Raw genomic sequence first — 72,089 nt, forward strand, 5'->3', positions numbered from 1 at the left:
GACATTATCCGTTATTGATACTGCGGAGAAACAACTACCAAAAACTCACTTCTCTTACTAAGGCTGAAACTACATTTCCTGCTATTGATCATAGGGAAATTTGGGTGGGTCTGACACTGAAAATATGTGGTTTTTTTTTTCTGTAGTTGTCTATCATCACTACCTTTTCTCCAGGAGTATAACTTCCAGGGCATATATAACTATGCACACTTACTGAGAATAGAAGCCTTCTTTGTCTGGTGTCAACACCCCTGATAGGAGAGCATCATCTTTCTTCTCTAAGCCTTGGAGATACATTCAAAGTCCTTTTGACTTGTAAATTTAAAGTTTTTAAAAACTTCTGTGTGTGGACAGTTTATTTGTTCAATAGCATTTTGTGGTTGAAAGAACACCTCGTTTAGAATCAGACATTTTGTGTTCAATGGCCACTTAAGTAGCTATAGATTAAAAATATCGTTGCTCTCCCACCTAAATTCCCATTTTTAAAGTGGGAAAATATGTTTCTCAAAACTCACATCAGGAATAAAAAGATAATAGAAAAATAGGCAGCAGTACTGATCTACTAGCACCCATCTCTGTTAATTTTTCACGTCATTTATAATCATATCCTTCAGGTAGATGAATTGTAAACAGAAAATTGGCTTGATTTTAAGCAGACAAAACAAGTCCTAAAATGAACTAACATGACTCAAAATGTTCCTTGAGTTCTGGCCTTAACTTCTATGTGAAATGATGAATTTAATGGCAGTTAGACAGAAACAAAGGAAAGCATTTCAGGCACAATTATCAAGCTGCTAATATCCTCAGTGATGCACAGCATGATTAGGTTCTGTTGCCTTGTTCCATTCCATTTGGCTACAATACCAATTTATCCAGGCATTCATATATGGTTGAAATCAGTGAAAGTCTCATGCTTCCAGATTTTTTTTGTACTTCTTTGTCTAATACAACACCTACTTTCTTAGTGCTTTTCTTTTCAGATATACAGAGCCTGGAAAGCAAAGCATATAGGCTTCTTTCTATTCTGATCCTTAAAGGTCATTTTCCTTCCTGTTTTTCTCAACTTTCAAATTTGTTTACCATTAAATTTACCTGTACCTATACCTTGTTTTCTGTGCTGTTTGCAATTCTACAAGTGCTGAAATTTTTTAAAAAAATGTCTTGGCTCTAACTACAGCTAATTGAATTAACATTTCCCATCTTAGAAATAGTTGAATAGAAATATTATTTAGGAATATTTATACAGCATAAAGTTACATCCACTGAAAAGAAACAGAAATATAGAATGTTGCACTTTCAACCTCTCTGCTTTCTCTTTTCTTATTCATTCTACTGTCATTCCACTGAGGAAGAAACTTTTGCCAACTCAATAGCTTAATAATTAGGATTCATCTCACATCATTTAAAGGGGTAAAAGGCCAACTGAGGAGAAACAACCACCTTCTAGTTAAAACTTTTGTCGTTGTTGTCATTTCAAATATTTCCTAGAGTTTAAACAATCTTGTTCAATTTTTTGATTCTTGTAGCAAATATAAAGTTTAACTGCGGCCAGAATCTAATACTGGTTTCAGAGACATGCAGATCAGATATACATATAAATGATATCTGAAAATGAAATACATAGAAAGCCTTCAAAAACAATTAAAGAAAAAAAGCTGAAGGAAAAGTGTCAAGATGAAATTTTAAAATTTGTATTATAAATCTGTTACAGATCCTCTCCCTCACTGTACATGTGTATGTTTATATATATAATACATGTTATATATATATGTATATAATATATGTAATCTCTACATTAACATGGTGCTACAATTAGGAAATATAGAAAATTAGATTCAGTTTTTGCCCTAAAGCACATAATTCAGATTTAGATTCTGTCAGGCACATAGAATGTAGAATCTAGGTGAGTACAAAAATTCATGCTAATGCTCTCCTTGTGTTGCTGTTAGGAGAGCAGACATTTAAATGTCCATATAAAATGTAAAAAGAAACACAAGAAGAAATTTAAATGTGAATTGATACACCACTATCAGTCATTCAAGCAATAATAATGGAAAACTCAAACCAAAACTCCTTTTAAAAAAACATATTTTTAGGTAGAAAACATTCTCATTCATGGGCCTGCAAGGGACAGTACTGATGGAAATGGGAACAAGAAGGGTTTCCGTCAAAATGAAAAGCAAATGAGGAAGCGGAAGACTTAAAAATAGATTTCCAGATTAAACCTTGAAGCATAGTATTTGTTAGGTCTTTAAAGTGCAAAAGACACATGGTAATATTTTGTTTTAAGCTCGACAAACTTAGGCTAATTTGGGGCACCTGTCCCTACTGCTATTTAATAGAACACATAACTTGAGTACATGTGCAGAAACCTGAAAAGCTTAAGTATATTTAGCATAACAAACATTTTGTAAGATTCTAGGTGCAGGTGTTATGCTTAAAAAAAAAGTGTACTTGCAAAAACACTGACAGATGAGTAAATAGAAACTGAAATGATCTTGTGCTGTTGTAGTATAGGAGAATACTACTAATTACAGTACCTAGCATTTTCTCTTACACTATAAATTTCCATTAACGAGAATGCAAAATTTGCTTTTTATATGGTTAGGTGCATGAAGCCATTGCTTCTGAATGCCAGGTGTTAGTCACTGCTGTGATTATATCCTTGTAATAAACATTTTGTGTCTAAATTTTCCCTGTATTATCCTGCACAGAAAATAGAATCACAACAGGTATCTGTTTTATTGGCATTGCCCTCATTTCCAGGCATGCATTCTAGCCTAATCATCCCAGCACATCAAATCTTTGTATTTAGCCAAAGACTAGGTTGGAAGAGAAAACACCTGGAGTCCAGTGTGCTTCCTTTTACTGTTTATCAAAATTACCCAGGGCATTTTTTTTTTTTTTTTGCTCTCCATTATTTCCAAGTACCTAAGCCACTTGTGATATGATCTCTCAATCTATGACAAGATATCCATGTCATTTGAAACATTTTTCTCCCCACATATTTTCAAGTTGTCAAGGATTTCAAGTTTCTATGTTACTTACAGATACTTTCTCATATCTATTGCCTGATTTTTAAAACACATACGGGAACATATGTATATGTATAACTGATTCACTTTGTTATAAAGCAGAAACTAACACACCATTGTAAAGCAATTATACTTCAATAAAGATGTTTAAAAAAAAACACATACTAAAGTGTGCAAGAAAAAAATTCCAAAAACAGACTTTTCAGTATAAGTTTTTACACTAGACACACACACATGCACACACAGAGCACACGTCTGTAAATGATTTAGCAACTCATCATAATTCAAGGCAGGGTCTTCAGGTATTTTTAGAGTTATATTGCTCAGTAGACCTGGAGGAAGAGATAGATGTATTTATATCTTTCCTAAGTGGTTCTTTATAACTATTAAGATGTCTTTAAAATAGAAACTGTAGGAGTTGGCATTTTAGAATTCATTCTGCCTTTTGGGTGATTTTTCTTTTACAATGTCTTTGGGAAAACATATTTCCCCTAGAGGAATTTAAAGGGAGTTGATGGCAACTATTAAAATAATAGTAATCCTATGTCAATCAAAGGTTAGCAGTACAATTAAATTCCATTCAAAAAGTATTTACAGTGGGCCTAATTAAAGTACTGAACTAAATTGGTATAATTCTCAGAACTTCACCAGATGGTAAATACCACAGATAAATACTGCCTTACACACACGCTTATGCATCCACATTTGGGGTACCTATCTGTGTGCTCATTACTAAAAGGAAAAAAAAAAAACAGAAAACCATATCTCTGTGCATTGCATTGACTACAAATGTTAAAGTTTACTTTGAAAGAGAATTCAACTCATAGAGAATTTTAAAAAATCGTACTGGAGTTAAATAATCCATGAGTTAAACCATCTTCTTAAGTGTAATTCAGTACTTAGGTAGGGACATTAAGGCCCTGGTTAAGTACCTAAGCCAACCATGGTGAGGACCACAAGTTCACTTTTTTTTTTTTTAATTAATTAATTTATTTATTTATGGCGTGTTGGGTCTTCATTTCTGTGCGAGAGCTTTCTCTAGTTGTGGCAAGTGGGGGCCACTCTTCATCACGGTGCGCGGGCCTCTCACTATCGCGGCCTCTCTTGTTGCGAAGCGCAGGCTCCAGATGCGCAGGCTCAGCAATTGTGGCTCACGGGCCCAGTTGCTCCGCGGCATGTGGGATCCTTCCAGACCAGGGCTCGAACCCGTGTCCCCTGCATTGGCAGGCAGATTCTCAACCACTGCGCCACCAGGGAAGCCCACAAGTTCACTTTTTAACCAATTATCTCTATATCAAACAATTGATTTCACTCTGTATTTTTCAAAGCCTCTATTTAGACTAACAGACATTAATTATGCCTAACTTTTTCTTACTGCGGCACACTAAAACCTGCCAAAAGATTTATCCCACTTTATTTGGCTTATTTATTGCTAATAATTATCTTCATTAAGCCTAATATCGCAAGGATTCTAAGACAATAGTCAAAAATCATAAACAGGACTATGGGCCCCTAGCAATAGTTATCAACATAGCTCTATAAAGTTTTCAAGACAATCTATCAAACAGATTTAATCAGTATTCTAATGCTGTGTAAAATTGTCCCCAAATTCAGCAGTTTTAAACAATGAACATTTATGACCTCACATGTTTTTGAGATCAGGAATCTAACAATGGTTTAGATAGCTGATCCTGATTCAGGGTCTTTTACAAGGTTTTAGTCAAGCTGTCAGCTAGGACTCCAGTTATATTAAAGTTTGACAGGGACTGTAGGATCTGTTCCCATGGTCAGTGGCACAGGGCTTAATTATTTATCACATGGGTTCCACCATAGAGCTATGCTACATGGCAACTGGCTTCTTCCCAAGTGAGGGATGCAAAAGAGGGAGATACAACAAGATGGAAAGCACAAAATCTTTCATAAACTAACTTCAGAAGTAACATGCCATCAATCTGTGACATTCTGTTGATTACATAGATCAACCTAGTATAAAATGGGAATGGAATACACAGTGGCATAAACGCCAGGAGAATGGGGGGACACTGGAGGTCATGTCAGAGGTAGGTGACCACACAGATGATCAGGATAAGCACATATTACTTGGTACCTGAGAACTAAAATAAATTTTGTAAAAGTGCCCTCCAATTAAACTAGGACTATAGGCTAAAATACCACTTTAAACCATTTTTTAAAAATAAGCATAACATGTGTTATGCTACTACCTATCCTTTTAGTCACCTCTCTGTTATTTCCAGAGCCTTTGTTCAGTCTGTTATCAAAGTAACCAAGGGGAGTACGTAACACTACTCAACTTGAGTAGTTCTAAATATTTAATATCTCTTTTTCTCCTATGCAAGACAAAAAATCTAGGTACAATAAAAAGTTCCCCATATTTTATTTCCCATATCTCATTCTACTACAGCTGTGGCACAGACCCCAGATTTAGACCTCTCCAATCAGGTATTCCCATGCCAGTCTTTGAATATTGAAATTTATATTTGCTTTTTTTGCCCATCATTGTTCATCCAGCACCACTAACTATATGAATATGAATGTATTATGTCTTTTTATGCTATCTCAGATATATAATCTGACCAAATAATTACCTTTACAGCAAAATAAGTATCAACTGGTGCTCATGACAGTTCTCTTATATACCCTATTATAGAGAAGTGAATGGCTTTATAGACTCATTTGGATTTTTGAAGATTCAAATGTGGCCACATGTGAGACAGAACCTTGTAGAGTTATGACATTGTCCTACAGGCTGTAAAATGTGTTTTAAATTAGCAATCAGTACTTGGAAAATTTCCTCCCATAAGTAGAAGTGGTCACTGAATTGCACTGATTGGTTGTCATTGCATTGATTTAAAAGCTGAGATTGCCTCTTGGCCAATGCAGTGTCTTACACAATTAGGTCAAAAGGGAAAAGGGGCCTTTTATGTTGACTGGGTTGATTAATTCTCACTGTTAGAGGAATAAGTATTACATAATGGAGGAATGAATGAATCCCAGATGATCCCCTAGGGCACTCGTTGGTACTACATGGAGTACCAAATGTTATTGCAATCTGTATAGGCAGGATCCCCAAAATCATAGATCTTTCATTTATGAAAGTTTGGGTCATGCCATTGGGTAGAGAACCCTGACAATCTGAAGTACTGCCTCAATGTAAGAAGAATTCGAAATGGATGGTGGAGGAGGTAATTTGTAAATATGTTATAGCCTCGTATTTAAACACCAAGGACTTAGCCTTTATCCATTTTTAATTCCTTATTAGTTTCTGTTATTATTTCTATATTGTAGCAAACAACAATAGAAAAGAATAAGGATTTCCTAGAGAGTCTGGACTTAGAAAATTGCATACCAAGATTGATGAAATTTTAGGTCATCTTCCTTTGGAATGGAATTTATTTCAGTTATATAAGAAATATTTGCATTATGTCAAATAAAATCAGTTTTTTTCTGAGTATAAAAAGAGCAATATATGTAGATGTTAGGGAAAATTGTTTAATTATAGTAGATATTTGCCACTTGTTGACTATCCATTATTTCAATAAGTCTTAAATTTAGAAGGCACCCCCAGTTTGATGGTGTATCTGGTGAGAGCCAAGGCCCCATCCTACACTCACACTCTAATAGGCCATTGATATATGAGCTTAGGTTGGCAAATCAGATCTTCCTTCTCCAAGCATTGAATATTAAGAGACAATCACAAATTTCAAGAAAAGTTAGAGGTTATTCGAGTTGACAGAGTCAAGGTTTCAATGGTGGCATTTATAATAGGAGGCAGGGTTGAGTTTCTAGTGCTGAAATGCCCAGAGTGGCGTCTGTCCAGTCTGCTTCAGTAGCGTGTTGTCTGCCAACTAGTTACCTTGTTCATGCTCATTTTTCAGTCTGGTTATCCAGATTCATCCTAGGAGCAATTTTATTTCATCTCAGTAAATCACTTCCATTCTTATATTTCTGTTTTTGCAACGAAGTACAAGGAATTTGAGGGATGCTGCCTACATATAGATAACAAGTATACACTTGCCCTAGATGGAACTTCTGAATATAAAGATGAAAAAGTCAAAAATCTATTGAAGTAAAGAGAAGGTTGAAGTGCTCAGTTTACATTGCACCATTTATCAAGTAAATATGGGTTGGGAAATTCTCTGTGAAATTCATTCCATGATATAATATAGGAAGATATTATGATTGCGTATTTCTTTTCGAGTCTACCCTAAACTGTCAGTATTTTACGGAATACTTGGTAGAAGTTGGAGCAGCATATAAAACATCGAATATCCCAGGTAGATAAATCCTAGGGTTGTGAAAATTTGAAAAGACTTACTAAGGTTCTTTGTTAGATCAAGAGCCAACTTTTCAGACTCACAGTGGCTCAGAAAATTGTATTTATTTTAGTAATGTGACAGGAAATGGAAAACAGCAATGCCAAAAGATCAGACCCCAAAAATGTTTTGCTGTTTTGTTCAAGGAAATACAAAAAATTTGACTCATTTCAGCTGTTTTCTCTGAGGATCTTGTACTTGCCATCTATTCTTGATCTATAAATATTATTGTGCTCCTAGCTCACATATAGGCTCATTTTTTATTTATGCTTTGTTCTTATATGATCTCATCTAGCTTCATGGCTTTAAATAGCATCAATATGCCAATGCTTCCCAAATCTCTCTCTAAATCTGTACTTTTCTTTGAACTCCAGACTCACATATATAGCTACATACTATTAGGTGGTAGAACCACATGAAATTGGTGGTAAAAATCACATGAATTTGACTGTTTTTAGCTTACAAAAAACGACAACTTCATATTGTTCAATCTAATCAATAACTTCACGTGGATGTTGTATAGTAATTCTTAATAGTAATATTTAATATTTCCAAAACTGAACTCATGACTTCCCACGCCTTTAACTCCTTGCCAAACTACTCCTAACATAGGCTTTTCATTTCAGTAAATGGCAAGACATTTTACACCGTTGTTCATGGTCAAACTGTGGAGAGGTTCTTGATTTGTTTTTCCCTCACACACTTCTAAATATAATACGTTAGTAATAGACCCTATTTTTTTCTTCTTCCAACATATCCTATAGTCACTTCTTTCCTTCTCAAAGAATAAAATTCTGTTAAAGGCATCATCACTTCTCCTCTTAGCAACTACTGTATTCTGACTTGTCTCTCTGTCTCTACACTTGATCACTTTTAGAGAGCCATTCTAGCCATATGAGGAGGCAGGGGTCAGTTAATGTAAATTATTTTATGCTAATCCCATGCTTAAAACAACAAACATCTCTATATCAAATTTAGATAATAAATGTTGACTATTTATCATGGTCTATGAAGACCTACACATTCTGAGTCCAGCTTATTTCTCTGACCTCACTCAACATCACTTTTCTCTTTCTCATAATGCTCCATTCACACTGGTTTCTTTGTCCCTCAACATGCCAAGCTTGTTCTTCCTCTAGTATCTTACTGGAGCTCTCATCTCAGATTTTTTCTATAGTGGCATCTGTCTTGTCATTTATTTTCCTGTTCAAATGTCATGTCCTCAAAGTAGACCCTGATAATTCTATCCAAAGTGCTGCCTTTAGATAGAATCACTCTCTCACTTTGCTGTTTCCTTTTCTTCATAGCACTTTATTTGAACTTTTCTGAAGAACTTTTACTTGTTTATTGTCTGTTTTCCCCTATCCCCCCTTACCTTCCAGAATAAAGTTACTTTACAACTGGGGTTTTGCCTATTTTGATTACTATTGTAAACTCTGTGCAGTGTGCCAGGCACCTGGTAGTCAATCTATAAATGTGTTGAAAGAATGAAGAAAATGTATTCTGTGAACGGTTAGAATGGCAAATGGAGATTATATTCATTTCTTAAGTGGATGATACACTGAGGGTTCACTGAGAACCCTTTAAAACAATATATTGTGAGCAATTATAGAAATATTTTGTGGACATTTTTCAGAATTTCAGAATATTTCATAATTTCATCATATATTTTTATGAGTATGAATTATTCTTTAAATTTATTGTGGATGCACTTAAAATGTACAAGTCTACTTAAGTTATTGTTTAACTGCCTTAAGAGTTTGGTGTCAAGAACTGAATTTAAATTGCAGAAGTTTGGTACTTGTTTGGTATTCCGTTCTAGAAGTTTAGTAGTCTGGGGTAACTCCTAAAGATGAGTTGTGCATCTGGCCCCTCATACTACTAAGAGAGAGCACTATGCTTATTGAGATTTTTGGATTTTGTAGGCAACAAACACACCATTTGGGCTCGCTGATCCAACTCTTTTACCAAGGGTGTAAGTAAGAATCTTTCCTATTACCCCTGGTGTTGCGCTAGTGAGATTTTTGCTTTCCATCCTCAAATGCCCAGAATTTTGGGCTCCGGAACATACAGGTATTAGTTCCCATGGGAGAATACTTGTACCAGAGGACTCAACAATGTTTCCAATATATTGGAATTCGAGTTTGCTACCTGGCCACTTTGGGCTTCTAATGCCAGAGAATCAAAAATCAAAGAAGGAGGTTACTCTGATAGGTGAGATGATTAGGATTAGGGTTACAGTACTATTCTGGGAAACTAGGTTGCTACTTCACAGTGGTGTAAGAAAGATTATATTTGGAATGTAGGTGATTCCCTGGAGTACCTTTTAGTATTCCCAAATCCTGTGCTTAAACTCAATTTAAAACTGTAGCAACCCAAGTTCAGTAGGACTGCTCATCACCCAGAACCTTCAGGAATAAAGTTTGGGTCTCCTCATCAGACAGGAAAACACAACCAGCTAAGGTGGTAACTGAGGGCAGAGAGTCAGGAATGGATAGAAAAAGATAATAGCTATGACCACATGAACTGTTGCAGAGACAAGGACCATATTTGCTATCTGTATTTCTTCCTTATATTGATATGAACGTAGTTAAGTATATGAAAAACATTTAATTCTTTCCATCCTTCATTCCCCTCCTATCAAACATAAGAAGTATTAAAAGAAGCTGACCTCATATCTCAATATTTCAGTTAAAATAAATCAAGGGAGTGTGTGGTTAAGCTAGAGGAGAAATGTATTTCACAGTAAGATGGTCAAAATGATTTTTATCCTCTTGTGGGGATAGATTAGTGTGTTTTCAGTTGTTACGGTGCATGGTTGCATAATTATAGTAAAGTATTATTTTGTTATTACCTGTACTTGGAAGTTCTGTATAGTTTAAAATCGTGCATATATCTGCCAAGATGACAAGGAATTGATTGTGGGGGCTTTCAGTTGTGTCGATCTAGCTCAGCTAGAACTCTATCTCCATTCTCAATTCCATTTCTTGCATAGTTCTGGGATAATGTTGACCTAACCCAGAGAAATTTGCAGATTTGGAAGGCAGAGTGAAGCAATAGCCATGCTAATACTTAGCAGGTAGGGTTAAGGTAATGTTGCTGCTCATGTATTCAATACCTTGTTGAGATTATGAGACGTGGCCTTTAGGCCTGAGGAAGCAGCTAAGTTGCAGTTCCTTTACCTCCTGTCCAATATCCTCTTTCAGCTTCTCCAAATCCAGGGCACAGTATATAAAGTTTCATGGTCAAGTGCATCAGCATCTTTGCAGATCACCTAAATTATCAACATTGTAAGCTTGGGCTCCAGTTTTACCTTATAGATTTCAGCTCATTCTTGCACATTCCAGTTTGCTGTTGCTCCCTTCCACTTCATATCATGTCCACTTTCTTTCCAAAGTGCAGGCACTGTGAGACCTTAAAACTAGCAGCAGATGCAGGGGCCACAGACTTGGGCAGACTGCTTCATCAGCACTCGTAATTCCATAAGGTTTAATTCCTGCTATAATCTACTTATATCACTCTTATTGGTGTTTCTTCAATTGAAACACAACTGAAAAAATTATGATCAGATGGATTAAATTAATTGAATGCAACACTCTTTAATTGACTACTTATATTCTGGATTGTATTCTAGTTTTTGAAGAATTCAAAATGAATAGGACATGATTTTTTTTTTTGAATACTACCTGAATTTTGCCTGGAAGACAGATATAAATACAATAATTATATAATAGTATGGACATATACATTTATGTATACATAAATTTTTGTAATAAAAATATAAATATACATATATAAATATTTTTCATCACATTGCATGATTATTGCTGTATGATTATAGGCATTATTGTATAACTGTATATATGCTCACGCACATACATGCACACACTCTACATCATATACAGTGGTATGGAAGACATATGAGCAACCAAGTCTACTAGTGCCATTGTGGGTGTAGTGGGGGAGGTTAGCATCTCGGCTAAAGAGAAGTGATAAGTGAGTTGGATTTTGAAGACTGTATAAGGCTATGTCAGACTGATTGCCAACAGAAGAAATAAGATCAAGATCCTGGATACAGTGTTTCTAGCTATGTCTCCAAATTCTGAGCAAGATTTAGGTCTGCCTTGATCCCTAAACATGTATTATTGAATATAAAAAATTGAAATCCTACAGTGAACCATCGTCACTGATATGTCATAGTAAGACACATTCACTGAACAAGTATGTAATGAACAACCACTGTATAACTAGCACACAAAATTGATCAAATAAGACCCTTATTTTCATAGAGCTTACATTGTAGTAAGAAAGTCAAGCAATAAAATAATAAACTAGTAAACATATAATGTATACAGTTTTTGTTTTGTTTTACAGGTTTATTGATGCAAAAGTGACACATAATATTAATCTGTACAATGTGATAAGTTGTGACATATGTATATCTGTACATACATATAGCTGTAAAATAAAATCATCATCACAATCAAGGTAGTGACCATAACCATCATCCCCCAAACTTTTCTCCTACCCCTTTGTAATTATTTTCTCCCATCCCTAACTAATCACTGATCTGCTCTGTTACTATAGACTAGTTTACATTTTCTAGAATTTTACAGAAATAGAATCCTGCTGCATCTACACTTTTTTTATCTAGCTTCTTTCAATCAACACAATCATTTTAAGATTCATCCATATTGCTTACTGTATCAATAGTTTGTCTTTTATTGATCAGATTTATTCCATTGTACAGATATACAATAATTTATCTATTTACAAGTTCATGGACATTTAGTTTTTTTTCACTCAGGTTTTGTTTATTACAAGTAAAGCTGCTATGAATATTTATACACTAGTGTTTCCATAGACACATGATTTCATTTCTCTTGGGTAAATAACTTGGAGTGGAATAGCTGTATCATTTGGCAGCTGTATGTTTAACTTTTTAAGAAACTATTAAACTATTTTCCAAAATAGTTGAATCATTTTACATTCCTACCAGTAGTGTCCTAGTTAGTCTTTTTTAATTTTAGCCTTCCTAGTGAGTGTGTAGTGACGTCTTATTGTGATTTTAATTTTTATTCTCTTAATGACAAATGACATTGGATATCATTTTATGTGTTTAATTACCATCAGTATACTTTCTTGATTGAAGTATGTGTTCAAATCTTGTATCCATCTTTAAAATTGGGTTATTTGCCTTCTTATCATTGAATTGGAAGTGTTCATATATTCTGGGTACAAGTCCTCATTCAGATACTGTCTGGATCTAAGACTAATTATGAAGTCACAATAACAGTGAGGTGTTTTCATAAAAATAGACAACTTGATCAGTGGAACACAATAGAGAGTCCATAAATAAACCCACATGTATATAGTCAATTGATTTTTTACAAGTGGCTCAAGACAATTCAATTCATAATAGAGTATCTTTTCAAAAACAAAAAGTACAAACTATGGAACAAAATAGTAATAAAGTGGACTTTATCAAAATTAAAATATTTTTCCTTCAGTAAACACAATTGAGAAAACAAAAAATCCAGCTATAGATTGAGAGAAAATTTTTGGAATAAAAATTAGACTTTGATAAGACTTTAAAAGTACTACAAGCCTCAAGCATAGGGAATTCTTGGGTTGGGAGAGGAAGAGGATTGCTATTTAATACAAGGGTGTTAGAAAAGACCTCACAAATAAAATAATATTTAAACAGAGATTTGAAGTGAGAGAAGGAGCCATGAAGAATTCTGGGAAATAGGATTCCAGGAAAAGGGAACAGAAATTGCAAAGACCTCAAGGTAAGAATATGGTTGGTATGTTTGATACTGCCTATCTTTAATATTTGCAGGGTTGTGGACAAAAATCCAAATAGAATTTCATAAACCATATATTTTACTATTTAAAAACTATAAATCATGTTTAAAAACCATTAAAATATATCCAAATAAACCTTCATAATTACCTGGAACTTTGGGACTCTGAATTTCTACATAGGAACACATTGCACTGTAGAAAGAGCAAGCCCTCAAAGTGGGACACCATTCTGATGGTCACCTCCCTTCTTTTCCCTCTCTGAGGTTTTGTACCACACCATAAAGGGCCATGTAAGCTTATGGATATCCAGTTTGCACATCCAAGCTCTTGCCACTTCCCCATGGACACTCTTCAGACAAATAGGTGATCATGCGCGTAGCATGGAATACTTGAGAGGATGGTCCAGGGAGGAGACCTGCACAGGCCTTGAAGCTGGGATTAGGACCTTTTAGGCCTGTAATTGTGAGATTCCAGGTGTCCATAGTGTGATCTAGAATGGGTATGTGTGTTGGCACATGCTGTTTCTCCATAGACTCCCACCTGGGGGGAGGAGTGCACCCAATGGAAAACCAGACTGAAACCATTTAAAATAATCATCTCAGGGCAGGAAATCCTTATTCCTACGTCTTATGGCAGTACTAGTTTGAGAACTAGACAGGAGACTGTTATGGCTAAAGTGGATTCAGTGGATTCAGAAACAATATGGTAGATAAGTCAGAGGGATGTAAGAGCTAGACCATAATTGTCAGTGGTTCTCAACCCCAGCTGCCCATCAAGATCACCTGGGGAACTTTTAAAAAATACTATTGCCTGGTCACAACTCCAGAAATTCTGATTCAGTTGATCTGGGCTAAAGTCCAGCCTTGGATGGTTTCAAAAAGGTGACCTAAATGCAGAGTCAAGTTTGAAAACCACGTATGTAGCACTTTGGCTTTCTCTATGACATAGGAAGCTATTGGAGAATTTTGAGCAGAGGAGTGCCATAATATGATTTGCATTTCAAAAGAAAAATAGTATAGCAGCAAGATAGAGAATAACTTCTAGGGACCATAGCGGAGATGTAGAGAAATGAGTTAGAAGGTTACTGAAATAATGCAGGAAAAAAATAATGGTGCATTGGACCAAAATGGTGTCACTAGTAGACATTTAGATGATGATACTGATACAGAAGTCTGGAGGTCAGAAGAGCTCAATACATATACATTTTTATAAAATAATATGACATGTACAAGATTTACATAGAGAACATCTTTTGAACAGGTTTGTACAATCTTAGCTTTTCAGCAGTGAAACCTGTACTAGCATAACAAACAAAAAAAGACCAGTTGCCTCCTCACCTGTTGATAATAGACAAAAGAACACTTAAAATATTATAGAAAAGTGACAACTCTTATTTGTACATTACTAAATTTAACAGCTCTAGATGACCTCTGCAATATATTACAACACATTAAACACTATTTAAGTAACTGGTTAACAAAATAACATATATAGCAAAGACTGAAATGTCTAGTTTATGTCTCAAGTAAATTTTTAAAAAATCTTTATTAATGACAAAAATAACGAAGATTGTATTTTGCCAGATGTTAACCAATCTGCACTCTTTCCAAAACTATGGTTAAGTCAGTAAAAATGTAATACTTAGATAAACTGGCTTGAAGCCATTTTTGAAATACACATTAAGAATGCCATTAACTTCTAAGGATTTTATCACAAGAAAAACTATGGACTCATTACCTTGAGAAAAGAACTAGGGCAGATGAGAGAATGTAAGGGGAGATATAATAAGAAACAATGATAAAGGATAACATCATTTTAAAAATGCAATAATTGATATTGTAAATCTACAGATGTGTTTCATTCTGTTACTTGGCTTGTGTGCCAATCTTGTTTATGTATGCTTGCACTGAATGCACTGTCAGAATAAAATCTGAACCTGAATGGATACTCTGCAAATTTTAATTTCATGATTTTATAAACCTATATATAATATGTTATATTTTGATCTCCTCCTATTCACTCCATTGATAAGGGAGGAATTCCTGCACTAGGGTCATAGAGATGACCAAACCCATGACACCCTACCCTGGACCTATGAAACTGAGAGCTGTTTATGCAGGGCCACATGGAAGTTGCACTTGGGATAAAGTGAACAACTAGGGCTTTGGGAGGCAGGCTTTCTAGTATCAAGAGGATAGAGTGCTCCTGGTTTCCTTAGGAACAAGTTATTGGCTTGTTTGCCTAATTCTGTTAGCTGACAGGGAACTGAAACCCACTACTCCGGGATAAGCAGACGCTATACCTGGTCTCTGAGAAAAGGAGGTTCGTTTGGCTAGGTGACCTTATCTGTGGTGCAGAGGAGGCAGAAACTTGTAGTTAGGACATTTGAGGCCCTCTCCATTTTACCAGATGTCACATGATATTAACTTTAGGGTTAGGGTTGCATATTATCATATTTATATATGTCCTATCTATTTATATCTATAATATATCTGTAATATAATACAGATGGATATAAATATAGATGACATTTAGGGAGAAGAAGGACCCCTCTGGGACTTCTTCACCTCCGCTTAGGATGTTCTCCTAAGAACATCCTTCTAGGAGCCACTCATGGAGCAAACATGTGGCAGAACTGCCCAGACAGAGAGACCCATGAACAGGAATGAATACCTAATGATGTATATATCTCTGATTTTTTTTTTTTTTGGTGATTATTTACTACTCAACAGACGCTAACTAATCAATAATCAGTAAAAAGTATTTTAATAGGAATAATACATGATTGTGAGAAGTAATAAGGATAATTTATGGAACACACACATGGATTTCTGATTATGTGAATTTAATTTCTATGAAAAGTGAGTATTTCTAAGTCTTACTTTTTCTAACATGAGTAAGCCCCACACTATTACAGTCTCTTTGATGTCCCCTATTATTCTTAGAGTAGGGGTCCAGTTTGAGGCATTAAATTGCAATGACTTGTATATCACTTAGTAAATTTACCAAAATCTAAGTCTGTATATCTAAAAAACATCTCTAAATGGCTTGTGTTGATTCTTTAGAGTGGTTTCTTATATTTATGTGTCAGGATTCTCCAGAGAAAAGGAATTGGCTCAAATGATTATGGAAGTGGGCAGATCCCAAGATCTGCAGGGTGAATCAGCAAGCTGCAGACTCAGGAATGCTGATGATTTAGTTCTAATACACAGGTCCTCAGGATCCAAACCCAGGAAGAGCTAATTTTTCAAGCCCGAGAATGGGAACAATAGCTGATATTCTAGTTCAGAGGCAGCCAAGCAGGAAGAACTCTGTCTTACTCAGGAGCAGGTCAACCTTTTTGTTCTGTTCAGGTCTTCAACTGATTGAATGAGACCCACCCACATTAAGGATGGCAATCTGCTTTACTCACTCTACCAATCTAAATCCCAAAACATTCTCACAGACACATTAAGAATAATATTTGACTACATATCTGGGCATCTCTTCAATATGACACATAAAATTAACCATCACTAATTATGCAATCCCAAACCTATCTGAAACAGTGCTCAGTGTATCACATCAATATGAGAGTAATAGTAGGTTAGTACACAATCTAAGGGAATTCAAAAGACAAATAATATAAAAATCACATACCTCTGTAAGTACCTGGACCACAGACTGTGGTTAATATACAGAAAACTAAAAGTAGAACTTAGACCTCAGTAGTCTAAATTTTGCTTGAGTTAATTTTTATCTTTGGCCACTGATTCATCTTTACCAAATTATGTATGATCAAAAATGATATAATGACTTCTTTTTGATGTTACAAATGCTTAATTTATCTTCAAGAACTTTTTTTTCATTTATTGAGATCAATTGACCTTAAATAAGATGTCATAGGAAAAAATTCCATAAATGTCATGAGAGAAAAAAAAGATACTGGATTTTTAAAATGATAAATAAATAGGCTATATTTAAATATAGGTTTTAAACAAACAGTCAACTCCACCTTAGAAGCTCACCTTGATAATACTATGACTTGAGTTATATTTTCCATATGAATCAACATATTCATTAAATTAACTATTATAATTTAAATGGATGAATAAATATTGAAATGTCTAAAAATAACCAGATACTTGGTCAAAATGCCCATACAGATAGAGTTATCATATGAAAATAAATCTAGAATAGTAAAACTTTAGAAATTCTTGAATATTCATTTGCAGATGAAATCTATAACAAGTATAGCATATTCATAACATCTGTTCCTACATAACATATTAAGGCTGTGCAATATTGTAAAGCACAGAATTTGAATCTATAAATTTATGTGAAAAATACTTATTTTATAATTCGCTTTATATTTTTAAATGGTAAAAGTAGTCCTACATGTTCATTATTGTGATTATACCACAGAATAATAAAAGTATGGGGAAAATTTTTTTTTTTAATCTGGAAAGAAATTAACCCAAATTTTAGGAGTAAATATTTTTAGATTATGGACTCAGGGGTAATCAGTAATTTTATTTTCTTTTGACATGTGTGTTTGCCAAGTGTTTTACGTTGATCACAATAATTATTAACATTGAAATGATTGTTTTTGTAATACATGCCATTGGTCTGTTAATGAAGTTAAGCTAATAATTTCAAAATTAATTTATATTGGTGTTGAGAGACATAAAGAAATTTATATCCAAACCCAACAGCTATATGTGTTTTGTTTGAATAGTTTCTTCTAACACAAAGGAGAAAGCAGAATAAACTTAATCTGAAACTTCAGTAATTCTAATATTATTTCTAAGCCAATTTTATTGAAGTAATAATAGTATATTCATTCTTTAATCAAAATAACGTCACTGTTTTTGGAAATGTAGCTAAATAACTGTGTATAAATAATTTCAGGTAATTGAATTATAAATGTTTCACACTCCCAAGAAAATAAACATTTTCTTTTGGAATTTATAGAGATTATGTACAAGAAACCCAGGGGAAATTTTTACCTTCAGATGCATTTAACATCAGCTGTATAATCAGGTGTATTTAAAATCATAGAATAACAGGATTACAACTTGAACAAAAAAAAAAGATAAATTCCTTTTTATTGGTGTTTTTTAAAATAAATTTATTTATTTATTTTTGGCTGTGTTGGGTCTTCGTTGCTGTGTGCGGGCTCCCTCTAGTGGCGGCGAGTGGAGGCCACTCTTCGTTGCGGTGCGCGGGCTTCGCATTGCGGTGGCTTCTCCCCTTGCGGACCACGGACTCTAGGCACCTGGGCTTCTGTAGTTGTGGCTTGCGGGCTCTAGAGTGCAGGCTCAGCAGTTGTGACGCACGGGCTCAGTTGCTCCGCAGCATATGGGATCCTTCCGGACCAGGGCTCGAACCCATGTCACCTGCATTGGCAGGTGGACTCCCAACCACTGCACCATCAGGGAAGTTCCTTTATTGGTGTTTTGATTCCATTTCCATATGACCAGCGTTTCTGACAATATTTCAATATGTCACAAAACTTCCCATTGATTGCAATATGGACATGGTTCATGTCCTACTGAAGCTTAAAGTTCAGTAGGGATGATGGTAGAAGACTTTAATCAAAGAGTTCATGTATATTTACCATGTGTGATAAATCGTTACTAAGTCAGGTCACTTATGCCATGCTTTCTGTTCATGGGAATAACAGGAATTAATGATGGATAAGAAAATATAATACACTAAGTTTTATAGAATATTTAAGAAGAATAATTCAGTCAATGGTAGAAAGGAAAATTAAATTAAGTATACATAATCATCTTTACATTAATGTCATAATCTTCTAATTTATTAACTATAGAATTATACTAATAATGTATATAGAGTGAAATGTGTTTAATAATCTATTTTTATGGATTTATTCTCATATATTAAAAATTCCCTTCATCATAAGCATACAGAAATAGGAAACATTTAAGAAATCTATGGTATCTGAATAAGTAATATATTTTATTTCATAAGGGAAAAAGCTGTGGTCACTAAGTATATAATATTATATATTACAGTTTTGGTACATACCCACGTTCTCCCACTCTAGTTGGAGAGAAATCAGAGCTCTCTAGACTTGTTTCTTGTTTATTATGAAAAGCAAAAAGATTGTGCTTTGATTAGTAATTATCTTTTAAGTATGTACAACAGTGAAGTAAAAAACGGTGGGACAGAGAGGCACAGCGTGTCTAATTGACAAAACTGCATGATCAACAATATTGTTTTATAACCAAAGATAGACTAAAATCAATTAGCAGAAAATTGCCCTTGGTCTGACTACTCACAATGAACAATGCATAAGACTAACATCTTAGTCAATAAAGTTTCTCAGAAGATGGGAAACACAGAACGTTCATCTTTTCATTTCTGAAAAGTTCGAAGAGATGAAAATAGGAGCAATAAATGATAAGTTGTAAAATAAAGCATGGGAATGATATCATCAATTTTCTTATTCAAGTGAGAAAATTCATCTGAAAAATACAAATTCATAGGTCTTGGATGGGAAGTATTTGTTTTTTTTAATTTTTGATGAGACTAGGTCAGGTAATGACCCTTATCCTGTCTTGTTTAGTTAAAGAATGGTGAAGAAAAATACGTGTTGAATGGTGTGGAAGAATCTAAATGTTAAAGAGTATGGAAACAAAATGAAAGAGCTTTAAAAAGTGACTAAAATCCAACTGAAAACGTATTTTGTACTCTTCATTGTTGTTTAGGTTCTAGGTGAATTAAAACATATACATTTAAAATGATGATCAGTAAGTAGATAAATCTGTACACATGATGTGCAATACTCATTACTCAGACATCTGATAAATTTATGGTTTATAATTGGCTTTCCTTTGATATATATAACACCCAAATTATGACATAATGTAGTATAATCTTATTTTATAGACAAGGAAGGTGAGATTTGAGGAGATTAACTTGCTTATAAAAACAGGTATAAATGGCATAGTTTGCTATTAATTATACTATTTATTATTAATTAGTAATAATTAATTATATAATATATAATTAATTGTATATTATATGATTATATTATATTATGATGCTTTCTGATCAAGAACTAGCATAGTTATTTCAGAAAACATTGTTAGACTTCATGAGCTCTTGTATTTTAGTTTTTGTTTTGGTCTGGATTTTGGTTTTGACCAACATAATTTTATCCTTTTGAATGACACATATATACACCCACATATGTGTACACAAAGTAGTTTCATATGTATTAAAATATATAACTTAAATTACTACATACTTTTATTTTAGTGAAAATGGCATAACGAAAGATCGGCTTTAAGTTTCAAGTGTGTCAAGACTAAGTTATATAACTTAGCATGTTCTCCAATTAAATAAGATATATGGGTTATAATTGTATGCATTCAAGTTTTTCTTTCTCTCATTTTCATTGGATTAATCTACCAAATCCAAAAATGTTATAATCTCTAAACACAAAAGATTTTCAATGAGATAACAGTATATTTTAATCACACAGAGGGTAATAAAAATTAAATTTATTTATTTATTAGCCACACCTCCCGGTTTATGGGATCTTAGTTCCCCGACCAGGGATTGAACCCGGGCCCTCAGCAGTGAAAGCACCAAGACCTAACCACTGGACCACCAGGGAATTCCCCTTTTTTTTTTAATAATTAAAATATATTTTAAAGGGGAAACAATAAGCTCCATGAAGTCAAGAACTGGTTTTATTTGACCCCAAACCCTGCTGTCATCTGGTCACTTTTTTTTTTAATTTTAACTTTTATTCTGTATTTATGTATTTATTTATTTTTATTGATGTATAGTTGATTTACAGTGTTTCAGGTGTACAGCAAAGTGATTCAGTTTTATATATATATATATATATATATATATATATATATATATATATGTATGTATGTATGTATAATATCTATTCTTTTTCAGGTTCTTTTCCAGATATTGAATATAGTTTCCTGTGCTATACAGTAGGTCCTTGTTGTTTACCTATTTTATTTATCTGTTCACTCTTGAGCTTTTCCTTCCCTATTGAGTAGCAAGATTTTAAATTATATGTTGGCCTAATTCCATGATTTTCCTGTAACTTCTGGCAGTTAGAAAAATCTTAGTTTATATTAAGACATATTCTGGTTTATTTTCAAAATGTAAGTTTTCAAATTGTTTTAGGGCTTTATCTTTTCCCTCCCTTCAGCAAAGACTCAAGCTGCTTAAAGGAGAGTGCATGTGTTGGGGGGAGGGTGCGTGTGGGTGGGTGTGGTGAGAGTGTGGGCTTGGAAAATGGGATGTGACTTGTTTTGAGTCCATATTCTACATTGCTTTTCTCCAAACTAAGTTTTCCTGGGTGGGAAGCAGGAAGGAGACACAAAGGAAGCAGTTGAGCACTGTGACTATGAGATAAAGCCACCTTGGCTTGGCTCTGGTCCTGCCTGATTCCTTCTGATGCTGTTGGCCTCTACAGATGTCTTCACCTTCAACATTGACACCATTTAACTCTTCTTCCTTCTTCATTTAGCTTCTGTGATACCATGTTCTCTGAGTTTTCCCACTATCTCACTATCACTCCTTTGCATTTTCCTTCGTTTTTTGTTCTTTTTTAAAATAAATTATTTATTTTTATTTTTGGCTGCATTGGGCCTTCGTTGCTGCACACAGGCTTTCTCCAGTTGTGGCGCATGGGCTTCTCACTGCAGTGGATTCTTTTGTTGTGGAGCATGGGTTCTAGGCATGTGGGCTTCAGTAGTTGTGGCACATGGGCTCAGTAGTTGTGGTGCATGGGCTTGGTTGCTCCGCGGCATGTGGGATCTTCCTGGACCAGGGCTCGAATCCATGTCCCCTGCATTGGCAGGTGGATTCTTAACCACCAAGCCACCAGGGAAGCCCTGCATTTTCCTTTGTTGTATCTTACTTTAAAAAAAAAATTTCTTTAGGTATATTTGACAAATATAAATTATATATTTTAAAGTGTAAAACTTGAAGTTTTGTTTTGTTTTGTTTTAAATTTTATTTATTTATGGCTGTGTTGGGTCTTCGTTTCTGTGCGAGGGCTTTCTCTAGTTGCGGAGAGCAGGGCCACTCTTCATCACGGTGCGCGGGCCTCTCACTATCGCGGCCTCTCTTGTTGCGGAACACAGGCTCCAGACGCGCAGGCTCAGTAATTGTGGCTCATGGGCCCAGTTGCTCCGCGGCATGTGGGATCCTCCCAGACCAGGGCTCGAACCCGTGTCCCCTGCATTGGCAGGCAGATTCTCAACCACTGCACCACCAGGGAAGCCCTTGAAGTCTACTTTGACTCCCCTTTTTTTTCCCAACTCATATTCGTTCAGAAAATCTAGAATTTTACCTTTGAAGCATATCTTTTTTTTATATTTATTTTTTCATTTTATTTTATCTTATGTTCTTTTTTTCCCCCTAAATCTACAATTGTTAATTTTCAATCTTCCAGTATCTTCATTTCTCTTCTGCCTCTTCAATATTTTGAGTTTCTCAGAGTGCAATTTTTGGCACTCTTTTATTATTCTATAGAGATTTCCTCTGCTCTTCCATGATATCAGATAACAGCTGTGTTCTGATAATCCCTGCATCTTTATCCCCAAGCCAAAACACTGTCCACCTAAGATGTATGTGTCCTTTCTCTTTCTGAGAATGTCTTCTTGCATATCTTATAGATATCTAAAACTGATAAAATATTTAAAATTCATTGAGTGCTTATTATGTACCTAGCACTAATTTAAATGCTTTACACTATTATCTCCTTTAACAATCACAGAAACCCCATGATTTTGAAACTACCAGGACACCTATTTGTCAAACAAATAAGGCACAGGTTAAGTACCACACCCAAAATCCACGCTAATAAATGATAGGCTTGGGTTATAAACCTAGGCAAATTTGGCCCCAGAAAGAATATCTACATAACAGGCCCTCTTAAAATATGCACAAAAATCAATTTATCGTCTCCCCTCCCTAATCCACTTTTTCTCCAGAGTTCATTATCAGTAGGACAATCTCTATAGTTGTTTTAGTTAGGAAACCTGGGCTACATTCTGCCCACCCACTCACTTAAAGCCACTCAATCCCATACATGTCTACCATATCACCAAGTCATCTATTCTAATGCACGTTTATCATTTAAATTTGTTTATGTTTCTCCATCTCTCTTATTCTTTTCAAAGTCAGATAACTATCACCTTTCAAATTTTCACAGCTTTTCAACTGATATCCCTGCCATCCGAGTAGATCACCTCCTGTCCCTTTTTTGGACTGCAGCCAAAATAATTTTAATAAAATATGCTATGTCTCAGCTTTCAACACTTCAGTGCTAAAGTGAATGTGCTCTCTAGCTGAAGTACAAAAGTAATAAATGAGCTTATAAGTCCCTTATGAGCTGGTTCAGTCTTATTCCCCAACTTCTTATTTCCCCATTGTCTCCCTCTATACTCAAGGAAAAAGGTCATGGCTGGGTTTTTCCCACTTGGCCAGGCTTTCTTTTACCCTGGGCTTTGGCCCTGCAATTTCTTTCCTCCACTTGATCCTCTCACTTTGTCTAGTTAACATTTACTCCTATTCAAGTCTCAATTTGGAAATCATTTTCATCAGGGAATGTCCTTAACCCTCCTCCTAGCACTTGAATCATGGGTAGATGACCCAGCCCTTTGCTCTTCCAGCACCTCATAATCTCCTTTTTTACTTATACTAATTGGACGTAATTTATAGTTTACTTTCTGTAACACTCACTGGACTTCAAGCTCAGTGTGGCAAGGGCAGTGTCAGTTTTGCTCATCACTGAATCCAGGTATCTAAGTATTTCTCATGTCCTAGGCACTCCTTGAGTAAATGAATAATTAAGTGATTAAATTATACTCACTTGTTTTCTAAATTGTTAATATGGTATTATCTTTAAATTTTCTTAAATAATTAAACACACACACACACACCCCTTTCCTGACTAAATTTATTTTACCCTGGTACTAACATATTATGAATTCTAATTATTGTCATTTCCAGATGCAACTTTGCATTTATGACTTAATGGTTTAGTGATGATGTATATTTGCATTGATTGTCTTCTCCAGTGCAAATATGATTTATATATTATAAAAATATTCTGAAGTGAGATCATTTAATACATGAATTTAAATGCTACATTATAATGTACAAGTTAAATAATCAACCAATGAAACGATGTTGCTCATCTTCTATTGTACACCTCTTCTGTGAGCTGTTTATGGAATCCAGCAGATAGAGGGTTTAGTGACTGTACATGACAAACTTTTCACACAGCATTGTCAGTTCAATTTTCATCTTTCTATTTTTATCTTCCTTCATCTCAGTGAAACTGCCAAAGGCTACTGATCTTGAATCAAATTTGTCTGAAATTCAAACATAATGAAAATGGGAATTGATAAATGGAAACTGGTCATAGCCATCAATTTAGATCTTAAGCAAATAAATTCTTCAAGTTATAGAACATCACCTCTTAATGCCTGTGGTAACAGGAGCAACAAGATAAATAAATATAGTTGTGATTTTCAGCTAATTAATGTCCATATTATATTAGTTTACTATAGTAATTATTTAAATAGCCACTGATTTATGTCGTTTCTATCATTCAGTGTCCTATTTTACCTACTGAAGATTTCAAGTAAATGTCATTGACTCATTTTCAGTGTTAATTATGAACCTGGAATACAAGGTACATGTTATAAAATGGGAATTGATTTATAGGTATCAAATCAGAGTCATAAATTAGTGTATATTTTTCTCCCTTTTGGCACATAGAAAAGATATACATTTCTGAGTGAGAATGGAAATAAAGAAAAAGAAAAAAAATCATTTTCTCAGCCTTTTCTTGGGTCCTAGTCAAGATTAATTCTGAGAGAATCTCTTAAATGCTGTTATCAAAGGATGTAATTTCTAATGAAGAGAAATAGCTACAAATATTTTTAAATGTGATTATGAGTTTCCTGATTGAACCAACAGGTATCATGGATGCTAAACTAAATGGTCTTATTCCAAATTAAGCTGATAATTCTTCAGATAAGAGTAAGTTTATATACAGACATGATTAATGTTATTGAATTATTTATTTACTGATATACAAAGATATACTAGGCATTTTGCTATGACTTTAAACCTTAAATTCTTTATTTAGTACTCCAATTTGCATCTTTACTGGCAAAATTCATTCATACCAGGTTCTAATGCCAGTCTTTATATATCATCACTGTTTCCATTTAAGAACATACCAGAGGCTTTGATGAACTTATGGGGAAATGTAAAAATATAATTTTTTAAATCTCTGTTCTTAAATCATTGGTGATTTTAAATATAGAAATCTCAAAATAGATCACTGGGGAAAAGATATTTCATCAGCTTCCTACTTTCCTTTCAAACATATCATTCTCTGAGTCACATCACTCTGCATCTAGGTAGCTAGGGAAATGCACCAGTATATGCCAATGATTATGTTTAATGATATTTTTGTTGTTTTAAGGTATGCTCACTTATCCACTAAAATTGTTTAATAAGAAAATTCTAATCTTTCACATTGTTCAAAATGACTATTAAGCAAATCCCAAATTTAAAAAATTAATACAATAAAAAGTAAAATATGGTTTATGTGTGTTATAGGAATAAATAAAACATTTTAATATATGCCTTTCAATTGCTCGTACTTACTCTCTGCAGCACTTTAAATTATTATTTTCCTATGTGTATGCCAATTAATAATAAGTTTTCTCTTCATTGTAGATGCTTACTTTTTGATGAGCTATCAATTTTGCAAAACTACTTTAAAACCTTAGCAAATTTGTATAATATTTTGAAGAAAATAATAAAGTTGAGGTTATAAATTCAATCCAACAATTAAATTTCCAAATAAATTAATCAAGGGCAATTTATTTTGATATGGGCCAAAAGTTTAGCACCTTTTTAATCTCTCTATTTGAAATGACACTGTCATAAAGAGAATTCAAGATACCCAGAAAGCAAACATATTTGCTAATTTTCTCTAAAATTAAAAAGATGCTAACCTTTGTATTTTCTTAAAATAAGAGAGTAGTATTTTAAATTGACCTTGCTTACCAAGCTTCTTGTTAATAATCATAATATAAATTAGTCTCCATTTCTAAATAAAGTACCAAACAAAACATTAAATAGCTCTTTGAATTTCATCAGTATAATGTGGAATCATTTAACACTTTATTTTGTGGTTTATTTTAAAATATGGAAAAGTGATAAGATAAAAAATATTTTCAGATTTTAAAATAACTTTAAAATACACGCATTGCATTTACTTTATGAATTTGCAATCTGGTAGGTATCAAAATAGTTAAGGCTGTCTACAATCAATCACAAACATGTTTTTAGGGTAAAATTCTGCTTCCTGTGATTATGTATATGTGAATAATTGGTTTGCTGACCTATGTTCAGACAGATTAAAGGTAAGTAAGCAGATCTCCTGCCTTATACAGATTCCAACAGAGAACAATACAACAGTTACCTTTGGTTGTGGACTCACCTAAACCATAGAAGTTATTCTTTTGGAGCCTCTTTCTTCGCATGGCTTCAATGAAGATAATCTATGAAATAAGGCAGAGAAAGACTTATCACAAACAATGCTGGCAAAGTTTGACTCCCTCTCCATTTCTCTGTTTTGTTTACACTCTGGGAAGATTCTATGGAGCAGTGGTAGATGGTTGCAATAGTGCCTCTTAGTAAACTCTAGGAGAAACATCTAACTTCAATCGTTAGATAGCTTTCTTCAAAATTCCCCTTCAGAATATAAGGGTATTTATTATCTTCTCATCTCCAAATCTGGGCCAAGGTGTTCAATTTTGGGGCAGCAGGAAAAGTACAATTTATGTCTGCTACTTTTGTTGCATTCTTTGAATTGTCCCTTCTATATTAGCCATGGTACAGTCTAAGCTGCTATAATCAAGCAGCCAGACAATACCAAAACAAGTCAGTGATTTAAACAAAATAGAGTTTTATTTTTCTATCATGTCACAGTCAGAGCTACTTGGTCCAGGGCTGTCAGGAAAGCTCTACTCCATGAGGTGGCACAAGGATCCACGCTAATTCTATCTTCTTACTCTACAATCTTGAAACATGTGGCTTCCATTTTGAATGCTAAGATGCTTGCATCACCACCCACTCTCAAGTCCACACTCTAGTCCAGCATAAGGAGAAAATGGGCAAATGGATGACATGCCCATTCCTTTTAAGAGCATGTCCAGAAGTGAGGCTTTTCTTTTTAAACCTGGCAATATTTTATTGGCCAACACTTAGCTACATGGTCGCATCTAGTCTCAAGAATCTGAGGGGCAGTGTAGTATTTTAGCTGGCTAGTGATATCCTCAGCTGAAATGAATGCACTGTAACAGTAAAGAAGTAATGAGATAATGGATTCTGTGGGACACACAGTAGTCTATCACTCCTTCCATCGGCTGAAAACATTCAAATAAGTGGTCCTGCATGCAATCGATGCAGAGCAAATTATGATGATTGAGAGATGATCACAGTTGTTTAATGTTAAGTGCTCGCCTTTATTTTTTATACTAATAAATCCAAAATCTTGGAATGACAAATTATGTTACTTCAGTCTCTGTGTAAAACCTGTGTTCTAGCTACAGGGGACAATCCTGTGCCCCTGGAACAAGATTTCGTTTTTGAGGGGCCACTATATGTTCTGGTATTTTATGTTATTTTTTTCTGCATTGTCAATTCTTTCAAAGCTCTCCTAAATTTCTACTTAAAATTTTAAGACCCTTCTAAAAAATAACCTACTCTAAGAAGCCTCCTTATTCCATCAGGCCAGGGTAGTTCACTCACTACTGGGTTCCTATAGCATCATATGCATATTTTAATTAATAATTATATGTGCATGTGCTTCGAAAATGAAAAGAATCAGTGATCAGAGTTTAGGTTAACCTTATAAAGTCAAAGATTACTAAATCTACTTATAAAACAGAAAATAAACCTAGAGGTATCTGACTCCAAAGCTAAATTCCTTTTTCATTCGTTACAGCAAACACTTCTCCATTCCTACAAAGAATAGTCAGCAAAATTCACAGTCTGCGAGATATAGTTCAGATACCAGAAAACATACCAAGAGCTATAATGTAATAAATATACTACTGTATTAATTGAAAAGTCAATTCTGAAAAATTAGAATATGATAGATAAATATCTCAGTCTCAATCTCTGTGATTTCTTGTCTCCACAGATATTAAATGTTTATTTATCTAACACATAAGTGTTTATATTAATAATACCAGACCTGTATATTTAGTTTATTAATTATCCATTATCTTCTTTGTATTGCACTAGCCCTAAGAATTAAATTGTGAAGGAAATGGCCAAAGTTGTAGCAATTCCGAAGTTTATGGTTAGTGGGGAACTGATAGCAGGAGTGTCAGAAAGGAGGGAGACAAACATTACAAGAAACATAGGAACAAGGCATCTTTAGACAGTGTTAAATGCTACTGAGAATAATAAAATGAAAAATAGAATGACAGAGTAGAAATACTGAGGAAAACATTCAGATTGGGTGGTCAGGGAAAATCTTTCTGAAGAGGTGACATTTATATAAGACTATGGAGCACAAGAGACATATCTGGGCTGGAGATAAATACCATTTGGAAATACCCATCTAAAGAAAATATGGACATATAAGAATAAAAGAGTTGGGGATAAGGCTTGGAAGATTCCAATTACTAGTCCAGCAGGAAAAGAAACCCACATTTTGCAAAAAGGCAGAAAAGGAGTGGCCACTGAAAAGGAAAAAACAGCAACAGCAACAACTAAAGAGTATGAGGACAAGGAAACCAAAAAAACCTACTTCCAGAAGGAGGGAGAAGTCAACTGTGCAAAATGCTACTCAGCAAAAGAATGCAGCAAGGACAGAAACCGTACCTTTAGATTTGGACAGATGCAAGCTACTCGTGCCATAGATCAAACTTATTGTAGTGATGAGAAGGAACTCTACTGGAGTAAGTTAAAAAACAAAGAGGAGATGAAGACATCGACATAGTGATTTATAGGCAACTCTTCTAGATATTGTGCCAAAAAGGGACACAGGAAGAGACTTGGTCTAAAAAAGGGATACTTTGCCTCCCTGAATCTTTTCCCTCTCTCCCTCTCTTGCTTTTCTTCCTTCCTGCCTCCTTCCATCCCTCCCTCCCTCCTTCCCTTCCTTCCCTCTTTTCTTCATTTCTTCCTTCCTTTTAAATAAATTTTTACTTCAGTTTTTTTGTTGTTGTTTTAGGTTTAGATTTACAGAAAAATTGATAAAATAGTAGAAAGAGAAAAACTTTATATACCCCATACACTTTTTCATGTTACTAAATCATATGTTAGTGATACTGACCAGGGTTCCTGGCTTTCCCCAATCAATAGAAATTGACTAGAGGCCAGACAAGAAATTCAGGCAGGGCTTTATTGGGGCCCCTGCTGCAGCAGAGGGGAGTGAGAACAAGCAACATGTTCCCTTACTGCTCACTCCCTTGGGGGGTAGGGGGGCCGAGCTTGTTCCTTACATGGTGTAAGGGTAGGGGTGTGTCCAGGGGTCGGGCTGGAGGGGTGGCGTAGGTGGTCTGCCCACCCCTTAGGTGGTGGTGTGTGCAGAGGACATGCACAGTACCCTGCTTTTGCTCTTGACACCCTGTTTTTGCTCCTGGCTCTTCAGAAGTGGCAGTAGGGGTGTTTTGGTCTTTTTGTATCTTTCGTCCAGAATTTGCCCCAACCTCCCATGCGTGCAGCTATTTTTAGTCCCTTATAGTTTCTTCGTATTTTGTTGCTGGAGGAGAGGTTTGTCCAGGTGCAAGAAGCATTGCAGCACTGCAGCAAAGGGTCCCAGATCCCAGCCTGTCTCATTCGTATGCATATTCATTACAATTAATGAGGCAATTATTATTAACTATAGGCAATACTTTATACAGATTTTCTCATTTTCAATCTGGTGTCTTATTTCTATTCCAGGATCCTAGGCAGGATACTACTTTACATTTAGTAGCCTAGTCTCCTTAGGCTTCTCTTGGCTGTGCTATTTCTTAGTCTTTCCTTGTTTTTGATGGCCTTGACAGTTTTGGAATATTGGTCAGGTATATTGTATACTTTCCTTCAGTTGAGATTTGTCTGTTGTTTTTCTCATTATCAGACTTGGCGGGGGTACAGGTTTTTGGGAGGAGGCCCAGAGAAGTAAAGTGCCATTCCCAACACATCACAGCAAGTGTATATACTGTTAAGGTGACAGCACTGTGGAAGTTAAACTTGAACTCCTGGGGGAGGTGGTAATTGTCAGGTTTCTCTAGTCTAAAGTTTTTCTTTTTACCCCCTTTATATCTGTACTCTTTGGAAGGAATTCACTATGTGCAGCCATACGTAAGGAATCATGAGTATGTTCTATCTCCTTGAGAGTGAAGCTTCTTTTAAATATTTTTTGGGGGGATGATTTTCCACAGGATTTTTGTCTCTTTACTTCTCCTCCATTTGTTTATTTATTCAATCATTTTAATTATGGACTCAGGGATATTTATTTTATATTTTGTTTTATAATCCAGTACAACATTATTTATTTTGTTGCTTAAATTATTTCAGCCTTGGCCATTGGGATCTCTTTCATTTGGATCCTGGGACCCTTTGATACACTCTGTTCATTGAGGGTTTTTTTGAGCACTTTCTTACTTTCTGCTGCTGAAAGATACTCCGGCCTCAAATTGTGTATTTCTTGCCCCATTTTTAGAATCAGCCACGTTTCCAAAGAGCCCTGGTTTCTCTTACTGAATAGTATTAGAAACCAAAATATGGTTACTAAGGATATTCATTGCTAATGAGGTATTGCTGCTTCTGGATCCCCTCAGCTAACAGATGAATATATATACTAATATATACTAAATATATATATACACACAATATAAGTATTTTTTATATATAACCTACTGCATCCATATTAACTTAAACAAGAGTTCACACTGATGTCTCTAACTCTAATCCATTATTACATGGACCGTTCTTGTTTTCTCCCCTTGTTTATCTGTACACTCCCCTCTCCAAGAGTAGGAAACCTGGTTCCTGTCATTTACCATTTACTTAATTATTCAATTCCAGTATACATGTAGAGTGGTATCAGAATTAACATATATCCTTATGAAAAACAATTTGTCAACTAAAATACACTGCCTGTGTACATTCCTTGGCATTTAAACTTAATTTCCAAACATACTTAGTTCAGCACTTTTCCCACCAACACCACCTATAGTGAAGTTATTTCACACATTTGTAATACAGTTAGAATATTTTAGTTACATTTTAAATTTGATCCTGGAATCCTTCAACTCCCTAAATTACTTTTTTTTAATTTCAAACACAGGAAAGACAAATACTGCATGATATCACCTATATGTGGAATCTAAAGTAGTCGAAGTCAGAAACGGAGAGTAGAATAGTGGTTTGCCAGGGGCTGGCGGGGAAGATGAAATGGGGAGGTAAATGGTCTAAAAGTACAAAGTTTCAACTGTGCAACATAGAAAAATTCTGGAGATCTACTATACAAAATAGTGCCTATACCTAAAAATACTGTGATGTACACATAAAATCTGCTAAGAAAATAAAATCTTATGTTACATATTCTTACCACAAAATAAGAATAAGTGGAAGAGGAAGAGGGGGAAGGGGAAGGAGAAGGAGAAGAAAATGGGTGGTGGGAAACTTTGTGAGGTGCTGGATATGTTTATGGCCTTGATGACAGTGATGATTTCATGGATGTATACTTATCCTCAAATTCATCATGTAGTATACATGAAATATTTTTACATATCAATCATACATCAATAATTTTTTTTTTTTAAAGAGACATTTCAACAGCTCACTGATTTGGAAAAGAAACCAAGACTTCAAACACTGCTTGCTATCTGAATTATTCTGAATGAATTCTATGCTACTTTATATATACATATATTCCCTCCAAAAAGAAAACAAAGAGACAGTGCTGCTATTTGCTTGGAGGCAGAATTGGTCACTTAATTACTAAGAAACTGTCTTTATCTTGTCATTAATTTCTTAAGTATAATTAATGAAATGATTCCAATATTTAACAGATACAAAATATGATCTAGTTGTACAGTTAAACATTATTGGAAAGTAGAATGCATTTTGGATCTTTGCCTACAAGACTATTCTTTTGCATATACTGCAGTATTGTACAAGAAAAATGAAATGTGGAGTCTGACCTTATTTAAATCAAAAATTCAGTGCTGCTATTTTATAGCTATAAACATTAACGTACTTAACCTTGTTGAATTTCAGATTCCTTTTCTATAAATTATTGATAATTCACAGTTAATATATTTATTCTAAGAATTAAAGGTGATAACAGGAACAACTTGAATATGGAAGGATCTCTTATTCGTCTTTTTCAATACTGTAAACATTTTTGAGGTATAGTTGATTTACAATACTATAAGTTTCAGATGTACAACATACACTTTTTAAAGGTTATACTCCATTTACAGTTATAAAGTATTGGCTATATTTTCTGTGCTGTACAATGTATCCTTGTAGCTTATATATTTTATATATAGTAGTTTGTACCTCTTAATACCCTACCCCTATGTTGCCCCTCCCCATTTCCCTCTCCCCACTGGTAACCACTAGTTTGTTCTCTATATCTGTGAGTCTCTTTCTTTTTTGTTATATTCACAAGTTTCTTTTATTTTTTAGATTCCACATATGAGTGATATCATAGAGTATTTGTCTTTCTCTGTCTGACTTATTTCACTAAGCATAATACCCTGCAAGTCCATCCATGTTGTTGTAAATGGCAAATTTCATTATTTTTATGGCTGAGTAGTATTCCATTGTGTGTGTCTGTGTGTATTTTAAGATATATATATATATATGTGTGTGTGTGTGTATATATATATATATATCTCACATCTTCTTTACCAATTCATCTGTTGATGGGAGCTTAGGTTGCTTTCATATCTTGAGTATTATAAATTATGCTGCTATGAACATTTGGGTGCATATATCTTTTCAAATTAGTGTTTTCATTTTCTTCTTATATATATCCAGGAGTGCAGTTGCTAGATCATGTGGTAGTTCTATTTTTAGTCTTTTGAAGAACTTTCATATTGTTTTCCACAGTGGCTGCACCAATTTACAATCCCACCAACAGTGTATGAGGGTTCCTTTTTCTCCACATCCTTGTCAACACTTGTTATTTGTGGTCTTTTTGTTGATAGCCATTCTGACAGGTGTGAGGTTTTTATTTGTATTTCTCTAATGATTAATGATGTTGAACATCTTATCATGTGCCTGTTAGCCTTCTGTATATCTTCTTTGGAAAAATGTCTATTCAGGTCTTCTGCCCGTTTTTTAATTAATTTGTTTTTTTTTTGATATTGAGTTGTATGAGCTCTTTATATATTTTGGATATTAACTCCTTATTGGTCGTATCATTTGCAAGTATTTTCTCCCATTCAGTAGGTTGTCTTTTCATTCTGTCATTGGCTTCCCTTGCTGAGCAAAAGCTTTTAAGTTTAATTAGGTCCCATTTGTTTATTTTCAGAGATGGAAGGATCTCATTCATTTTGAAAGTATGTTTTTTGCTACCATATAAGAAATTCTGTATCATTGTCTTTCTTGCCCTTAGTTTGTTCTGGTACCATGTGGTACCTATTTCTGGAGCAGGTAGTGATCGTCACTCTAATAGGAATCCACTTTGGTCCTTATCCTTACCCACCTTCATCATTACCAATTCCTCCCTAAGATGACGGTGATGAATAATGTCCCTTTGCTGTCTCTCCCCAACTAGTCCATCTCCAGATCCCCAACACCAGCCTGCTTTGGAGTTCACACTATTTTTAAATTATAGATTAAGTAAATCTGACAAAATAAGTAAAGTCTAAGAAAAAAAGAATTCCTCAGTCAGTTCCTCAGTCTTGTACCCCACCCAGTTCTTCCTTCAGGAAATGTCTCTACTCTCCATTTGCAGAGGTGTTTTCACATCTAGATCCTTTCCAATGTCATGTAAAAAAGAATGCCCCCATCTTTGCTCCCTTCTTCTCAGTCTTGTTTAGATCCCTTTGAAAGAGTAGAGTCAAAATCTACTAGTGTTTTATAATATAATCCTCTTAGTTTATATATATGGATAAAACAAATAAACAAGAAATCAATATGTATATAGAATATTTGAACAATGTCAATGAACTAATGAATTTTGTAAAATATTACATGCAAAACCTGAGAATTGCAGACTATTTTCAAGCACACCTGGATATTTAATAAGATAGTCCATACACTTGTCTGTAAAATAATTCTTAATAAATCAAATATTTTAAAATATTGAAATATTAAAGAATATATTCTCTGCTGACAAAAAATTAAAGTAGAAGTTGCAAAATGGTACACCATATAAACAATAAGTATAAGAAAGCTTGAGTGGTATATTAATTTTAGAAAAAAAATATTTCAAGTTAAAAAGTATTATCAAAGGCTGTATGTGTCCCTAGCTCTGAAGTGGGTCTCTTGTAGACAGCATATACACAGGTCTTGTTTTTGTATCCATTCAGCCAGTCTGTGTCCTTTGGTTGGAGCATTTAATCTGTTTACGTTTAAGGGAATTTTTGATATGTATGTTCTTATTGCCATTTTGTTAATTGTTTTGGATTTGTTTTTGTAGGTCTTTTTTCTTCCCTTCCTCTTTTGTTCTCTTGTGATTTGATGACTAACTTTAGTGTTGTGTTTCAATTCCTTTTTCTTTTTTGCTTGTGTATCTATTGTAGATTTTTGGTTTGCGATTACCATGAGGTTTCTATATAACAGTCTATATATGAACAAGATTGTTTTAAGTTGCTGGGCTTTTAATTTCAAATGCATTTGCAATATCCTGCATTTGTGTTCTCCCCCTCTCACAATTGCTGGTTTTGATACCATATTTGTGTGTGGATGATTTCTCAATATGTGGAGATTACCATACTAAGTGAAGTAAGTCAGACAGAGAAAGACAAATATCACAAATATCACATGATATTTCATATGCAGAATCTTAAAAAAATGATACAAATGAACTTATCTACAAAACAGAAACAGACTCACAGACTTAGAGAATGAATTTATGGTTACCAGGGGGAAAGATGGGGGGGCAGGGATAGACTGGGAGTTTGGGATTGACATGTATACACTGCTATATTTAAAATAGATAACCAACAAGGACCTACTGTATAGCACAGGGAGCTCTGCTCAGTATTCTGTAATAACGTAAATGGGGAAATAATTTGAAATAATTTGAAAAAGAATAGGAAAAAAAATATTATCAAAGGAAAATAGGAAAATATCATAATGTTATAATGATAAAAAACTAGGGATGAATTTATGGAAAAGTTTGAAGACATACATTTAAAATATCAAAGCATTGTTGAGGAAAATTAAAGAAAACTACATAATTCAAGAGATACACCATGTTCATGCTTTTAAAAAATGCAGCGTTATTAAATGTCACTACTCCTCAAATTCATCCATAAATTTAATGTAATGCTTATCAAAATCTTAATAGGCTTTTTGAAGAAATTGATCTGCTAACTCAAATTTATTTGATGAGGCAAATGAATTGGAATAGTCAAAACAGGAACAAAGTTTGCCGATTGGCATTACCTGATTTCAAGACATATTTTAAAGCTACAATAATCAACATAGTGTGATACTGGTGTAAGGTAGAAACATAAGGGAGTGAAGCAAAATAGAGTCTAGAAATAGACTCACATATAAGTAGTCATTTGATTTTCTCTAGAGAAAAGGTAGTGTGAGGACACAGGGAGAAGGCACCATCTGCAAGCCAAGGAGAGAGACTTGACCAGAAACCAACCCTCCTGGCACCATGATCTTGACCTTCTAGCCTCCAGAACTATGAGGAAAAATAAGTGCTAAAATAGATTTACTTTGTTCAATATTCATAAAGCTGGCCGCAGCAACTTGAAATCGTGAGGTTTGGATCAATTTTGTTCTTTAAACTGACTACCAAGTGATGATGAAACACAAATTTAAATCACCTGAGCATGTGAGTTTCTAAGAGGTTCAAAAGCTTACACAAACCTTATCCTGACCTTTTGGTGAGTGAACCTTGACATGATATCTTGCTAGAACAATAGCAACAAAAAACCTTACTCCTGAGCTTTCTAAAATATTATTACTATATCAATCACAGGTAGAAAGTGATAATACTTGTATAGTTTACCAACGTAGATGGAGAAGACTGCACATAGGTGAAACAAGCAACTCCAGAGTTCCGTTACCTCAGACCTCCTCCAGAGGCTTTAGTGTCTGAAGGAATCAATATCTTGGTACACCTATAACTTGGGACAAAATTTAGTGAGTCAGGCCTCTTTGGACTGAATTTACTTGTGAGTAGACCAAGTGCTATTAGGCAGAATGTTGAGAGCTTTGTTAAGTGTACTTTATGGAAAAATAAAATTATACTTTTGCCCTCTTGAATTTTTTGAACTTCACTGTTTGTAAAATCCCAACTCAACCCTTGCCTACCTTTAGTGGTGCAATCAGTGCAACTGGCCAAGATATGGACAAAATTCCAACTCTACTCTTAGGACAAGAACTAAAACGTCCCTTTCCAAAGACCAAACTACCTTCATGTCTGTGCTGTCAACTTCAACTTTTCACTGTGAGATTACTTCTTAGTTTTCTACTTCTATCTCTATGTAATTATTTATTGCACTGCGTTTGAGAACAATTTAGATAAGAGCAAGAGTCCAAAGAATAAGCATTGAAGGACATAGAAGAAAAGTCAGAGTAATTCAGTGAGAAACAATGAAAACTGACAGGGGACCTGTACAATCGTTTTGTACTGTAGGAAGAGGAATGGCAGCTAAGTGTGAAATGACTTTCAGGATCCTGTTTTGCCATATCATATTTCTATTGGACAGATCATAAGTTGATTAGAATTAAATGCTAGTGGGCAGCAATGTGAACCTTCGTTACTGCCTACTTAGCACACTGCCAATTTTTCAAACCAAAATTTGCCATGCAGAAAATTATTTAAATATTTAAACCATTCATTCTTTTCTAAATATTCTTCTGTCCCATCTCAGAACTTAAGTTCTTTTCTCATCTCCTACCAAAATACTTTTTCTGAAGCAGCCCAACAACTTGTGAGTTGAAAGCTTAATTCTGATGTTCCAACTATGATATGATTGTTCAGTATGAAAAAACCACAGAAGTAAGAAAAACACATATATCTGTGCTAATACTGCTTTCCATTGGCACGAATAAATGATTTCTCTCCAGGCTTTGGGATTTTTGTTATAATGGAATAATCGCAGCATCACATGAAATGAATTCTGAGTTCTAAGTAGTAATTAAGTGCAGAAATGTATATTTTATTTGCATTTTGATAGATGATTTATTCATCTTTTTTTCAACACATGTGGGCTATCTAATGTTTGAATTACCTGTAATTACATTTCTTTCATGTTTGCATTATTAGTGAAAAATACAGATATTTTTCAATCACCCTCCACTCTCCTAAGCTGTCCTCCCCTACCGTTGATAATTATGCTCAGGGAATCAACCTAATTTGAATATTAGCCTGAGCAAAACATAATTAAGAATGTAAATCTGAAGAAAAGCAAAAACTAATGGAATCCAAAATCAAATATAGATGTTGTTTGGATTATCTCATTACTGCTTCTTTTTTTCACCTCAAGAACTGACTATATACTAAAAAGATTGTATATGAATGTATCCCTAGGTGAATAAACACTAGGCATTATAAAGTGGAATCTGACAACCTGAGGGGAATGCAGGAAAATATGTTCTCCTTATTGCAGGTTCACTATATACTAGGCAGAAGAAAGAACTGCTTACTTATGTGGTTTAGTAAACTGAAACAAGTGACTAAGAATGAGTGTAAACATCCCCTGGGAATCTCTAAAACTATAACAGTTATGGAATAACCTACTCTATACTGCTTTGAAATTGAGACAGATTAAAGAATCCTTCACCACTTTCACATAATTTTGTCAAGGGAAAAGAGGATGGAAATTTTACTAGCTATTTACTAAATACAAGGAGCTTTATACACTTATATTTTATGCCCACCCAAGTATTGAGTACATTTTTATTAGCTTTTATTACAGATGTAGGAAATGAGGCTCAGAGAAATTAAATAGATTATCATATCAAAGATCATACAGCTGGAAGGGCAGAGCTTGGATTTTTATTTATTTTTTATCCAAATATTATGATTTTTTTCCATAATGTTGGGGAAAAATAATGAGAATTTTTAAAAATTTCATACAGAGCAATACAATTTTAGTTCTTAGTTTACTTTTCTATGGCATATTTCAGATTGCTTCAATATGCATTTAAAAATTATTATTATTTATTTCCATGCCACTTTATTGAATTTTCTTACAATTCCTGTGGAACAATTAGAAGATGATATTGTTCCCATTATCCTTCAGAAGTGAAATCAGAAGAAAAAAAGGAGGGGGGCTTTTATTTAAAATCATTCACAGGGTCTATAGTAGAATGATGGGTTTTCCCAGGACCCTGGAATAGCAGCTTAGACCAATATCATGCCTTTGACACACTATAAACACATAGGAGGTTATAAATTAGCATTTGCTCAATTGAATTATCTTCCTAGATCCATGAAACAAATTGTTTACTCATCCTGGCATAGTTACTTTTCCATTTCTCCTTAAACAGGAAGAATATGATAGGATTTATTTTGATTATTTGATCACATTTTTTTAGCCTCTGGAGAAAAGTAATTTTATGGTTTTCAGGACTGTAGAGACCACATGACCAACTTTTATTTTTAAGGTAAAATTGCAAGAGTTTAGTAAAGCAGTCCTATTCCTATCTGGAATTCAGGTCTCATGACCTCATTTTTTTTCTTCCTCCTGTATCCCATCAACTGTCACTTGCCCATGGAGTTTATTATTAGCTAGAAAACATTTTTAATGTTTAAGAGTCTCTTAGGGAAACTCTGTTATTGTCAATGAATAAGTTTACAAAATTGTTCAAATTGCTACCATACTGTGTACACTGCTGTAATAAAAAGGCTATATAATAAAAAGCAGAGCTTTATTGTCAGTTTTAAAAATCAGCAGCACAACCAAATGCAACAAGCTCTGAAATCATGCTGTAGAGTGAATGGACTACTGAAATGGTTCTCATTATTCCTCCTTGCCAGCTTTTGAGAGAGAATTTTGGTATTTCATCTTCTCTGTATTTTACACTTGCAAGCTAAGTTCACAGACATTTTACAATTAATGTATATAAGAAAGTTGGCCACATTCTAAGTAATGGAGAAGCTTATCAGAGAAATGCCAGTTTCAATAAAAATTCTACCTAATCTTATGCCATGGATTCCTGTAGAAAGTTATCAAACTTAAAAAAAAAGAAATTGCAGAACTAATCAAAGTATATGTACAGTATGTACAATTTACTATGACAGCAAATACTTCAGGGTTATTTGAAGAAAAAAAAAGGTCCAAGATCCAGAATCTAAATAGTACAATTTGTGGTAAATGTCAGGAACATTATTCTGGTAAATGTCATAATAATTATATGAAAATTGTTCTGAGTATTACACACTGTATAATCAGTTTTGATAGAAGGATCAAAGGTATACATTTCATGACCACTCAGTGAAGGCATTTATCAGAAGCTTTACTGGGAAGGAGAGAGTTGGGGAGGATAACAATTTACGGTGAAATCATTCTATTCAGCATAGTGGCTTGTAGGATTATTTGAATATAGGCTATGCACTTAATCTGCTCTTGAGAGTGCAATTATGCTTTTAAACATAAAGCCAAAAATAAAATTCATTAAAATTATATTTTCCAGTTATGATAAAACCAACACAAAAATATGATTTCTAAAGTTACAGTATAGGTGCTGACTATGGGGAGCAATGAACTTTTATAATTTGCGCATCAAGCAAAACCAGTTATAGTTATTAAAGGAGTTCGGAGGGACTTCCTTGGTAGTGCAGCGGTTAAGAATCTGCCTGCCAATGCAGGGAACACGGGATCGAGCCCTGGTCCAGGAAGATCCCACATGCCGCGGAGCAACTAAGCCCGTGTGTCAAAACTACTGAGCCTGCGCTCTAGAGCCCACGAGCCACAACTACTGAGCCCACGTGCCTAGAGCCCATGCTCCACAACAAGAGAAGCCACCGCAGTGAGAAGCCCACGCACCGCAACGAAGAGTAGCCCCTGCTCGCCGCAACTAGACAAAGCCCGTGCGCAGCAGCAAAGACCCAACGCAGCCTAAAATAAATAAATAAATTTATAAAAATAAATAAATAAATAAAGGAGTTTGGATAACCTCTCTCTCTCCTCTGTCTCTCTCTACTATGGAACCAGTAGTGTATAGATGAATATGGAAACTAAAAATATGGAGGATGCTCTCAAAAAATACATCGGAACACTATTATGAAATAATTTAAACATATGCAACATATTGTTTGATCATTTTGCCAAGTCAGAGCTTTTCAAAGTGTGTGAGATATGAATCTCTCAGCCTCAGGAAAGCCAGAGGCCCTCCATTTATCCTATTGTTCCATATACATAATATGTGTTTTGTGATAGCACAAATGTTGAGAATTATTGGCCTGGCAACAAATTTTATAGGAAGTCTAAAAATGGAAACATAATTATGGATTTCAGGGAAGAAGGAAAATGGAAGAGGTTTTTGGCAAGACATGTGCAGTATTCAGGAGATATATCTTCTCTCTTCACTTAGCTCAAAAGAGCCATGGTTGGCTGACATCCTGTCTGGCTTCTCAAGGTATATTGTCTAGCTCCCCGTGTATATTTGGGCATAAACAAGAGAGAAAGGAGGATAGTGTGGGAGGGAACCAAGGTGATTTTGGAACATTATAATTGATTCGGCAATTCAGGAGTCCTACAGAACTCAAGGTCAGCCTAAATCTAAGGCAGAAAACCCTGATCTATTTTGCAGTGACTGAATGCTTGCACAGCTGAGGCTTACCTAAACCCATATGGGAGAATCTGTGAGATAAGCGAGTTTAGTTTATGAATCAAGCACAACTTATATCTATCTTTTAATGATGCACAAAATAATATTTTAGTTTCCCCGGAAGTGACAAAGTGTGGTTTAATTGAAAGAATTAAAAGGAAGGTACTTGTCAGTAACTGTTCAAAAATGGAAACACACAAGACCATTGACGTTTTAATTCGAAGGTTTTTGCAACCTTATGTTTCATCCTTCATGGAAATTCTAACTTCACTACATTTATTTTAAAAATCCAGTATATTTCTAGATCATCATTTAAGAAATTCACACTGTGATTTTAGGTGATCTAACCAAATTTATTTTAACTGCAAGAAACATATGTAGGTAAAAATTATCCTACTTTTTGTTAGCTGGAACTCATAGTTAGCTCATCGTGCCATTACCTTTACAACATAAAGAGTTCTTTCTTCCAAATCCATTTGATTTATTTATTCAAGAGTAAATCAAATTTAAGGAAATGTTCTCATATTAAAAAACCTTTAGTGTATTTTTATTTTAATAAAATTGAGGGGCTTCCCTGGTGGCGCAGTGGTTGAGAATCTGCCTGCCAATGCAGGGGACATGGGTTCGAGCCCCAGTCTGGGAAGATCCCACATGCCACGGAGCAACTGGGCCCGTGAGCCACAATTACTGAGCCTGCATGTCTGGAGCCTGTGCTCCGCAACAAGAGAGGCCGCGACAGTGAGAGGCCCGCGCACCGCGATGAAGAGTGGTCCCCACTCGCCACAACTGGAGAAAGCCCTCGCACAGAAACGAAGACTCAACACAGTCATAAATAAATAAATAAATAAGAACGTTAATTTCTTAAAAAAAAAATAAAATAAAATAAAATAAAATTGAAACTTTTTTGGAATAAGCTTAAGGAATATGAAATTTATTATTCTGCCATCTGATGTGCTAAGCAGTTACCTATACATATTTTACAGGAGTCTTTTATATTTAAAATCCTTTTATTTCTCTGAAGCCACTATTTAAATGGCTGACAGGGGATAATTTGTTTTGTTCAGTGAATTCCTGATTGTTGCACAAGGAAAAGTTCTTTCACCTTTCATTCAACGATTCATCTTCCTGTGGTGATTTATTTTACTATATCCAGGCATGCTTTATTACCTACAGACTTGGCATGCACTTTTTTTTCTCTCTGGTAACCGACTGAGCCTTAAGTAGGTATGCAAGTTATAACAAGTTATAAACTTCCTGAATTTTACATTGTTACAGATAATTCTGTTGTTTTGCACATTTTTACAAACATGCCTACATGCTATTGTATAAAATTGAGAGGAACATTTAGATGTATCTATAGAACAATTATTTAGAATTATCTTTGGTAAATAAGATGCAGTTATAATACATACAAGGTGGCAAAATCAGTGGTAAAATAATATTTGGGGATATAAGAAATATTTGTTGCTATGTCATAAGGCTGTGACTTCGCTCTAACTAGGAAAGGCTCCAAGATAAAGTGGCATTTATGAGAAAGGGATAGAAGGAGAAAGAAAGAGATCACATTAGATTCTTTATATATGCCAATGATATTATTCAGTTCAAATTACAAATGAAAACATATATGAGATTCTAGAATTCAAATGTTCAAAACAGCCATACAGTTTCTGTTTTGTATTATACTTTATTTTCAATAGAGTCCACATATATCACCTGTCAGTGTATAGCAGCCTATAAAAATTATACATTTTTATTTTATGATAAAAATGATCACACATCTATATTAGTTATTAATACATTTTAGCTGCACCAATGCCTAATCTGGAAAAAAAATCTTAAATAGAATCAATAATCGTTCCAGCTTGTACAGTAAAATGTGTTATATAAAACCAAAAATTCAAAGTATGCCAGCTCTCTCAACTTTTTCATTATTTTGATAACTATAGAAATTTCTGAAATCTCGTAATTGGATCAATATAGTCCCTTCACATAAGATAAAATTTGCTAATGGAATTTTTCAGAAATTTGGTTCCCATAATGTTGTATTTATCTTGATAAGGTAAAGGAGAATAATTAAATACAGTAATTGATTAATAAAATTTAAAAAAATGAAATGGGATCCAGGGGATATAAATTTCAGTGCTCTTCAGTGTAAGTGTGAACTTGGCAAGGTTATGGTCCTCAATCTTATTCTCTATAAAATGACCCATTCTAGCTCTAAAGTTCTATAATTCTCTGTCACAGGATTTGGTTCTATATTTCTGGATTTAATTCACAGCTCTTTCACTTTACTCATAAATAGATGTGACATATATTGATTTATCAAGCAAACACTTGGATGTGTAAGGTAATTTTTTTTTTAAACTAAATACTGTTCATTTGGATTCTGTTCCACATATGCACTCGTCTTGGAAGATGAGTAAGGAGAAAGTTTTGATGATGAGGAATTAGTCCACAATGCCAGATTCTATGGATTTCAATGAGGATCAGAGCTGAGTCATTCACACTGGGTTACGCAATATAGAAGATAGATGTCCATGATAAAGGTGGATTGTATAGATTTGGGAAAGAAGAAATATAGAGTATTCTCAGTTGAAGAATGAACATGAGTATGTGAAAGTCAGTAAGTCTAAAGATTTACTGACTTAAGACTCTCGGAAGATTAACTCTGTAAGAATGTAGAGCTAAATGGTAGTACCTGAAAGATGCAGATGGAAAGAGGTTGCTTTATTTTGTTTTGCTTAGAAGTATGTACTAAGATGAAGGAACTTGTGAGTAGATTTAATAATCAAGAGATTGTCAATAGGGAGGGAGATGTTAAAAATAAATAAGAAACAAGGATAGCACTTGGGTCAGGAAAACAGCATTGCATATGGAATTAGCTATTATATGGAGCAAAAAAAGGAAGGGTGGATGCAGATATGGGAAAGTGAATATGTATGGGTGAGAATAGGCAGTTGAGAAACTTCACTCTTAATAGATTCCCTTTATATAGTATAATAGGGGCTTTCTTTTTTTACTTAGACTATACATTTTTAATGATAATATATTAAGTTATAATTCAAGTTCAACAAGGCATGTTTTGTTTCTACTTCCTCTTCAATATCTGCTGGTACTGATAAATGTATATTTAGTAGTATGTTCCATCTTCTGGATATTAATGAAGAAATTAGTTTCCATTATAGAAGTACACAATGTAACCTAAATAGAGAAAGGAAATTAGTACCCCAAAACAGATAGATTATTAATATATTGTTTTGCAAGTAATATTATCCTATTCAAATATATGTTATTAAAACCTCTTATAAAAAGCCTTTTAAAGTTTGTTAATTCATATTCACTCCTTACAGCTGTGATGTGTATAGTTTATTTGGGGTTGCAACGTAGCAGTCTTTTCTATGACCTGAGGGTCACAAGGTTTCGCCCTGTTCACTTGTTCACAAGACTCTCTGATGACTAAAAGTTAGATCCATGTATGAAACAGAGCTCCAATTTGGCGTATTAAGGAACAAAGAATGATAATTACCCAGTCACAGGCTCAAGATGGCCTTCCTCATTTCCTACATGCAAATATTAATAAAAGGATGTAAGATTTTTCTAAAACTTGAGATACAGACTCTGTATTTTTACACTTAAATAAATGAATCTGTTAAAAACTCTTTTTAAACTATAGAATTATCTCATCTTCAAACTCATAATATATATTTTTTGAGAGAAATTCCTGAAATATCATTTTTCTTTCTCACATTTTTAGCTGATAAACAATACTTAAGGATTGAGAATACTTTCGTCAATTTCTGTTCAGTGAAACTGTTCAAGGATACCAGTCTTAACTATAATCACAAAATAAATTTCTAGGGTATTTTCAGATTTATCCTTACTTTTAGTAATTTATTATTTTTCACATATTCACTGCATTCCAGAATACTTAACAATGCATGAGAAGGATGACATGAGAAGGATGACAAAAGAAGCAGAATATATATTTCTATACTGCATAGATGATATCATTGCCATTAATCTTACCTAGAAGAAAAGATCTCATCTCTCTCTTTCCTATGAAAAGCACCATTTTTTCCAAGCCATTATAAGCTTTTTTGCGTTGGTAAGGAATTCAGCCACCCAAGAAATGAGTCTCATTCTTATTTGTAAGCCAAGAACCATAATAATAATTTGTAGATTTTCAGATGTGTATAGGAAGCTTGGATACGTGGTTGGAAAATAACTAGAGTGTGAACTGGGGCTTATCAAAGAGAAAGGAGAGGCCCTAGAAACATGACCAGGGACCTGAGTCTTAAGAGAACAAATAGGGAGTGAAAAATCACTTTCCCTGGGAAATGTATAGTGCAGTTCTAGGAAGAGTGATGTCTAACATTGGATTTACAATTCTTTCCAGCCTTATGTGGTAATTGCATTCTGTTACTTCCAACCTTTAGAAAGGTCTGCCACACAAAACCACCTGGTGTTAGAGTAAATATAGGGGAATGAAAGAACAGTGATGAAATCTAGCAAAGCATAACACTAGATGATCAGGTTGAAGCAGAAAAGCAAGCAGCTATATTGGCTGACTCAGCAATAAATATGAGAGAAACCACTTGTCCTACATATAATAGAGGAATGTGACTATTGGGGTGGAGGGCAGATAGTGGGATGCTACTTAAAATCTGTAGAAAATACTAATGTTGCTCTGTTTGCCTCATTGCCAGAGGAACCTGATACATGACTGAGGCAATAGAACACAGACACATGGATTCATTCTGACATTTTGTATATTGCTAATGTCTTCTAAATTTGAAAAGTACTGAAAAATCACATGCAAGATGGTTAAATTAATCAACCTTAAGCAAACTACATAAAAAAATAAATATACATACAAAGCAGTAAAGGTGTAAAAATGTGTGTAAGTGAGAAGGTTTAAGTGACATCAGCTTTCAAGAAGAGGAGAAAAACCTCGAGAGTTTGAAGAAGGTAAATGAGAAGTTGCTTTCCAAGCATGAACAATCTGTTCCAAGGCTGGGGAAGGCATGAGAGAGGATTCATTTTGACCCTTTTATGCTATTATTAATCGATGTTTCCTAACAATTTGGCTTCTAAGAAAAATCCAATATGTAACAGTAAAGAAAAAGAGAGAGACTTTCTTTCTAATATAAATATTTAAGGCATTTTGAGACAGGAAAGACATTGAGATGCATCACAACATTCTTGTAAGTTTTGGTATTGAAACAGTTTAGTCAAAATTCTATTCATTAATTCACCTGATTTCTATTTAGTACATACTATGTGCCACACATTGGGGAAGCAGCTGTGAATAAAGCAGATTTTGTTCTTGCTGTTATGGAGTTTATTTATATACTGTAGGAGCAGAAAAACAATAAGAATGCTTGCTGCTCTGTGTTCTAGTTACTGTGACCACATAAACAATTACCACAAAACTGAGTGGCTTAAAACAATAACAAATTTTATTGTATGCATCAACCTGACATTTGCACGGGACTGAGGCAGTGCAAAGTTTAGGAGATGAAATCATCTGAAGGCTCATTCATTTACATGTCTAATGCTTAAGGCTGGCTGTCAACTGAAACTTCTGTGGAACTGTTGGCTGGAAGATCTATATGCAACCTCTCAGTATGGCCAGGGCTTCCTCAGCCCCAGGAAAGAGAAAGAGAAAGAAAGAAATAGAGAGAGAGAGGTTAATTTTCAGAATATCTCAATATCTGTGTGGCCCTTTTTGATCTAGCCTTGGAAGTCACTCAGCATTTTCCTTTCCAGCCCATTCTATTCACTGGAACAGTCACAATGTCCCACCTAGATTCAGAAGGAGAGGAAAATTAACTCCACCACTTGATGAAAAGTTACAAGGTTCTAAAAGAAAATTTGTGAACTGAAATATTGCTGTGGTCATTTTTGGAACGTACAATCTGCCACATTCTCTTATTTTAGTTTCTGCTTTAATAAACAAAAACTCGAATATGAAATTCATGAAAAAAACGTTTTTTATTTAAAAATTTTTCACACGTACCTCTTGTGTCTCTTTTGAGTTATTACTATTATTTTTGTTGTTTTATTATTACTATTACTATTAACGTTATTGGCTTGTGAGCTTCCAAATCCCAGTGGCCTTTAACTTTTTCTTTTTAATAGTCTAATAATTTGAGTGTAGCATTCAAAAGTTGATATGGTAAAATATCTAGTGAAAGGGACTATATTAAACTTTTTGGGTCAGAACATTTAATTTGTTATGTTCATTTGAAGGAAAGTAGTACTTTATCAAGTGGTTTTTAGGATGAACATATGATTCACATCAACTTGTGTAGAAAAAAAAAAAATAGCAAATGAGCTGTCTCCATTATCCCCAGCTAATCTCCATGAGAATGATCATTTTATTCATTTTATAATCATTTAACCTAAAGAACTTGTTGACTTGGTCTAATGTAAACAAAGCCTAATAAATAAATATTCTACGCCTCATAATATTGTTCAAAGATGTTAATGTGTTATGTTATATGGTAGAAATTGTTTCTCCTTTTAAAAATGTTAGAGACAGCTCCAAGTAAAGGACATTATAAAAAAAAATTGTGAAAAAATGATGAAAAAAACTGACTGTATTAGAAAAACACAAAGAATGTGCCACTTTTGTTCAGATTAAAGGTAAGAGTATGTGAAAGTGGAAAGAGTCATTGGTGAAATGATTGTAATAGTCAAAATGACATCATCAGTCTGACACTTCATCATTTTTTTAAAGGTTAGTAGGCAAAGAACTATTTCTGCTCTTTGAAAATGTCAAATAAAATGTTACTTTTCCAAAGCTTCTTGAAGCAATGTTAATCTAAACATTATAAGTGTAAATGATATTAAGGAAACAAATTTAATACATACTATTAATTAGACACTATCACATATTCCAAAAATGTTCAGATGTACTTAAAGAAACTTTGAAGAAGATTAAAAATTCACATTTATTATTCTTAGAAACATTAACTATAACCTAAGTACACTAGAGGAGAAAGAATAATGAAAGGCTTAGAAATTCAAGTAAGTAGAAAGGAAAATTATCTTACTTAAATTGAAATAAGATAGAACTAAACGAACAATTAATTTGAGAGAACACAACCTGATATACTGGATTAAGAGTAGGTGACTACTAATTAGACATCATTTAACCTACTTCCCTGTACTTCAGTTTCTTTGTTGTAATAGTAATTTTTGCCATCGACGACCTGGCAAGGCTGCTGTGAAATAACAATAGACCATTTCAAATCCTTTTACATTAATATTGAAGCAGTTTCCAAACCTTGTAGATATCCCTATGCATAAATCTTTTATTCATGTGCTAATGTATTTATAAAACTAATTCTTGAAAATGGAATTGCCAAATCAAAGGCTATGTGTATTTTAATTTTAAAAGATGTTCAACATATGCTTTATAGTCTGTAATATTGTCAGATGGCTCTCCATGTTCGCCTAATAAAATCAGTCAAGGTAAGTCCATATTTCCAACTTCCTATGTTGTAAACACAAAGAAATATTTCTTGTTTGTTTGGTTTTTTTCCTCCTAAATCCCCACCAACTAGAAGAGATGTAGCATATGAACACCTCAGTTCACTAAGGGAATGCACCAAGCAGAGGAGAATTAGGGAATCAAGAGATTAAAGATGTTAATCAGATCATATGCATGGCTTGCATTGAGTTCTTTCTCAATAAATGTGTCTCACATGACATGTTCTTTTCACGACATACTCTTCTTCAAAACTTGTATAGGCCTTTGTGAAAATGTCATATATATTTTATTATATGGTATACTTAAATACACAGTATCTTATTCTCATTTCATAGTCAATTGAAGTAAATGCACAAATCACAATCAAGCAGAAATCCATATTGATTTTTAACATTAAAAATGCATCGTAGGCTTCAGGTTTCCAGTCTGACATGTAAAGAACTTGGAAGTCATCACTGCTCTCCTCACAAGAAGAAAAAAGCTGACAAATTAAAAATCAACACCTCTTTTTAGGTCCACAGGAGAATTGCTTTCACAGGGTAGACTGCTGCCCCCAAAACTGTAGAGACAGACAGGCCAATACAGAAAGTAACCATTTTGAAATTCGCTCAGAGCTCTCTGTTCCCTTTAAAAAGGCCTTCTCTGAAAGGAAACTATTTTATCAGAGCCTAAACAACTGGAGTTTTATCAAAGCCTAACCAACCTGAAGGAAGGGACCTATTCAACTCCAACCCCTTCTAGCTTTTACTGTGGGGCAAGGGAAATACCCAACTCAGGCTCACTATAAAAGACTGAAACCAAATTATAGGACTATACAATGCTCTCTGCCCTCCCCCATACACAGACCTTACTGCCACATCAGTAGAGCTCCTCTATAATAACAGAAGATTACAGATAAAAGAACCGTAGGCTCATACTTTATTTAAAGAGTCCCAAGGAAAACCGAAAATGGGGGAAACTAAAACAAGGACACTTGAGGAAATTTTAGTCTCTTACACCACAACTACATCTAATAGTAAACACAGCCTAACTCATTGCTAGATAAACATGAAACCTCACACTAAAGTTCTACCTTCAACAGTCCCTTTTACACAATATACCATGTCCAGGTTTCAACAACAACAACAAAAAATCCCAAGGCATAGTAAAGGACAAAAAACACTGATGACACAAGGCAACCATCAGAGCCAGACTTGGATATGGCAGAGATTTGGGAATTATCAGACTGTGAATTTAAAATAATTATGATCAATATGCTAAAGGCTCTAATAAAAAAAGGAAGTGGACAGTACACAAGAGAAGATTGGTAATATTACAGGAAGATGGAAAATCTAAAAAGGAATCAAAATGACATGATAGAAATTAAGAAGACAGTAAGAGGGAGATTAACCAAGATGGCGGAGTAGAAGGACGTGCTCTCACTCCCTCTTGCGAGAGCACCAGAATCACAACTGGCTGCTGGACAATCATTGACAGGAAGACCCTGGACTTCACCAAGGAGGACACCCCACGTCCAAGGACAGAGGAGAAGCCACAGTGAGACGGTAGGAGGGGCGCAATCAGAGTAAAATCAAATCCCATAACTGCTGGGTGGGTGACTCACAGACTGGCGAACACTTATACCACAGAAGTCCACCCACTGGAGTGAAGGTTCTGAGCCCCACCTCAGGCTTCCCAACCTGGGGGTCCGGCAAAGGGAGGAGGAATTCCTAGAGAATCAGACTTTGAAGTCTAGTGGGAATTGATTGCAGGACTGTGACAGGACTGGGGGAAACAGAGACCCCACTCTTGGAGGGCACACACAAAGTAATGTGTGCATCGGGACCCAGGGGAAGGAGCAGTGACCCTGGGGGAGACTGAACCAGACGTACCTGCTGGTGTTGGGGGGGTCTCCTGCAGAGGCGAGTGGTGGCTCTGTTTCACCGTGGGGATAAGGACACTGGCAGCAGAGGTCCTGGGAAGTTCTCCTTGGCGTGAGCCCTCCCAGAGTCTGCCATTAACCCCACCAAAGAGCACGGGTAGGCTCCAGTGTTGGGTTGCCTCAGGCAAAACAACCAACAGGGAGGGAACCCAGCCCCACCCATCAACAGTCAAGTGGATTAAGGTTTTACTGGGCTCTGATCGCCACAGCAACAGGGAGGGAACCCAGCCCCACCCATCAACAGTCAAGTGGATTAAGGTTTTACTGAGCTCTGACCGCCACAGCAACAGTCAGCTCTACCCACCACCAGAGCCTCCCATCAAGCCTCTTAGATAGCCTCAACCACCAGAGGGCAGACAACAGAAGCAAGAAAAACTACAATCCTGCAGCCTGTGGACCAAAAACCACAGTTACAGAAAGACAGAGAAGATGAAAAGGCAGAGGGCTATGTACCAGATGAAGGAACAAGAAAAAACCCCAGAAAAACAACTAAATGAAGTGGAGATAGGCAACCTTCCAGAAAAAGAATTCAGAATAATGATAGTGAAGATGATCCAGGACCTCGGAATAAGAATGGAGGCAAAGATTGAGAAGATGCAAGAAATGATTAACAAAGACCTAGAAGAATTAAAGAACAAACAAACAGAGATGACCAATACAATAACTGAAATGAAAACTACACTAGAAGGAATCAATAGCAGAATAACTGAGGCAGAAGAACGGATAAGTGACCTGGAAGACAGAATGGTGGAATTCACTGCTGCGGAACAGACTAAAGAAAAAAGAATAAAAAGAAATGAAGACAGCCTAAGAGACCTCTGGGACAACATTAAACGCAACAACATTCGCATTATAGGGGTCCCAGAAGGAGAAGAGAGAGAGAAAGGACCAGAGAAAATATTTGAAGAGATTATAATCGAAAACTTCCCTAACATGGGAAAGGAAATAGCCACCCAAGTCCAGGAAGCGCAGAGAGTCCCATACAGAATAAACCCAAGGAGAAACACGCCGAGACACATAGTAATCAAAGTGGCAAAAATTAAAGACAAAGAAAAATTATTGAAAGCAGCAAGGGAAAAACGACAAATAACATACAAGGGAACCCCCATAAGGTTAACAGCTGATTTCTCAGCAGAAACTCTGCAAGCCAGAAGGGAGTGGCATGAAATACTTAAAGTGATGAAAGGGAAGAACCTACAACCAAGATTACTCTACCCAGCAAGGATCTCATGTAGATTTGATGGAGAAATCAAAAGCTTTACAGACAAGCAAAAGCTAAGAGAATTCAGCACCACCAAACCAGCTCTACAACAAATGCTAAAGGAACTTCTCTAAGTGGGAAACACAAGAGAAGAAAAGGACCTACAAAAACAAACCCAAAACAATTAAGAAAATGGTCATAGGAACATACATATCGATAATTACCTTAAACGTGAATGGATTAAATGCCCCAACCAAAAGACATAGACTGGCTGAATGGATACAAAAACAAGACCCATATATATGCTGTCTACAAGAGACCCACTTCAGACCTAGGGACACATACAGACTGAAAGTGAGGGGATGGAAAAAGATATTCCATGCAAATGGAAATCAAAAGAAAGCTGGAGTAGCTATACTCATATCAGATAAAATAGACTTTAAAATAAAGAATGTTACAAGAGACAAGGAAGGACACTACATAATGATCCAGGGATCAATCCAAGAAGAAGATATAACAATTATAAATATATATGCACCCAACATAGGAGCACCTCAATACATAAGGCAACTGCTAACAGCTCTAAAAGAGGAAATCGACAGTAACACAATAATAGTGGGGGACTTTAACACCTCACTTACACCAATGGACAGATCATCCAAAATGAAAATAAATAAGGAAACAGAAGCTTTAAATGACACAATAGACCAGATAGATTTAATTGATATATATAGGACATTCCATCCAAAAACGGCAGATTACACGTTCTTCTCAAGTGCACACGGAACATTCTCCAGGATAGATCACATCTTGGGTCACAAATCAAGCCTCAGTAAATTTAAGAAAATTGAAATCATATCAAGCATCTTTTCTGACCACAACGCTATGAGATTAGAAATGAATTACAGGGAAAAAAACGTAAAAAAGACAAACACATGGAGGCTAAACAATACGTTACTAAATAACCAAGAGATCACTGAAGAAATCAAACAGGAAATAAAAAAATACCTAGAGACAAATGACAATGAAAACACGACGACCCAAAACCTATGGGATGCAGCAAAAGCGGTTCTAAGAGGGAAGTTTATAGCTATACAAGCCTACCTAAAGAAACAAGAAAACTCTCAAGTAAACAATCTAACTTTACACCTAAAGAAACTAGAGAAAGAAGAACAAACAAAACCCAAAGTTAGCAGAAGGAAAGAAATCATAAAGATCAGAGCAGAAATAAATGAAATAGAAACAAAGAAAACAGTAGCAAAGATCAATAAAACTAAAAGTTGGTTCTTTGAGAAGATAAACAAAATTGATAAGCCATTAGCCAGACTCATCAAGAAAAAGAGGGAGAGGACTCAAATCAATAAAATCAGAAATGAAAAAGGAGAAGTTACAACAGACACCGCAGAAATACAAAACATCCTAAGAGACTACTACAAGCAACTTTATGCCAATAAAATGGACAACCTGGAAGAAATGGACAAATTCTTAGAAAGGTATAACCTTCCAAGACTGAATCAGGAAGAAACAGAAAATATCAACAGACCAATCACAAGTAATGAAATTGAAACTGTGATTAAAAATCTTCCAACAAACAAAAGTCCAGGACCAGATGGCTTCACAGGTGAATTCTATCAAACATTTAGAGAAGAGCTAACACCCATCCTTCTCAAACTCTTCCAAAAAATTGCAGAGGAAGGAACTCTCCCAAACTCATTCTATGAGGCCACCATCACCCTGATACCAAAACCAGACAAAGACACTACAAAAAAAGAAAATTACAGACCAATATCACTGATGAATATAGATGCAAAAATCCTCAACAAAATACTAGCAAACAGAATCCAACAACACATTAAAAGGATCATACACCACGATCAAGTGGGATTTATCCCAGGGATGCAAGGATTCTTCAATATACGCAAATCAATCAATGTGATACACCATATTAACAAATTGAAGAATAAAAACCATATGATCATCTCAATAGATGCAGAAAAAGCTTTTGACAAAATTCAACACCCATTTATGATAAAAACTCTCCAGAAAGTGGGCATAGAGGGAACCTACCTCAACATAATAAAGGCCATATATGACAAACCCACAGCAAACATCATTCTCAATGGTGAAAAACTGAAAGCATTTCCTCTAAGATCAGGAACGAGACAAGGATGTCCACTCTCACCACTATTATTCAACATAGTTCTGGAAGTCCTAGCCACGGCAATCAGAGAAGAAAAAGAAATAAAAGGAATACAAATTGGAAAAGAAGAAGTAAAACTGTCACTGTTTGCGGATGACATGATACTATACATAGAGAATCCTAAAACTGCCACCAGAAAACTGCTAGAGCTAATTAATGAATATGGTAAAGTTGCAGGTTACAAAATTAATGCACAGAAATCTCTTGCATTCCTATACACTAATGATGAAAAATCTGAAAGAGAAATTATGGAATCACTCCCATTTACCATTGCAACAAAAAGAATAAAATACCTAGGAATAAACCTACCTAAGGAGACAAAAGACCTGTATGCAGAAAACTATAAGACACTGATGAAAGAAATTAAAGATGATACCAACAGATGGAGAGATATACCATGTTCTTGGATTGGAAGAATCAACATTTTGAAAATGAGTATACTACCCAAAGCAATCTACAGATTCAATGCAATCCCTATCAAAGTACCAATGGCATTTTTTACGGAGCTAGAACAAATCATCTTAAAATTTGTATGGAGACACAAAAGACCCCGAATAGCCAAAGCAGTCTTGAGGCAAAAAAATGGAGCTGGAGGAATCAGACTCCCTGACTTCAGACTATACTACAAAGCTACAGTAATCAAGACAATATGGTACTGGCACAAAAACAGAAACATAGATCAATGGAACAAGATAGAAAGCCCAGAGATTAACCCACGCACCTATGGTCAACTAATCTATGACAAAGGAGGCAAAGATATACAATGGAGAAAAGACAGTCTCTTCAATAAGTGGTGCTGGGAAAACTGGACAGCCACATGTAAAAGAATGAAATTAGAATACTCCCTAACACCATACACAAAAATAAACTCAAAATGGATTAGAGACCTAAATATAAGACTGGACACTATAAAACTCTTAGAGGAAAACATAGGAAGAACACTCTTTGACATAAATCACAGCAAGATCTTTTTCGATCCACCTCCTAGAGTAATGGAAATAAAAACAAAAATAAACAAGTGGGACCTAATGAAACTTCAAAGCTTTTGCACAGCAAAGGAAACCATAAACAAGACGAAAAGACAACCCTCAGAATGGGAGAAAATATTTGCAAATGAATCAACGGACAAAGGATTAATCTCCAAAATATATAAACAGCTCATTCAGCTCAATATCAAAGAAACAAACACCCCAATCCAAAAATGGGCAGAAGACCTAAATAGACATTTCTCCAAAGAAGACATACAGACGGCCACGAAGCACATGAAAAGATGCTCAACATCACTAATTATTAGAGAAATGCAAATCAAAACTACAATGAGGTATCACCTCACTCCTGTTAGAATGGGCATCATCAGAAAATCTACAAACAACAAATGCTGGAGAGGGTGTGGAGAAAAGGGAACCCTCTTGCACTGTTGGTGGGAATGTAAATTGATACAGCCACTATGGAGAACAATATGGAGGTTCCTTAAAAAACTAAAAATAGAATTACCATATGACCCAGCAATCCCACTACTGGGCATATACCCAGAGAAAACCGTAATTCAAAAAGACACGTGCACCCGAATGTTCATTGCAGCACTATTTACAATAGCCAGGTCATGGAAGCAACCTAAATGCCCATCAACAGACGAATGGATAAAGAAGTTGTGGTACATATATACGATGGAATATTATTCAGCCATAAAAAGGAACGAAATTGAGTCATTTGTTGAGACGTGGATGGATCTAGAGACTGTCATACAGAGTGAAGTAAGTCAGAAAGAGAAAAACAAATATCGTATGTTAATGCATGTATGTGGAACGTAGAAAAATGGTACAGATGAGCCAGTTTGCAGGGCAGAAGTTGAGACACAGATGTAGAGAATGGACATATGGACACCAAGGGGGGAAAACTGCGATGAGGTGGGGATGGTGGTGTGCTGAATTGGGTGATTGGGATTGACATGTATACACTGATGTGTATAAAACTGATGCCTAATAAGAACCTGCAGTATAAAAAAACAAACAAAACAACTAATACTAAACTTTCATTGGGTTATTTGTATGGAAATATGTTAATATAAATGTTTCAGACATTACATGAAATTTCTAAAAATCTTATATTTGTATTTGTATGGAAATATGTATGGAAATATGTTAATATAAATGTTTCAGACATTACATGAAATTTCTAAAAATCTTATATTTGTATTTGTATGGAAATATGTATGGAAATATGTTAATATAAATGTTTCAGACATTACATGAAATTTCTAAAAATCTTATATTTGTATTTGTATGGAAATATGTATGGAAATATGTTAATATAAATGTTTCAGACATTACATGAAATTTCTAAAAATCTTATATTTGTATTTGTATGGAAATATGTATGGAAATATGTTAATATAAATGTTTCAGACATTACAGGAAACGTCTAAAAATCTTATATGTTCTGGTATAATGTTATACGTAATAATCCTAGTTATTACTTTAAAATGTATATCTCAGAAATAACTAATTTTCTTGTCAACTGCATTATTATGAACTTTCATCAAATCTTTAACCATGGTCATTTTTAAGTCTTTTGTCATTTACAGACAGTTCTGGGTGTACTCTGATGATTTTGCAAATATGTTCCTATAAAAGAGTTTCATCTTCAAGAAATTCATGGAAAAGACTCTGACAAGTACAGGTTTCTGGTAACTGACTGTACTGCTGAACTGAATGAATAAGCATTTTCAGAACTCTAATGAAAAACTGATGAACTCATAAAAGTGCTAACAAAAGATCAAGATGAAAAAAAAAGAAATTAATTACATGGGACTGAGTGAACTGATGAGGATGAGTATAATTTTTGTGACTTTCTGTCTGAATTAAAAAAAAAAAAAATCCCACAAGGACTCAGAGGAAAAGAATATACAAATCAATTTTCACTGCAAAGTAAAGGAGCTGTTACAGTGGAGGATTACTGGACTGAATGTCAATATTATGACATAGTATAAGTGTGTTTCATGTTTGGTAATTGCAATCATTGTTGCTTTTGTTGTGGTCATCCATGTACAATGCTTGGTGTCAGTCTATCTCTTGTAAAAATAAAATACAGTGTGTGTGTGTGGAAAAAAAAAAAAAAAAGACAGTAAGAGAAATGAAGAATGCCTTTGATGAGCTCATCAGTGGACTGGACATAATGGAGGAAAGAATCAGTAAGCTTGAAGTTATGTCAGTAGAACCTTCCAAAACCAAAATTTGAAAGAAAAAAGAAAGGAAACACAGAACAGAATATTCAAGAACTGTGGAACAATTACAGAAAGTATAACATACATACAATGGGAATACCAGAAGAAGAAAGAGAGAAAGGAACAGAAGAAATATTTAAGTGATAATTACTGAGAAATTTCCAAAATTAATGACAAACACCAAACCACAGTTCCAGAAAGCTCAGAGAACACCAAGCAGGATAAATTCTGGAAAATCTACACCTGTATATATATCGTATTCAAAGTGCAGAAAGTTAAAGTGAAGAGAGATCTTGAAAGAAGTTGGGAGAAAAAAAAAGCACCTTACCTATAGAGGAACAGGGATAATAATTACATTGGACTTTTCTTCAGAAACCACAAAGCAAAAAGAGAGTGAAGTGAATTTTTAAAAAGTAAAAAAAAACCCATCAGCCTCCTTGATAAAATAGTTGTCCTGTTCTCTCTTCCTTACTTCCAGATTCGTTGTTATTTTATCACATCATGATGTCTGGGGCTATGGTAGCCACTTTTCAATCAATCAGAAGACAAACCTGAAATTAAAAGCCTTAAATGAAGGTGGAATCATGGATACATAGAAAGAGCCTGGGGATCCTGCTGACTTGTTGAGATAATACACCAATCTTGGCTTCTAATATAAAGTCTATATTCTCATGATTTCAACCATTGCAAATCAGATGATTTTGTCAAAATGCCATACTTGGCCCAGCTGTTTACCAGAGCTAAATTGTTTAGTAGCAAGACTAACATTTATATTCTGCTGAACAAAAGCACTAAAATAAAAGAAGAAATGTATGAGTGAATAGTTCCTTTTTGTATTTTTCTAAAGGAAAAGCAAAGAAGTACGCAACTCCTACTCTCTAGAAATGAGGGCCAGGAAGAAGGGAGTTTTGGGGAAAAAGAAGTAAAGCACCAGTCATCCTGAAAAACTTATCTTCTTCATAATTTTCCATTTCATTGGCTCTGGGAGGGTCCTGGAAACAAGAGAGAGGAAAGAATCATTGTAGCTAGAATTGATGTTAATGAAAAAATCCATGTCCAGGTGTCAGATTGTCCAGTTTGTCACATCAATTTTTTTAGATTTCTTACTAGTTATGTAGTACCTTTGCCGCAAACTTACATGCCTGAAACATAGAATGGCTGATTTTAAAAGTAAACTTTACTGTTCTTTCCTTTGAGCTCCCATTTGTAATAATAATTTTGATATTAACTAACAAATTTTGGCTATAAGTTTTCTATCATAGTTGGATATATGGATGAGATTGGCGTGGGTTTTAGAATATGAAGGACATGCACAAAATTGAAAAGCATTGTCCATGAAATCAATGTTTATCAGGTGTTCAGGGACATTCTCTAAATGGTTTCTTCTATCTACTGTTGTAACAACTTCTGGTCAGTGAAAAGTGAACCATAAAAGAGAGAAGTATAATGGAAGGCAGTTTCCATTGGTGGCAGCTTCTATACTATCCCCAGGAATGTGTCATCTTTACTGACACTTAAAAAGCATATATAAAAACACAATGTGTTTGGGTTACTGTTGATGATGGATTGTCATTCAAGTCTATCTTGTGTAATTTCTCCTCCAAGTTTATCTGCTTAAAAGGCAGATGCTTCAAGTATTTTGGGACTTACAAATTTAATGGGTTACTATTTTTCTGTTGCAATTGGTGTTTCCAGAATGATGGTGTAAGTGTTCAGATTAGCTAATGTGATGGAAATCTCTGAAATTATAATTATGTGCTTTGATTTTTTTATAAAGAAATGAATTTGGTGGCATCAGTTTCTTAAAATAGACAAAATGTCACAGGACTCTAGTGCATACTTGTTTGGAAATATAGATAGTAGGAGTTAGAGTGAGTTGCTTGTGCATAGTCAGGAAAACTGGATAACTTCATGGTTTGTTACTAATGGGGAATTAGCCATTTCTCACCATGTTTACCTTACTCATGTGTAATTAATCTCGGAAGCAGAAGGACCAGTGATATGAAAGACTTAAGGACACAATAAGCGTTTCTAAAAATGAGCCCATATATTGGCACCCTATTTTGCCACTTTGGATCCAATTATTTTGAACTTATTTTTTGATTATCAAGTTTAATTTAAACTCCCAGTCTTTTCTCATATAAATTGTCCTTTCAACACCCCCATCCCTTCCCATGTGACAGACTAAGGTTTATTCATCCCTTGAGTCTGCTTATCCCAGAAATCTTTTTCTCCACCAAATCTGGGTTAAATACCCTTCCTTTAGATTCCATAATGCCATTTACTTCTTCTGACATATGACATTATATATTTAATTTGTCTAGCTCTGTGAGGTCAGTATTCAAAATTATTTCCATTACTATCATATTCTTACCACATGGTATAAAATATTTATATTTAATTATTTTAAAGATATAAAAAATGATTTTTTAATCATTAAGTATTAGAAAAAAGATTTACTTCCTACAAGGGTTACTACTCAATTTTCTCTATATTAATTTTGAACTATTTGTTTATATTGGTTCTCTACAGCTTCCATAATAAATTACCACAAAGTTAGTGGCTAAAAACAACACAAATTTATTATCTTAGAATTCTGTAGCTCAGAAGTCAGAAACAGAAATGAAAATCGGTATGTTGGCAGGCTTTGTTTCTTTCTGGAGATCTGGGGGAGAATCAGTTTCCTTTTCTTTTCCAGCTTCTAGAGGCTCCCTTTCTCCCTCTTTAAATCATGAAAGGGTGCAGCTCTCTGTGACTTTCTTCTATAGTCACAAATCTCCTTGTGATCTTCTTCTGACTCCTTTCACTTTCAAGGACCCCTGTGGTTACTTTGGGTGAACTTGAATAATCCAGGATAATCTCCTTATCTTAAAGTCAGATGATGAGCAACCTTAGTTCCATCTGCAACCTTCACTTTCTTTTGACATAGTAATCTAAAATAATCACAAGATTGCAGGAATTAGGACATAGACATGTTTGGGGAGGCGATTATTCTGCCTACCACACAGGTTGAATTTGTTTCCTTTGTTTTGTTTGACTTTGTATTTTCCTGAATGAGACATCTGTAGATATTTTTCATGTATGTAAGTAATAAACAGTATTTTCTTAATTGCGAACCAATCAGTAGTATATAAATCATCACAATGGGACTTCCATTGTCAATATACAGGGTCTGCCAAATAACTTAGAATCATATCCTAAATAAATAAGAATTACTTATCTTCATTCCACACGGGAGTATTTCTTTTTCATTATGAATATGAGAGAAATTTTAAGAACAATGTTAACTGGAGTTCGTATTTGCAACTAGCAGAAATCCAATGTATATATATATTCTCAGTGCCCTGGAGGATATCATATTAACTATAAGCAACACTGTTCCTGAAATTTTAGAGGCACTCCTAATCCTCAGAACTGGAACCTGGAACTTGAACAAGGTCCAGACTTGATTGCCTTTCTCTCTGTTTTTCTCTTTGAATCCACTTCATTCTTTTCATTGAAGCTTTCTCCTCATAATACAGAATGTGTCCTCTGATGGATTTTGAATTTTATATCTCACAACCTTAATTGCTGGAAAAAAACTTTACCATATACTTTTGGACCATGTCAAGTCTAATAATCCTAGACTACAAACTTTTTTTTTTACCACATTTGATTTAGTTATTTTTCCTATCAACCAATCAACTGAAGGCAGGAGTTGAAACCAAGCAGGACCCTGTGGGTCCCTCCCTGATACAAATCCTTTCCACATTCCTGTTTCCTGTTTGTAGCAAATAGGCTTCATTCAAACTCCTTGACCTTCCCTGAGTTCCAAAGGGCAGATTCAAACAGTTGCTAATCAGGGAAGGGAGGGGATGCAGAAACAAAGGAGGAACAGTCAAGAAACAATAGTGCAGCCTTGGGGAAGGGTCCTGGTTCCTCCTAAAAGATTATACATGACAATACCTTTGAGTTCTTCTGCAGGAACTAAGGCCCCCACCCAGGTGGAGGATGGTAACTTTAACCTGAAAACAAGATCCCTGGAGCACTGCCCTGTTACCTCACCACCAGCCAATAACAAGAAAGTCACACACCCTGCAGCCCTTATCCCAAATTTTGCCTTTAAAAAACTTCTTCCTGAAAACCATCAAGGAGTTTGGGGTTTTAGAGCACAAGCCACCCAGTATCCTTGCTTTGCCCTACAATAAACCTTTCTCTGCTCCAAACCTGGAAGTTTCAGTTTGTTTGACCTCACTGTGCATCAGGCACAGGAACTTGTGTTCGGTAACAGAGTGGGTGTGTCACGTTGTATTAAAAATATGGTATCCTCATGCAAAGGGTAGGAGTGTTTCCTAGAAAATACTAACTGGAAAAACAATCCCACCAGTAACCAAAACAAAATGTAAATAGTCAATATATTGTGTTCAATAAATGTTAGCTACCTGAATTAATAAATAAAAGATAAGTGTGTTTCTGCTTTAAAGAAAGAAATTCTAGACAGCATCCTGATATCATCAATAATTTATCACTGTCCCCTACAATTTATCATTACATCCATTGCAATGAGAATTAAATGTTCATCTTAATAGATGTAAGGGATGTAATCATCCTTATTAACCATAGAACTATTTTGTTAGACTCAGATATTTCTAATTACTTAGAAAATTAAGTATGTGAAAAATTAGGTATTTTCCACAGCTATCATTTAAGCCAAAAGTAACTTTTTCTCCTTTTCCAAATTAATTTTAAGTTTAAAAACTTAGAATACCTCATTCTTTGTGCATTCTTATTAATAAAATAAAAATGTCTGTGCACTCAGTTTGCCTGGCTCCAGGGCATGTGAGAATTACCTTAATTCCCTGTGTGTTTTTTAACAGCTTTATTGAGGTATACTTGAAAAACAAAGGAACTACACATATTTAATGTATACAATTTGATGGGTTTGAACATATGCATACACCAGTGAAACCATCACCACATTAAGATAATAAACATATCTATCACCTCTAGAAGTATCCTCCTGCCCACCTCCCTTCTTTGTAGTAAGAATACTTGAGATTTCCTCTCTTAACATATTTTTCAGTGTACAATATAGTATTAGTAACTAATATAGTATTGTTAACTGTAGCATTAACTATAGGTCCATACAGTAGATCTCTAGAACTTAAAAATTGCATAACTGAAACTTTATACCCATTGAATAACAACTGCTCATTTTGCTCTCTTCTGCCAACCTCCATTCTACTCTGTGCTTTTTAAAGTCTGACTGTTTTAGGTACTCCATAAAAGTGCCATCGTATAGTATTTGTCCTTTTGTGACTGGCTAAGTGCATAATATCCTCCAGCTTCATCCATATTATCACATATGGCAGGATTCCCTTCTTTCTTAAGGCTTAATACATTCCATTGTATGTATATACCACATTTTTTTTAGCCATTCATCTGTTGATAGACATTTAGGATGTTCCTGATCTCAGGTGGCTGTGGAGTGCCGCATCCTGTGGTGGCTTGAAGCAGAATCTCAGTTCCCCAACCAGGGATTGAACCCAGGCTGTGGTGGTGAAAGCACCAAATCCCAACCACTAGACCACCAGGGACTAGTAGCTAGGAGTAGGGCCCTGGCTTTTTGCCTGCTTTGAAGAAGGAATTCAGCAAAGAGACGGAAAGTAGCAAAACAAGTAAAGTGTTTATTAGAAGAAAAAAGGTACATGCGGGTAGACACACAGGCGGGCTCAGAGAAAGAGTCATGTGCTTTTGGGGTAGTTTAAATCATTTATATGGGGGCAGTTCTTCCATGTTCCCTCTAGCCAGTCATCTTGCTTTGTCTGGCTCTGAGTCCATATTTGGTCTCACTCAGGGCCCTGCCCTGTGTGCATGCACATCTTTTAGCCAAGGTGGATTCCAGCACAAGGGTTTCTGGGAAGTTGACAGAAGGTATTATGGTCTGGTGTCCCCTCCCTTTTCTTACCCCTGAGGACCCTTTCTGCACATGTGTACTTTGGGAGGTCTCCTTGACCTCAAGAATGAGAAATATGTGTTCTCTTTACCTTTAATCCAAGCAGGACTCAGCTCCTCCTCGCTTCTGCCATTATCTTTATCTTGGAGTATCTGTCCATAGGGAACAGATTCCAGCTGCTCAGACTGGGGCCCATCTATCTCCTGCCTCATTCCCATATCTTGGCTATTGTGAATAATGAGTGCTGCAATAAAATCAAGGATATCTTTTTTAGATCCTGATTTCAATTCTTTTGGATATATACCGAGAAATGAATTACTAGATTGTGTGGTAGTTCTATTTTTAATTTTTTAAGAAACTCTTATACAATTTTCTATAGCATCTGTATCATTTTACATTCCCACCAACAGTGTAGAAGAGTTCCATTTCTCTATACCCTTACCAACACTTATTATCTTTTGCTTTTTTGATAACAGCCATCCTAACAACTCTGAGGTGATATCTCATTGTATTTGTATTTCCCTGGTGATTAGTGATGCTGAGCACCTTTTCCTGTACCTGTTGGCCATTTGTATGTCTTCTTTGGAGAAATGCCTATTGGGTCCTTAGCATGTTTTTAAATCAGGTTATTTGTTTTTTCTGCTATTGAGTTGTAGGAGTTCCTTTTGTATTTCGGATATTGATCCCTTATCAGATATATTGGTTGCCAATATTTTCTCCCATTCCATAGGTTGCCTTTTTACTCTGTAGGTTGTTTCTTTTGCTATGAAGAAACTTTAGTTTGATGTAGTATGACTTGTCTAATTTTGCATTTGTTGCTTATGTTTTTAGTATCAGATTCATAAAACCATTGCCAAGACCAGTGTCTAGGAGATTTTCTGCTATGTTATTCCTTCTAGGAATTTTACTGTTCCAAGTCTTATATTAAATCTTTAATCCATTTTGAGTTTATTTGGGGGTATGGAGTAAGATAGGGGTCCAGTTTCGTTCTTTTGCAAGTGAATATCCAGTTTTCCCAGCACCATTTGTTGAAGAGACTGTCTTTTCCCCCAGTGAGTATTCCTAGCACCCTTGTCAAAGATTAGTTGACTCTATTTGTCTGGGTTTATTTCTGGACTCCATCACTGACAAAGCTGCCGATGTTTCAGTGATCTAACACAAATGGAGAATGATTGTATAACTTCTAGTTTGCTACTGTCTTTCAAAAAAGAGAGATTTGTTGATAAAGTCAAATGACTGATATATAAATAAAAAGAATTCTCTTTTATATTGTGTCTTTATATTATAAAGCACTTTCAGGGCATCTTAATCTTCACAACTATTGACACTGCAATCCCCACGTAAGAGAGAACTGTGGCTCAGAGACTAGTACTGATTACCCAAAATCATGGATTCATTAGGGATGGATCTAGGTCTCACTCTTAATACTATAGACTATTTAGCATATATTTTCTTCTTTTTATATTGCTCCTTGTAAATGTCTATGTAAAAGTGAATTTCACAAATGTGTTCATATTTATTTGTTGGCAAAAAAAATATGACTATATCCTATGATTCCTCAATTCTTAATGTTATGAAAGTAAACCAGCTGATGCAAGGTGAAAAATGCACATTTAAAAATAAATTATTTTTATTGCCCATACAAGTAGGATCGGGGAAAATAATTGATAAATCGGAAGTGACTAATAAAAAATGACCTTGACTACAATTTCCACTTGCTTCTTGATATTACTTAACTCTTTATAAGTAGTTGCTTCTAAAATTAATATTGACAAATGTAATAATGTTTTAATTAGCTTTTCATTGCTGGATTTCATGAAAGATAAAACATCTTACAGATAGTATGCTAAGAGGTCTTACTGATTATGAACTTAAACTTCAAAGTTACCCTTGAATTCAAATGTAAGGAATATACTACTCTATCAGTAGTAATAAGAATCACTTAATATTCTTACCAGAATAAGGACCTAAAAACAACTATTTGTTTTTTAGGTGGTCTTCAAGCAGACTTTGAAAAGCAGTACCATTTGATATTTTTTGAATGAAACACTGAGTTAGGTCACTTACAGACGTGGCCTTATTTGTGGGAGATAAGAGTTATAGTTGGTGGAAATGATAACTCAATTTTAAAAAATAACTTTCAATCACTGAAAATGACATAATTCCTCAGAGAACATTGAAGAAAGTCATTCAATAAGACCACCTGTGGAATTAATGCTCCACATTGTCATCCCCCATTTAGCTCCCTTCATGTAAATGCTACAGAGAATTTAAGAAGAATGGCAAAAAGGCATATCAAAATCAAGTTACAAATGAAATTAATAATACACTGACTTAAATTGTGATCAACAATAAAATGTCTTCAAGGAGGCAATCAGACAGTTCACTCAGCAGGAGTGTATCATGGGCTGCAAGCAGATTTGGAACTCAAGCTGCATTGTAATTGCACATCTGAGAATCAGAAAAGCTGTTTTCTATGTCATCAAGTAGTCCAGAATATTCAAGCAATTGTTTACTGATGATTTGCACTCTCCCTAAGTTACCAAAATCATTCATTTTATAGCCAGGCCTTACAAATAAAATGTAACTATTTCATTACCTTCTGGAGAGGAGGCTGAAAAGGTATGTGCATTTGCACATTCTTTTTGATATGATAAAGTGAATTCTTGGCATACAGAAATCTGTGAATTTTCTTTCAACCAAAAATCAATGTACATTTAAAATCCTTTCAAATCTTTGATATCTAAGAGTGCTTAGACAATGAGACACACCTGATTCCAATGTTTCCATTGGGAGACCAGAAATCTACTGAGTCCAAAGAGAGCTTTTATAACCTACCTGTGATTTTTAATTTCATGTGTAAATTCTACTGGGCTAAGGGACTCCCAGATAGCTGGTAAAATGTTATTTCTGGGAGTATTTTAAGGGTGTTTCTGGGAGAGATTAGCATTTCATTCAGTAGATTGAGTAAAGATGTCTCCTCAGCAACATGGGTAGGCATCATCTATTACAGTGAGAGCCAGATTAGAACAAAAAGTTTAAGAAAGAGTGAATTTCCACTCTCTTTTCCTGAGCTGGATGTTCACCTTTTCCTGCCCTTGGACATTGGAACTCCTGGTTCTCAGGCCTTCAGCCTTGGATTGAAATAGACCACCAGCTTTCCTGGCTCTCCAGCTTACAGATGACTTCAAGGAGGGACTGCATAGCCTCCACAGCCAAGTGATCCAATTCCTATAATAAATATCCTCTTGTACATATCTCTATGTATTCTGTTGATTCTGTTTCTCTGGAGAATTTTAACACAGATTTTGATATTGAGAGTGGGGTTTTTGTCTTAGTCCATTTGAGCTGCTATAATAAAATACCAGACTAGGTAGCTTATAAGCAACAGAAATTTATTTTCTCACAGTTCTGGAGGCCAGGAAGTCCAAGATTGGGGTGTCAGCATGCTTAGGTGAGGGCCTTCTTCCTGGTTCATAGCCAGTGTCTTTTTGCTGTGCTCTTGCATGGTGGAGGGCGTAAGGGAATCTCTGTGAGGTCTCTTTTATAAGAACACTGATCTCATTCTTGAGGATTCCCTCTCATGACCCAAGTACTTCCCAAAGGCCCTACTTTCTACCATCACATCACATCAGGCTTCAGAATTTCAACCTACGAATTTGGGGGGGACACATATTTAAACCATAGTACTATCCCTTACCTAAATAGAAACAAGGCAGGCCTAAATGTGATTTCTGAAGTGGGGAGTGTTTATGTGAGATCTGAAATTTCTCTTTATAATGCTTCCTGCACCAAGGCCCTTTGCTCCTCGTCTGTAATTCCTAGGTCCTAAGGACCCTTCCTCATTCATCTTTGTGGTATATAATATATTGAAACTTTTATAATTAAATCATCAAACATTCTTTGAAACCAGCTGTTAGGTGGGCTGATGTGGGTTGTGAAAGAATTCAGAGAAATATTAGCAAGAGGAGAAAAGAGAGTTTTTATTCACTTTCCAAGAGAGGAAAAGGGACCAGACGCATGGAGTGGCATTGGCACTGAAGGGTGGGACTTTGAGTCTTTTATTGGGCTTCAAAGGACAAGGTGCATGAAAAGGGGGTGTGTTCATGTCTATCCTGGTCCACAGCAGTACCCGGGCTGGCTGTGTCTCTATAGGATGTGGTTTTTTGGATAATAGACTTGCAGTCTTTAGTAATTTTCCAGTTCTTGGGTGTCTGAAAGAGATTTAATAGGGGCCCTTGACAGGTGTTACTCCATTTTGAATAATGTTAGGTGGGTTTACACCAGCTATCCAGCAGCCACTACTCTATATATCCAGCAGAGTGTCATAGATAAGGTTCCTGCTCTTTCAAGGAGCTAACTCTTGAGAATGGGAATCAGACTCATAAAAGCCCCTTGCATACACAGTGACTTAGGTGCTGTGATAAGAGTATATAGTGGATTTGGGGGACAAACAGGTGAGAATAGTCAACTCTAACTAAAATCAATCTGGGATGTTTCCCAAGGGAATAATGCTAGATTTAAAACTTTAAAGGAGAAGAGGGATTTTGCAAGTGATTGAGAAGAAAACACATTCCAATAAAAGACTAGCATGTGTAAAATCCCAAGGCTCTGAACTGGTAAGCATATTTATCTGCAAGAATTTTATTATGGTTGGAGCTCTAAGTTTTGAAAGGGAGGGTAGAAAACACTGAGAAGCTCAGAGAACCAGGCAGAGTCCATTTTAAGGGTTAGAATATTTTGCTAAAAACTTTGGATTTTATAAAAGTTACTGGAATAATACTATATCATGGTAAGGCACTAAAATAAAAATATTTACAAGATCTTTTACACCAATATATGTGACAATTAAAATGCTTTTTAAAAAATAAAAAACATATGCATTTATGGTTTATTTTTATATGTTGATCCAAGTTATTCTTGGTTTTAAGCATTTCTTTGTATTTCTTTAAAATACTCCAACTTGGAATATGTCATTTATTTTTAATATTATGAGCCTAAAAGATATTATGGAGTTAACTTACTGCATTAAATTTTCATGCTATAAAAATATCAATTAAAATCAGGTTAATTTTTCAATCTCCAGTATAACAATTGATGCAGGTGACAATCAACAATGTATATTAAAGCCATTGGGTAAAAGTTTGTTGGGGATAGGATTATGGTCTAAAAATTATCACTTTAAATTACATATGAACTGATCTTTGACAAAGGAGCAATGCATTACAATGGAGAAAAAAATAGTCTTTCAACAAATGGTGCTGGACCAACTGGACGTCAACATGCAAAGAAATGAATCTAGACACAGACCTTATATCTGTCACAAAAATTAATTCAAAATGGATCAGACCTAAATATAAATTGCAAAATTATAAACCTCCTAGACGATAACAAGAGAAAAGCTAGATGACCTTGTGTTTGGTGATGACATTTTAGATATGACACCTAAAATTCATATGGAATCTCAAGAGATTCTGAATAGGCAAAACAGTCTTGAAAAAAAATAGCAAAGCTGGAGATTTCACACTTCCTCATTTCAAAATTTACAACAAAGTTATGGTAATCAAAGCAGTGTGGTACTGACAGAAAGGTAGACATATAGATTGAGGCATAGAATAGAGAGTCCAGAAATAAACCCTCACATATATAGTCATATGATTTTTGACAAGGATGCCAAGACCATACAATGGGGAGAGGACAGTCTTTTCAACAAACGGTGTTGAAAAAACTTGATACCCACATGCAAAAAAAAAGAAAAAAGAAATTGAACCCATACATTATATCATACACCAAAATTAACTGAAAATGGATCAAAGACTTAAGTGTAAGAGCTAAAGTCATAAAACTTTTAGAAGAAAACAGGAGAAAAACTTCATGACATTAGATTTGGCAGTATTTTCTTGGGTATGACACCAAAAGCATAAGCAATAGGACCTATCTGCTCATTGCCACCTCCACAGTGTGCTGAGTTTTGTCAGTAAGACACAAAGTCATACATTTGGGGAAGTCCACTGTGGTTCAATGCCTAAGTTCCAGTCTCTGCAGACACAAAGTACCTTTGCTCTACACTACACTTTTGTTGCCTTGTGTTCTTGATAACTTCCTGAAGCAATGAAAACCACGTTTAAGTCAAAATTTTTAACTGTACACCTGGTATAATATATTTTACTTACCTTGCATATTTAAATAGTTTCTCTCTTTACAGCATACTATAGTATGAAAGAAATATTTTCAACATATATTGACTTATTTAACAAACATGAGGTAGATGCTTTCTACAGGAAAGATTAAAAAAATGATTAAGCCACACATTCATAATCTCAAGGTATTTTCAGTTTTGTGAATGAAACAATCAAATTAATAGATTATTATATTACAGTGTATTAAGAGACTAGCCTAGACTGGGGGTGAGACAGGCTTCCTAGAAGAGATGCTGCCTGTACATGTAAAAGAAATTTTTTAATGAATTGCTTAATTTGACAGCCCCATGCAGATATTTCCCCAGGCTTACAACTAAAATATCTGATTTTTATTTGTACCTGTGGGAAATTTAATTAAATAGTTATTTTCTAAATATTTTCTAAATAAGCACATAGATTCTAATGTGCTTGGAATAACTTTGAGGACAGTGGCAGATAAAAATATATATTATCCCTACCATAAAGAAGATTGTGATTTTATGTAAGTGGAGAAATGAGAAAGCTATGCATAGATGCAATTCAAAAGCTTAAGAGTTACTGAGATTTAATAAAAGAACTTTAAAACTTTTTTTGTTTTCCTTTATTTGAAACAGATTGAAGTATTTCAAGTCAAAAGTGGCTTGAATATTAATTCATCAGGAGGAGAAGGTATATTTGGTAATAAAATGACACTAGGACTTTGAGTAATCTGAGTACTTCTTTGACTATGAAGATAATTTAATCATATTTCAACTTTTCTGATTTGACTTACACTAAACAGTACCCTTAGTTTAAAATAAAAAAGAACTGTTATTCAAGGGGAAAAGTGAAAGGAATTGCCTAGATCCATACGTCCTAAGTGGAAGGGAAAGACTTTGACCAACTTATTGTGAGTAATTTACTGACAAAAATAAAGGCTCATCAATTCAGACGGGAAACTCTATGCCAAAAAATAAACTGCCATATTGCAAAGCTAGAATCTTTCTAAAGGAAAGCTCAAGAGAAACTCTTAACAATTTGATTGATTTTCACTTCTGATTATGAAAAGGCATAACTTGGAGTATAATGTGTATCAACATGCTAGTTTTGGTTTGTTTTTTTTTTCTCTGTTGATGGTACAAATCTGTTCCAGCCAATTTCACCTAAATCACAGCCCAGGTCTAGATACATGGTGGTGCAATCAGCAGGGATTTGCAGTGCTAGACTCTTCAATTCTTCCAACACAGAGAAAGACTACAGTTGAAAGCTATGGCTGAAACAGCTCTAAAGGCTTTGTGTTTTGAAAGTCAGTGTGAGTTCCAGAAACTGTTTATCATCATTCACTGATTAAGAAACCTCCCGCCAATCACTGTCTCCATTTTTAGACTTATAAAGTAAAAAAAAAAGTATAGTGATTATGGGAGAAATTTGCATATTGCATGTGGCTATTTCTAAGTTGATATTTATTTTGTTCTGAACAACATTCGAATCTGACTAGAAATGAATGTTGAATATTAATAGACTGGTGTAATTTTGTGGGGAACGATGCCTTTGATGTGGTAGGTGTTCAATAAACATTTCTAATAAGCAACTAATGTTAAAAATGGACAAGACATACACAGAGATGAAGCTCTAGGGACAGAAAACAGATCAGTGGTTGTCTCAGACTGTGGTTGAGGACAGGGATTGACAACAAAGGACTACAAGTTATTTCTTGGAGAGATGGAACTGTTCTTACCTTGGTGGTGGTGGTTACATGATTGTACGTATTTATATTGTATTTGATTTATATGTGTGTGTCAAAACTCCAAACTGAGATGAATTTTTCTATATGTAAATCTATCTCAATGTATCTGACTTTAAAAATAAAAGCTCTGATTATCATGTGGGCTGCTTTATCTAAATGTTTGATATTTTGAGAAGCTTGTAGGAAAGATGCTATGCATGTACTTAAAATGTACATTTGCACCAAAAAGACCTGTTAATGTCTACCTACTCTTTTTTTTTTTAATTGAAGTATAGTTGATTTACAATGTTATATTAGTTTCAGGTGTACAGCAAAGTGTGTGTGTGAGTGTGTTCTTTTTCAGATCCTTTTCCATTGTAGGTAATTACAAGATATTGAATTATTTATGTTTTTTTAAATTTTTTATTTTTAAAATTTATTTATTTTTTTGGCTGCATTGGGTCTTCGTCGTTGGGTCTTTGTTGCTGCATGCGGGCTTTCTCTAGTTGTGGTGAGTGGGGGCTACTCTTCGTTGTGGTGTGAGGGCTTCTTATTGCAGTGGCTTCTCTTGTTGCGGAGCACAGGCTCTAGGAGCACGGGCTTCAGTAGTTGTGGCACATGGGCTCAGTAGTTGTGGCTCACAGGCTCTAGAATGCAGGCTCAGTAGTTGTGGTGCAAGAGCTTAGTTGCTCCATGGCATGTGGGATCTTCCCGGATCAGGGCTCGAACCCGTGTCCCCTGCATTGGCAGGCGGATTCTTAACCACTTCACCACCAGGGAAGTCCCAAGATATTGAATTATTGAATATAGTTCCCATGCCATACAGTAGGTCCTTGTTGTTTATCTATTTTATATATAGTAGTGTGTATCATTTAATCCCAAACTCTTAATTTATCCCTCCTCCCCTTTCCCCTTTTTTAACCATGAGTTTGTTTTCTATGTATGTGAGTCTAATTCTGTTTTGTAAATAAGTTCATTTGTATCATTTTTTGTTTTTAGATTCCACATATAAATGACATCATTAGATATTTGTCTTTCACTGTCT

This window comes from Balaenoptera acutorostrata, chromosome 17, assembly GCF_949987535.1.
Source record: "Balaenoptera acutorostrata chromosome 17, mBalAcu1.1, whole genome shotgun sequence".
NCBI classification, from domain to species: domain Eukaryota; kingdom Metazoa; phylum Chordata; class Mammalia; order Artiodactyla; family Balaenopteridae; genus Balaenoptera; species Balaenoptera acutorostrata.